Source organism: Lynx rufus, unplaced genomic scaffold (assembly GCF_022079265.1).
Source record: "Lynx rufus isolate CCGP_SWC_20201006 ecotype Redwood Valley unplaced genomic scaffold, mLynRuf1.p SCAF_15, whole genome shotgun sequence".
Taxonomy (NCBI): domain Eukaryota; kingdom Metazoa; phylum Chordata; class Mammalia; order Carnivora; family Felidae; genus Lynx; species Lynx rufus.
This window is the reverse complement of record NW_025814829.1, coordinates 34972384-35033928: the sequence shown is the minus strand read 5'-3', so window position 1 is coordinate 35033928 and position 61545 is coordinate 34972384. Positions and strand designations below refer to the sequence as shown.

Here is a 61545-nt window from a genome sequence, read left to right as displayed (position 1 = left end):
AAAGTTTTTATGGGAATGCTCTACTTTTGGATAGTGGGGGAAATCTGTGCCCAAATCTTTTCACTATGTGTATGTATACAGATCCCCATCATTTGTCAATGATACCTCAATAAAAACAATGAGAGAGACACACAGAGAGAGAATAAACCAAGAAAAGAAGAGAAAAGAAAAGAAAAGAAAAGAAAAGAAAAGAAAAGAAAAGAAAAGAAAAGAAAAGGAAAGGAAAGGAAAGCCAAGTTTCTGACCTGAGTGAAGATATCTACATGTTGGAATGGCACAGGGGGAGAGACTGGGAGTCCCACACATATCATCAGATACATCCTTCATTTTCTGCCCTCTGTCTCCTTCCACCTTTCCGCTTACCTACTAACCCAGACTGTGCAGCCTCACCAGGGTTCTGCTAGTTCAGTCTGTGAGTATTTTAAGCTGTGACTTCCAAATCAAAACCTCCTATTCATTTTCAATCTTCTAGAACTATGTTGAAATTTCACATTCATTGATGCCCTCCCCTGCTCCCTTTGCTGTCATGGAATTTTTTAAATAAGGAATTATCAAATCAAATGATAGCCAGGGCCAGGGGGAGAAAACAAGTCTGGGCAGCACTACGTCATTCATTCGAAATGGCGGCCATTATCTATCCCTCAGCCTACAGTTGACCTGTGAGAAGAAAATACAAGTGCTGTCAAATCTTTGAGTTTTCAGATTTGACAGAGACATTAACTTTTATGAGAAATAGTTTTTAAATGTCAGAAAATGATATTTTTCTAAACATTCTAGAGGCCAACCAAAATATGTCCCCTGGCAAGACCCAGCCCATGGTTTGCCAGTTTTCAATCTCTGATTTATACCTTTTTTTTGAAAAAAAAAATTACTTCTTTGCTCCCATTATAGTGAGCTCACAGAAAACAAGGAAAATAAATAAAGGTGTTCAGTCTGCCTCCACATTGGAGGAGTTAAATCCTACACTGCCTATGGAATCTTAGAACAACGTCCAGTGCAGAGGAGACAGTAAATGTTAACTCTTGTATTATCATTGTGAGCTATTTGGGACGTTAGTTATATCATCATGCTGCAAAAGGCAATAATAATAACTTATGCATTCAGAACCAAAAACAACAGGGCCAGGTGGCAGTTTTCAGAGGCCAGAGCAAGACTTTGCCAGCATGCTAAGGGATGGCAGACAATTGACTCTCACCTTGAAAGAAAGGGGGGGAAAAAAGACATAAAATACCTATTAAGTAGGAGGTTGCCAAGAATACACTTTAACAAATTCTAATTATACCCTAAATCTTGGCACTCATTTCTCCTTAAGAGAACCTAGGAAAATTCCATCTCAATTTCCATGGCTCCCAGAAATTTATGTTTCCTCAGAGACAATCTAACATGCTTACACATCATTCAAAGTTCTTTCCCTTAAACATTTGTGGGGATTGTAAAGGACACACAAACATATATTAAGCACACACGTACACACACACACACAGAGACACCCACATGCACTTGCACACACACATAAACACACACGTGCACAGGCACGTTGTCATTCTCCTGCTCCACCAAGGATTCAGCAGAATATTCTAGTTTCCTGCAGAGTCTCTTACATGAATTATCTGGATGCTTTCCTGGTAATTATGTGTCAATTATCTGTAGCATCACCCAGAGCTTCTGAGTCAAATATAGAAATAGCTGTCCAGCTTGTGGACAGCGCCTGCCTTTCCCTGATAGTCCTCAGGATCCTTTGTGCAGGCGTCGGAGATCACGAGAAGAGTCACCTTGATTTCCAGGCCATCCTGCAGCTGAGTATCACCAAAGGTGTCCCACTGCTGACAGTTCTGTGCCACTGATGGTTTGCTTTTGTCACAATGCATTTTTAAAAATCATCTTTAGCCCTAATTAGCCAGAGTGAGAATTCTGTCTTCTCTCCTCTGTAAGTTTACAGAATAGAATTGAAAGTAGGGCCCCCTGGGCTGTACGTTTTAGTTATTTATAGTGAGGCCAAGGATCCACAATCAGAAGAGGAAAGAAGCATCATTTTTTTCCCAAGCACATAGCAACAAGAGCCCTGGATGCCTGGTCCATTCCTGCTCGGTACTGAAAAGTATACTGTGGGAACAGATGGGGTTTTTCTTAGTTTTCAGTGATGGTGTCAGTTAGAGAGAACCAGGCCCATGCTATCTCTCTGAAGGACTGACCTCTTGTGCCTGATTTCCCCATCTGGGAAGTGGGAAACCAAGCTCATGGGCTTGTTTCAAAAGACCGATTAGCTAAGTATAAGTATCCCTACTCTACAGGTGAGGAAACTAATGTCTCAGGATATAAAAAGAGTTTCTACATTGAAAAGTGCTTTACAAATTTAAGTTACTAACATTACTATTAATCTAAAACCACTAAGAAGATCCCCTCCCCTCCTCCTTTCCTCTTCAACTACATAAATTTGGAACTTATAGCCTAGTGATATCACAAAAGGACACTTAACGCTGCAGTTCTAACCCTGGTCTGGGAAAAGTAACTTTCAGGGGAAGAAATATCGAGTGCTCTCATTTTAATGGAAGGATGATTAGAGGACCAAACATTGCACCATTGAACCTGTGAACTCGCTGTTGATTTCCCCATAGTAAAGCAGTTGAAGGGTGTTTTAATGAAAGGATAGTATGTCACTCTAGGGAGGGATTTGGGTACCAGAGAGTCCTTGCAGGCAGAAGTAACTGTGCCGATAACAAAAAAGAGAATTCTCAGGGAACTGAAAACACTGGCCAGAGATTCAAAGTTGAGTGAGCATCAGAACCCCTCGTGGGACTTGATAAAAACACCAATTGCTGGGTGGGCCTCACCCCTAGAGTTTCTGATTCAGCAAGTCTAGGATGGGGCCAAAAATGTGCATTTCTAACAAGTTCCCAGGAGATCCTAATGCCGCTGGTCTTTCCTCTGTACTTGTCTATGTCCTAATCCCCTCTTATAAGGACACTGGTCGTAGTGGACTAGGGCTCACTCAAATGGCCTCTTGTTAACTAAATCACCTCTTTCAATGCCCATCTCCAGATACAGTCATGTTCTGAGGTCTTAGGGCTTAGGACCTCACTGTTTGAATCTAGGGGTTGGAGAGGGACATCATTCAGAGGTGAGGAGCCTACTCTGCCAACGTAGTGACTTGGAAATCTCAGCAAGTCAGGAGCCAGAAAGCACATCCAACAAGCAGACACCTTACACGTCACTACATGGAGTGTGTCTGAGGATGAGAGGTTGCACCGGGAAATATTCTGGAAGACGTTGTGAGACTGGGGGAGGGTGGCACAGCCTTTGGACCTGAAGAATACCGTGGTTCTTCAAGTCTCTAAAATATATTTGCTGCAGAACATATTCGTTTAACCTACTTTTAACAGAATAAAGGCCAAATGCTTTTCAAATGGGAGCAAGTGTCAACTGGTGGGTTTCTGAGTGGGAGTTTGTTTAAGTAGAATGAGGCAGCGATCCTTCTAGAAATTAAACCCATAAGCTTCTGCACAGAGCTAGAGCATTCATGCCCCCCAGCAGAGTATCTTGGCCTTGGAACGGCTGATATTTTGAACCGAACAATTCCCGGTGTGGTGGGGGACTGTCCTACGCATTGTAGGATGTTGAACAGCACCCCTGGCCTTTTCCATTAGATGCCGGTAGCACCTGCCCCCAGTCGTGACAACCGAAAATGTTTCTAGACGTTGCCAAATGCCCCCGAGGTAGGGGAAGACAAAATTGTTCCAGGTAAGAACCACTACTCCACAGTTTCTTTAGAACCAGGTTCTAAATACCATAGATTGGGTGGGTTAAACAATAAACATGTATTCCTCACCATTTTAGAGACGGTGAAGTCCAAGATTAAGGCACCAATAGATTGTGTGTCTGGTGGGGGCCTCCTTCCTGGTGCACTGACTTTTTTTGCCATGTCCTTACTTGGTGGAAGGGGAAAGAGCGAGTTCCTGGGTGTCTTTTATAAGGGCACAAATCCTGCCCCTGGGACCTTCACCCTCATGACCTAATTACCTCCCAAAGCCCCCACCTCTTAATTCCGTCACCCTGGAAATTCGGTTTCAACACATGAATTTGGGGAGACACAAGCATTCAGTCTCCAGCAGGTTCCATTTCAAAAACTCCAAGCACATTCTCTGCCTCCTCACAGCAATTCTATGAAACTAGTAGACACACTTCTCATTGATCAGGAAGACAGACTCATTGATTTTTGCTGACTTTCACATACCTCGGAAGGGTCTCTGACTCTCAAGTCTGTATCTTTTACTAGGCTGTCCCCATACTCAAAGAATAAGAACAATCAAGTTCCTGTAACTAAACGCGACTCTAATTTCCAGAGTTAGGGTAATGAAAATATCTCCAGTTCCAGGACCAGGGAAGAGATCACCTAGCAGTGAAAGTGAGCCCCATTTCCACAGTCAGCCGTGCACGCAAGCAGCATCACTGGGCTTCCCTGAGGCTCGTTCTCCTCGCGCAGCCTGACAGACATCTGTCAGGTAGAAGCTTAAAACTGGCAGTGTATGAAAAACACACCCAGTCCTCTGAGATTTATCAGGCAAAGCACAGCTTGTCGGCCTGTTAGTTACTGTCACGATGGTGCCAGACTGATTTTAGTTCTTTCATCAGACACATGAAATACTTTGTGTTAGCAGGGAAACCCTTTTGGGAACAAAGACCTGTGGCTTTGTGGTTCCCCCCCCCTTTTTTTTTTAAACATTTCTTGGATGTCAGAGGTAATGCATTGCTTTAGAGGAAGTGAAGGGGTAAGCAATCCATCTAAAGAATACTCAAAACATGGGCTGAAAGCTGGCTCGGCCAAGCAAAAGGGGCACTTGTTCCTTCCTGTCACAGCATTCACGGACCACCTGATGTGTGCCCAGTCTTGGGCCTGGCACAGGAAAGCCAATGGCAGACACAACAGGCTGCATGCCCTCATGGTTCTCACTGGCATGCTCCGTTGAGATACTTAATCAGTTCATTAAAACACAAGGGTGTTCAGGTGTTCAACACCAGAAGAAAGGCCAAGAAGCTCTATTAGGAACAAAAGAGCAAGGAATACACATTTAGGGATGCCATGGTTAATTGAATCACGATAGGAGATATTCTATCTGCTGTGAATTCAAAATAAAGGAAACACAGTGGAATGGGATTTTAATCCTATTTGATTCATCTTTCTATAATCAACCCCTTGAGTTCCATTGTTTTGCTCTCATTCAATGAAGACAACTGTTTGGATCCCCACCCAATATGCACATCCCCTTCTTTCAACAATTCTTCATGGTTTGCCTCATTTGCAAACTGTTAACCTATCCTGAAAAATTATTTTTTTATATAAATATTTAATTTTTAAGTAATCTCTACATCCAACGTGGAGCTCAAATTTATAGCACTGTGATCATGAGTTGTAAGCTCTACTGACTGAGCCAGCTAGGTGCCCTTGTCCTGAATAATTCTTTTTCCTACTTGTTTTTTCTTCTTTTGTGTTATCCAAATGTTCTCAATTTCTTCCTGTTTTAGTTGTTTTTACTGCAACTTTAAAAAAAATTTTTTTAATGTTTATTCATTTTTGAGAGAGAGAGAGACAGAGCATGAGCGGGGGATGGGCAGAGAAAGAGAGAGAGAGAGAGAGGAGACACAGAATCCAAAGCAGGCTCCAGGCTCTGAGCTGTCAGCACAGAACCCAATGCGGGGCTCAAACCCACAAACCATGAGATCATGACCTGAGCGGAAGGCAGACACTGAACCAACTGAGCCACCCAGGCACCCCTGGTTGTTTTTATTGCAACTATTAAGTGTCCCACTCCCACTGGTAATTCTCTGCTTTTGTCCCAGATTTTCTAGGATGAGTTTGCATTCTTTTAGCAAAGAGACATTGAGAACCAAACAGAGCCAGACATATTATTTCTGATGCCGCTAAGTTTACCTTACTGTGGCTGCAGCAGCAACTCTGGTGATTTCAACAAGGACTTGTGTATGCAGACTCTAAATTAAAGAAGCTGATCTATTTTGTCCTTTCAGGGTAAAATGGCATCTTCACTTTGAAGCCCCTGTTTATACAGCCCTCAGTTGAATTTGAGTTTCAATTGACTGTAAAGGAGACAGATTAGAAGCCAACAGTGGGACTGAGCCAGTGGAATCAGTCAGTGAAGTATATTTTGCTACAAAGGACAAGACAAAATTGGAGCACATAAAGCTGGTGTTTTATGAGAGGAAGGAGAAACACTTGAACCCTGTTTATTAATAACTTTTTAAATTAAAATAACTCAACTTGATCTGATGACATAATAGTGATATGGTCAGGTCGTCTTGTACACAAGTCTTCCCCTGCTTTGCACAGCAAGGAAAGGAAAATGGCAGTAAAGGAATGTCCTTCCCCAGTCCCCAGTTGGTGCATGCGTGTCCTGTGCACAGACAGAATCATGCTGGGTCATTGAGATGCTCCATACATCATATAAGAGGTTGGAAGAAGTATAAGAAACCAGTCTATTTCTCCAATTTATTTTTCCATCTGATTTTTTTTCCTTCCCTTGTGGGTAACCAGGCAGAGAATGTTCCTCAGGCATTTTTCTCCTACTCAACAGCAATGGGTAAACTCTGAAGTGAAATATCAAAATGAGTACTGCCTTTACCCTACACGTATCATCTGCTCCAAGAAAACTGGCAAGACCTATAAGTTATTGAGCACACACTCTTTGCCAGACACGATTCTTAGTGCTTTATCTACATTTATATACTTTGAGCTCTTATAATCCATAGGATAACCTATGAAGTAGATCTTGATATCCTCATTTTACAGATTAGGAAACTGAGGCTCAGAGAATTTAATTAACCTAAGTTCACACACATGCATACTAAGTGATCAATCTGTGATTTGAATCAAGGTCCATATGACTCCATACTGTCCTGAGTGTTCCTCCTGGCATGCATCTGTACAAATCTGTGCTGCCTATCTCTTCTTGGACCCGCCATATGCATTCCTTATGGAATGTCATTCCTTTGCATTTCCATTCATCATGTCACTCTAATCTTTCAAGTCCCAACTAATTTCCCATTTCTTCCACAGACCTTAGTCCAGCCTTTCCAAGAATCAATCGCTCCTCTGAAATCCTATGGTGCTTCTTTCCTTGGCATTTCACAAATGCAACCTACTGTTGTTTATTGGTTGGGCAGCAAGGGTTAGAGGCCAATATAAACTGTTTTATCCACTGAATATTCAGATGGTTTGTGGCTGTAATTTTTCCTGCTAAGAAGCTCAATGACAGAAACTGGGCCTGTTTCATCACACACCATAACCCTAAGACATAGCAGAGTAACTGACACCTAGTGAGTACTCAATGTATTTTTATCAAATGAATACGTATGTAAAGGGATGTTGAGGTTGAGAAAGATAAGATCTACATGTCTAAAACCCAAAGAAGCATCTTGTGAAAGTAATTTGTTGTCAACAAAGATTAATCCCAGCCCCGTAGGTCAGGGTAGGAGAGGTGGGGTGGTTTTAAGTGCCATCTGATATATGCTGCTCCCATTGTTCCCCTGCCCATCAGTCACCATGCTACCCAATAACCCTAGCAGAATTCAGCTAAAATACTTGGGACTTAGAGTTTATAAAGTAAGTAAATAAAAATGCTACCTTATGAAGATCTCTATAAGGCCCCAAGACACACAATGTGCTGCTTCTCTTTAGCCCAGGCAATAGACCATAGCAACAAGTGGGCACAGAAAACGTTCTCCTCTCTTGAACAGGGCGGTCACCCTGGAGGCAGAGATCCACGAGATGTGAGAAGGAAGAAGACCACAGAAGCCTGGTTAGGAAGCTAAACAGACCTACACATGGAAAGTAGTTGAGAAGGCACCATTCCAAATCACTAGATTTATCCCTGAAGAGATATCCCTGAAGAGCCAAAAACAGGAGAGAGAACATGGTAGTCTCCCCAGGTGGCCAACAGAACAGCCCCAGCACTGCGTGATGAAGAACTCCCAGACTCTACCTAGATAAGGAATCTATGTTGATGAACACAAGTGAGACACTCCCTCAGAGCTTCCTGAACCAATGGAGAGAAATTCGGAATGGTAGGCCAGACTGCCTAGAAGAGGAGTCTGAGATGTATTGCTGGGTTTGGTGTTTGTTTTTCACTAATTTTTTTTCTGTGTGGCCCAGACACACTCTGGTTATACCAATGTGTGCCATGACCTCTATGCAAGATTGAAATTCTGTAGATGTCAGAAAACATATTCATTTTGGTGTCTCCAAATCTTGGCAAGAGGTTCTCCATTAGATCCTGCTAAATAAACATCTAATGCAAAGATGGTGATGGTGATATGAATCTTAAAGAGATCAGAAGACACCTCCCTTAGTTTTCTTACATGCAGTTATTATTGCTGAATTTTTTTAGCGTTTTACTTCTGCTTCAAAATGTTCTAGTAATACTGTATTCATTCTGACAAATAATTATACCTTAACCAATCAGGGACACCACCACCGCCCCCCCCCCCCCCGAAAAAAAAGCCTTTTGTATTTTTAAAAGAGCCTTTAATGCACATTCTATTGTCTCAGAGAACGACACTTTGAGGAATCCAGGGTCAAGCTAACTTGCCAAAAACCACATAAACACAGTACCCCTAGACATCACAAAACAAAGTAGAGAGCGCAACCTTTTTCAAAAGAAAACAGATAAAACATGAAAACAATCTGGCCACTGCAGGGGCCCATTTGTGTCCAGTAGAATGTCAGATGCACCTAAAGCAACAAGAGCCTATTGGACTCTGTGTTGCCAGGAAACAGATTCTTTTTTCTGTGCTCTAATGCCTTTTTACCACACTGAGAAAACTGGCATCATGATATTCAGACCCAGATGGGAGAAGATGATGCTTAATGACCCTCCTCTTCTAGAAGTTGAGATAGTGATGTTCTCATCTAGACTATCCTAAAAATAATCGGGCTTCTTTTGAATCAGAGTATTGATTATAGTAGAAAATGAAAATTGGTTTGCTCTCGAGCTTCTCCTCACAATAACATAACATTCCTTTTATGATTCTGTAGATCTTAAGTCACTAAACTCACTAGATCAGCTTTGGCTGCAAACGCTAGAAACATAACTTAAATTTGCATGACAAAAGGGGGGATTTTTTTTTTTTTTTTTTTTTTTTTTTTTTTGGCCAGGGAGTCAGCTGCAAATAGCTCCAGGCTGCAGTTGGCCTTAGAGAAAATTGGGGTGGGGCCTAGAATAACCAGGAAGTTCTCCAATCTGTCAAGTTAGTTTCTCTCTTGAGTTGCAATTTCCTTCCTTCAGACCGGCTTTAGTTAGAGAGTCAGAGAATAACCATTTACTGCTCCTCACTTCATATCTCTCAGCTTCCCTCATCACAAAAGGGAGATCCTGGAATGGACTGGCTCAGCTTGAGTCCCATGCCTACCCCCTACACCCAGCAGGTGGGTTACTCTGATGCAAAACTTCCACCAGGAAGTTTCCAAAAGGAAAGGGAATATAATTCCAGAAGTAGGGAAGGCAATTGAGTGGGTATAAACAATGGTGCTCTGGGGGCGCCTGGGTGGCTCAGTCAGTTAAATGTCCGCCTTCGGCTCAGGTTATGATCTCACAGTTTGTGAATTTGAGCCATGCATCAGGCTCTGTGCTAACAGCTTGGAGCCTGGAGCCTGCTTCAGATTCTGTGTCTCTCCCCCTCTTTCTCTGTCCCTCCCCAGCTTGCTCTCTGCCTCTCTCTCAAAAAATAAATAAAAACAAAATTTTAAAAATGAAAAAAAATAAATAATGGTGCTCTGTACCACTGTATTCTGAAACTTTAATTAAAAAAAGGAATATTATGAATTTAAAATTAATGTAATGTACTTTCTAGGAGATTTTACCTGGATTTCAATTTTCTTGCTTTTTTAAAGCCCTTTCCTATCAATGCAGGCAATCAATAAATTGCTAAGTGCCTTATAAGTACAAAATAGAATCTTTAAAAAAATAAATAGGGGCACCTGGGTGGCTCAGTCTGTTAAGCATCCGACTTCAGCTCAGGTCATGATCTTGCGGTTTGTGAGTTCAAGCCCCGTGTCGGAATCTGTGCTGACAGCTCAGAGCATGAAGCCTGCTTCAGATTCTCCATCTCTGTCTGCCCCTTCCCCCCTCGTGCTCTGTCTCACTCTCAAATATAAATAAAACATTAAAAAATTTTTTAAATAAATAAATAAACAAGCACACCACACACTTTATTGTAATGCTAAATGTTCTCCTCACTATATATAGTCCAACCAATCCGCATCTCGTGCCCTGTACACATTACTCATCTTTACATAAAGTTTGATTTCTCTGGAATGTTCTTTCTCCTTGCTGCTACCCATCGTCACCAGTCCCTTCTTTCAAAATCAAGCTAGAATTCACCTTCTCCACGAAGCTTTCTATGGTCCGTCTGACTTCTTTCTCAGCTACTCAGTACTTTTGTCACAGCGTTTCCTCTATCATCTTTAGTTTGTTCTTTTAATCAGGAAGCTTCTCCTTCTAGGAGTATCAGAAACCCGTCCCTTGAAAATGTTAAATCCAGAGTCTAGGTGTTGAAAGTGAATGAGTAAATTACACATGACTTTCACCTACAGTTCAAAAAGAAAAGCGATGCTAAGGCAAAAATCTAAGGGTGTACTAAGGAGAAATAATAAATACGCTGTTCTTCATAAATAACTGTCATTAAAATGAACATCATTCCATAGCAAATATAGTTCCAAACCTCAGCTTATTTCAGGTGAAATTCAGAACAATGTCTTAATTCAACCATGGGTTACTAGCTGCCACGGTGTGTCAAGTAACTGTGTTAGACAACTCAGGGAAGACAAAGAGAAGGAAGAATCTGCTTGCTTATCAGGAAAGTCATAATCTAGCAGAGGTGAAAGATTATGCTGCTGGAACCACTGAATTGAAGATGTGTTAGAAAAGATATGTCAGTAGAGTGGAAGATGAGAACTTCCCCAATTTTCCTGGAGGGATTTGGCCAAGAAGTAAATCTTTTGCATATTCCCATGTAAAGGGTTTCTCTCCCTATGTTTCTCCTTTCTACCTACTCCTCATTCACACTCACACTCTTACCTGGACAGAAACTATGTCCATTTATATTTTTTTCCATAAAGCATTCAATAATAATCTATTGAATGGGTGAATGAATGAATGCATGCCTGCTGACATAGGTTGGATACAGGCAGTAAAGTCCCTTATACAACTTTGCTCAGGGTTGGTATTTTATTCTATAAGCAGTAGATAGGCATCATAGTTTTCAAAGGAGAGAGTCAAGATAAGGTTTGTATTTCATAAAGAATATTTGTGTGCAAGCAGAGTATGCACTGGTTGAGGCAGGAAGAATCTAGAGGCTGTTATAATATATTTTTTTTTTGAGATAGAGAGAGCAGGGGAGGGGCAGAGAGAGAGGGAGAGAGAGGATCCCAAGCAGGGTCCATGCTGTCAGCACAGAGCCCGATGCAGGGCTTGAACGGATGAGCTGTGAGATCATGACTTGAGCCAAAATCAAAAGTCAGATGCTTAACTGACTGAGCCACCCAGGCACCCCCCCATAATATTCTGAACAAGAGGTGATAAGGGTCTGAACTGAGGCACTAATAATGGGGGTAAAGAAGCCAGGACAAATATTTGCAAGATAGAATTTGGTTTCTGCTTGGATATGGAGATGAAGGAAAAGTCCAGGATAAAACAATTTTGAGTGAATGAAAGAATTTACACCACCCCTTAAAGATGATTGTAACAGGGCTCTTTCTTGTGCACACAGGGGTGACTGATAGTGTAAGTAGCACAAGCCCACATAATCGGGCATCCCTTGTCAATGCCACCTATTTCTCACCTTTGAAACAACACTAGCACTATGATAGACTTGGTTCAGGTATTTCATGAACTGCCACAGTACTTGTTAATTTTATAACTTACATAATTTTCCCTTTTATAAGTGTCTTAAATGTCAAGGTTCTTGAAGTAACAGCAGAGCAGCAAATTAAGTAACTTGTACTGAACTTATGAAGTCCTAACTATTTGGGCAAACTTTCAACATCAGCAAATTTACAAAATAATATTATGAATCCTTGGGATCTCCCCTAAAAAAGATGCCTCTTACAAGGTATAATTATTTCATCCAAGTTAGAAAATGATACGCAAGCATGAACTGGAGTGTTGTTCTGTCTCAGTCCCCTACAGAAGTGACCCACCCTGACAGCCTGGGAGCCCAGAGGATCTTTTGTTCTAAGGAAGAATTTCAAAAGGAAAAATTGAACAGGTAAATTCAAACATTTCAGATCTATGAATTAAGACCGAAGGATTAGGAAGTAGATGTTGTCAGCCCGATTCAATTCTCACCCCCACATCAGTCTAGATAGAGAATGCTGTAGGCTGGAGAGAAAAAGATAATAGAGACAGAATAGAGACAAGCCATGGGTGTTAACCATCAATGAGAGAGGGGGGGAGACTGTATCCTAACCCCTCCTTTCTTCTAGCTCAGCCTCCATGGGGAGCCAAAAATACTTTCAGCCCTCCATTTAAGTTGTTGGATTCAAAGTTAAGAGAACCTGGGTCTCACTTTTCAAGTGAAGTCCTTGGAAAGCAGCTGACTATGCCAGTGTGGTGTGGCATCACAGACTATAAAGGGAGAGGGCTCGGGACAACCCAGGAAATTCCTTAGGCCTTGGAATCAGTGAAAGTGCATCCAAAGGCTGTTGTGGTCCCCCAGAATGGGTGCAACAGTTGGCCTAAAGACAGTGTTGATAGGTTACAGAGGAATTACAGTGGCCTGTCCAGTATGGTTCAGCTGAGAATGCTGTTAAGATGCCTTTGTGGTGGAGATAAGCCAGAGAATCAAATGAATGCACAATGGCAGGCCACCAAGACAAACCCAAGTCATGAAACAAACCTGTCTCTGCCATTTGCGTGTCCTTCAAAGCATAGCATTAGCTCCAGGAACAAGAGGGGTTTAGTTGAATAATCTCAAACCTGAAATGATAGATAGGAACTTAACATAACTGAGTTTCCCTGGTAATGCCTATATTAAAATGTTTGCATCTGAAACAGTGGAAGCTTGAGCTAGAAATTAGGTTTTTACAGGCAAGTGAAGGAATTCACACATTTGCTGACCTGAGCAAAAGTAACTATAAAATGTGTACACAAGTTTATAACATAGAGGTAAAGCACAAGAACTCTAGACCCAGATTTGAAGCCAGCTCTCCCAATTACCAGCTATGTGGCTGTGAGCATGTAACTACTGCTGATATCCTCATCTGACTCCGATTTCTGATGTTTATTCATTACCAAGTTTAATCCTTTGCACATGGATCTGAGTGGGCTCAGCAAAAAGATCCCATCTTGTGTTCCTGATCTCCTTTCCTGTTCTATATCTCTTCACCCAAGATCGTTGTTTTCCAGTTCTAGGCTCTAATTTCCAATCGTGCCTTTTCTAGGTCTTCCTAACCCAGAACCATGCCCTTCCAACGATGAACCCAGGCAAGACCGTTCAGCCACACCCTGTACCTGAAAACCCAGTCTCTGACATCATTGTTGGGGTAGCCTTCCTAGAGAAGATGGTCTTTCAATTTAGTCTATTCTGCTGATTCTGAGTATAGAATCACAAACATTTTAAGAGAAGAGGATGAAGAAATTTAAGAAGTGACTGGATTAGACGATGCTTGTAAAGCATTTGGTGTTAAAAACTTTATATGTCAAAGCTGTTAATAGAACCCTTGTATGTACAACAAGTTCCCAGAAAAATCAAATAATAAGGACAGAAAATATTCATACCAGCAAGGAACATTAGCACTGTCAGAAGGTACAAGCTGAGGCACAGAGAACCAAGTCACGAGCGACACATGCAGAAGCCAACTGTGCCATAGTGTTCTCATCACCTTTGGATTGATCTCATTCGTTTTAGTAGTCTGTCTTTATGCCAACTTTCGCAGGATCACTCAGAGTGAAAATTATTTCATCGTACGGAAGCCTGCACTCTACTTATCTTCCTGTGCCTGTTCCAAATGTTTCCAGGATAGCTACAGCCCTTTGGATTCTCTTTCCCAAGTTCCTCTTCCTTTCCCCCAGAGTGAATCAGCATCCTTAATTTGTTATTTTTCATTGACATGAATTTCTTTTATCCTTTACAACCATGAGCATGTATTCCTAAACTATATATATACAACTTGGTTTTATAAGTATCTCAACTATGTATATTTCATTTATTTATTTATAGCCTTACTTTCTACACAAAGGATTTAGGGTGGCTTATATATAATAAAACCAGGAACCACTATATCAAAGGAAAATATAAATTTGAATTTAAAAAATTAGTAACAAAGAATGCCAATAAAACTAGCAAACTAAGACTTGGGAAAAAGAAGAGAGATTAGCAAAGTGATTTTATTCATAATGAAATACAATAAAACTGAATTCCTACCAGAATATTATAATTTTGACATGTCAGACTATTCAGACTTTAGTTTAAACCATGGAGGGTTTACCAGCATATATATTGATGTGAAGTACCTCCATGCTTTCTCATGGAATGAGAACACTACCTTCTGTCTCCCAGCGCCTCCTAGAATGGCCCACCACTGGCCTTCATCTTTGGAAGGAGAGGTGTAATCACGGATGGAAGATATAATCAAGGTGGAAAGCAGGGTTAGTAACAACAAGAATAATTGGTAAGACTTACTGAACACTTACTAAGAATCGGGCACTACGATGAGCTCTATAAATATAATCTTTGACATAATTCTCACAACAACTCTTGGAACTGCCATGCTTCACAGAAGGGGAAACTGAGTAAGACGTAGAAAGGTTAGGCATCTGCTCGAGATTAAAGGTTAGTAAGTGCACTTCAAGATTTGTTGGGTTGATTGATACCCAGGTAGGTTGTTAAACAACTGCACCAGCTTTGCTGGAATCCCAGAATTCATTCCCCACCACCTCAGGTGCATTTGTAGCTTATGTCTCAGAAATCAAACCCCCATCCATTAACCATGCTAACATATTTCATTAATAAATTTTAACTCCAGGTTTATCCAATTTCTGAATGGAACCAGATGCCTCTTAAGAGGTGACAATGTGCATTCAGACCATCATGCACCAATGGGTGCCAAAGCCTTGGCAATTCTCAGACTCCTGAGAGAAATTCCCCAGAGAAAAGCTAGAATCCCTTCTGAGGCTTCAGGACCAACTACATTAGATTTATGAGATGTTATCCTGAAGATCCTGGAATCGAACCACTATGCCACTGCGAACAAAATGTATCCTTTCAAACTCTTGGGAGATTTTGCTCCTTTTGTTTAAAAAAAAAGGATGGAAAATATTAAGAACTTTTCCATTTTACTAGAAAATATTTAACATTGAGAGTACCTCAAGAGGCACGTCTGAAAAATCCAGAAATAGATGTTTTACATTTTATATTCAGCCTATTTTCCTGTAGTTAATTGATTCCATTATTCATGTTTTCCACACCCAGAAACTTACTGATTTTTTTCTTAGTGGTTATGCACTTCAAGAATGCATAGTTATTAATCAGAGGATCTCTTCTTCACTTAGCCAAGCTATCCATGTTAAATTCTTTTCATCTTCACCCATAAATCAGTTCTTCCAGCTCCTTCATTTTTATTACTCATGTCCAAGTTCTTTCCAATTTATCTGAGATGCTCAAAACTTGCCAGTGTTACATATCCCACAGAAAGGGATACTTTACTTACATAATCATGACATTATGATTATCTCATTACAGTTAAATTGACATGGACATTTTTTGCTTTCTATTGTTCAACTCAGATTTAATTTGCTACGTTTCAAAATGGAAGCTTTTCAGATTTGGCTTCTTTATTAAGAACCCGTTCTTGGTTACTCATTGCTTGCCTTAATTTGGGATGAGACTGCAACAGAAATAAGACCCTAGTTGGGTGTTTAAGAGTCAAAAGGGGCTAGAAGTCTGAAACATTTGATTGAACTAACTCACTAGAGTTTATCGCAACACCAAGAGCAGTGAGTCTAGAACTTCCAGATCCCTGCTTTTATATAAATGTATAATAAACAAGTCACAGGATTGTTTTCAGGCAGCATTAATTCAGGCATCTACATCTAGTCTCTGTCACCAATAATTTCCAAGACACCCTAGGCCCAAATGGCTTTTATAGTATTTGAGGATTAGCAGCGGAAATATCTTTCTGTGAAAGACTGATAGAATCTCCCTGGCAAGGTTTAGCGTGGGGAGCCAAACTGCATATCCTAGTTAATACTCCACCCTTTAATATTGATTGTTCAATAATCATACAGCCCTGGTCATTTCTTCTTCTTCTTCCTTGACCTGATACATAGACATTCTTATCTCTACTAAGTGATGGAGATGAGACATGAAACATAATAAAAGTACTCATCATTGATTTTCTACTATGTTTCTGAGTCCTATACCAACAGACTAGTATTCCTTATTACCAGTTCTTGTCTTCGCATATTCAAGTCTGTTTTCCCTGCACCAAGATCTAGCACCAGGTACTGTGAAAACACAAAGAAAACTCGATAAGTTTTCAGCTAACCAAAATATGGTTTGATGTCACCTGTAGATTTTATTTACTAAAGCTAGTATAGTATAGTATAGTGCTTGCCTATGGATAATCAAGAATGAGCTGTAAGTGAATCACCCTTATGAGGATAAACGTGGCAGGGTAGAGAATTAAGTATCATCTCCTAGAACCAGCCTAATAAGAGAATCACGGTGTATCAGGAATGGATGTTTTCTGCTGAGACTCCATATACCAGTCTAATTCCTCCTAAATATGCTAAATCTTGAGGCAGAGGTTTGGTTACTTATTAACGAATTTGCCAATCCATCAGAAAACACTGCAGACGCACTGCAATGAAATCCTGCTATCTAAGAAAATATAAAACTTGTGATTATATCACTAACGTGGCTCTTCTGAATCAGAAAGGAGAATGTACCCATGCATCGGTAATCGTGCAGATAATTTTGTCTCGTCATCAATTACCTTTTTCTTCCCCACATTACCATAAATTATAAGCAAATCTTTACTATTCTTATTTTAAATCACAAAGATATATCATTTGATGTACAATGACGTTAAAATTTCTAATGGGACCTTGGCTGTCATTAGGAATTATTTTTCTGGCTAGGAGCTTCTGGAAGTTTTCTATTGTAGTCTTAAACATAATTATCAGAGTCAGGATTCATCTCTGGCAACTGATCTCCATGTTCTAAATGAAGCAGTGGTTACTACTGACTGGATTTTTATTTAAGAAAACTTTGATTGATGGAACGTTCAAGAGTTGGAAATCCTTTGATCATCAGAATCTTCTAGGCCACTCAAACATGAGCGCTAATAATGAATGTGATATTTCTTTGGTAATTAAGGGTCTGGATGTGTTCAGAGTCAATATGCAAGACATTTCACTGGTGACTCCAGAACAATAATGTACATGTGCATGCTGTTAAATTCCCTTTTTATTTCAGCTGATATGACAATCATGTCCTAATTTCTGTCATTTATCTTGTCCTGCAAAAGCACAGGGTTGAAAAACCTCTAGTTAATTAACAGGTCTCATTAGCTTTTTCCTGGGCAGTACTCAGTGTCATTCTTCTATATAAAATTTAGCACCATTTTTTGTGGCATGACCCACACAGAAAGCAGATGGTGGAATTATCCCCAAGGATGACAAATTGTGGCAATCGTGATAAACATGAAGAGAAGGAAACTCCACGCCTATGACATGTCAGGTGGTTTCCAACTGTTATTTTATTAATCCTCAAAACAATCTTGGCAACAGTAAAAATATTATTCCTAGGTTTTGAGATGGGAAAACGGAGGCTTAGCAAAATTAATCAAATACAAACTGTCCAGAAAAGACAGAGAATGTGGGTTTAATGGTACAGCCATAAAAAAAGGAGCATCTTTCCTCCTTGAATGAGCTCTTCCAGTAGCTCTGTTGGCTATGACTGAACATCCGGGGAATTAGAAGTATCTGAACCAAGCCAGTAGAGGCCTGAAAACAGGAAGGTGCCTGACATTGGTGAGGGACTCCCAGAGAAGCCATCTCTGTCATAAGCAAGACACAAGTTTGCCAAGCCGGGGCATAGTAAATGGCAAACACACTTTTGTAACGTTTCCACCCAAGGTGCTAAATACATACCTGAAGGTTGGCCTCAGATTCTATGGTTCGAGACCTCCCTTGATGTTCTTTAATAACTTTTGCTTTTCAGAATTCGAATTCTAAAGGATCAGGAGATGAAGAACTTCATTCCCCAAGAGAATTTCTGACAAGAGACTGTCAGGAGAGTTGAAACAGCTTGAGCAGAAGCATGGCAGGCAAAAGGAATGACTTCAGGGTGCATAGAGGCACTGCTTTAACAAAGCTGTCTCAGAAGTCAGGAGCCGGTGCTTAACAACCCCAGCAGTGTGGCAGGAGGAGCTGGGAAGGGGCCCTTGTCAAGCAAAGGCTTCAGGCCAACACCACGAGTGATAAGCTCTACAAAGGGCTCTGGCCACACATCAAAGCACAAACAAACCCCCCTCTCCAAGGCATTCTGTGTAACACTCAGGTCTCTCAGCCCTTCAAACTCAAAGGAGGTGGGGTTTTCAAGAGGATCAGCTCTTTGATGCTTGCATTCCACTTGGAAGGTCACTCCTTCTTTACGTGTATGCAGGTTTGGATTCTCAGTAATTGCAGGCTGTAGGAAGGTAGCAAATCATTCCCGTGCATGCATGGGAGAGGAGATGGAGAAGGCGTGCAGATACACACGGCATGTGTAGGAGCAGGAAACACAGATGGAATAAAGGATTGCCCCTCTTTCCTGGCTGCCCTGGGCTGCCCCACGTTTCCCTTGCCTTGTTCTCTCTGCCCCAAAGCAACAAACTTAGGTCTCTGTAGCCCCAATTTATCATAATCTGAATTTTCACTCCCTTTATCCTCATTCCTACCATTCCTGTTAGAAAGAAAGAAAGAAAGAAAGAAAGAAAGAAAGAAAGAAAGAAAAGAAAAAAGAAAAAAAGAAAAGATTCTTCTCCATAATAAGGATTTGGAATAATCATTTTGGGCCTATTTTTTTAAGATTATGAGAAAATAATTGGTAACAAAAAAAGCAATTTCCTGAAAAATCTACATTAATCGCCATATAGAAGGGGCACCTGGGTGGCTCAGTTGGTTGAGCATGGGATTCTTGGTGTTGGCTCAGGTCATGATCTCACAGTTTGTGGGATTGAGCCCTATGTAGGCGTAGAGCCTGCTTGGGATCCTTTCTCTCCCTCTCTCTCTGCTCCTCCCCTGCTCGTGCTCTGTCTCTCTTGCTCTTAAAATAAATCAATAAACTTAAAATTTTTAAAAAATTAATTGCAATGTAGAAGAACCTAGCATTTCTCCCCTTCACCATATAAAATCATCTTCAACCATGTCAGAATAATTTCAGAATTAAAATCGATTCACCTTCTTTGAGCACCTCCTGTGTGAGTCTCCAGGAAGGGGATTCAATGTATATGATCTCAAGTATTCTGTCCTCAAAACAGCCCTGCGAAGCAGTTCTTATGACCCACTTTTACAAAGAGGGAAACTGAGGCAAGGATGGTATAAGCATCCAGCTATCCTATAGCTGGGGACTGAGCAAATTGGGGAGTAGAAATCAGACCCTCACGAATCTAAGCCCAGGGCTCATGATTATCCCTTGTTTTTCTCTAAGCCCAGGCTGTACAGGACTTTTTTCTCTATAGCTTATTCTTTATAACTTTAGGGAATTTAGAAAGCCAAATTATGAAATCATGAAAGCCAAATTAAAGCCAAATTAAAATCATGAAAGCCAAATTAAAGGCTAACTCTGCACAGAAAGTTTTAATACTTATGATCTGAGAACCTAGACACTTCCACCAAAAAAACAAATTATGATAAAATAACACCTTACTTTGGGGTCAAACTTTTGTAAATGTGAGGACTTTTGTAAATGCCATTTCTTTACTTTTTATTTATTTTTAAATTTTTTTAAAAAAATTATTTATTCTTGAGAGAGAAAGGCACGCACGTAAGTGGGAGAGGGTCAGAAAGAAAGATGGGGGTGGGGGCGGTGGAAGAAAGAGAGAATCCCAATTAGGCTCCACACTGCCAGCACAGAGCCAGATGCAGGGCTCAAACTCACAAACTGTGAGATCATGACCTGAGCCGAAATCAAGAGTCAGACACTCAACCAACTGAGCCACCCAGGCACCCCTAATGCTTTCATTTCAATTGAGTGGCTGGTGTGTCCCCCAAAATGGGGGTCCCTTGCTATTTATTTATGTATTTAATACCCCTGGCTTTTTAATTTTTTTTTAATTTTTTTCAATGTTTCTTTATCTTTGAGAAAGAGAGGGGACAGGGGAGGGAGGGGCAGAGAGTGAGGGAGGCACAGAACCCAAAATAGGCTCCAGGCTCTGAGCTCTCAGCACAGAGCCCAATGCCGGGCTCGAGCTCACTAGCTGTGAGATCATAACCTGAGCCAAAGTTGGACACTTAACCAACTGAGGCACCCAGGTGCCCCCATACCCCTTGCTTTTTCGGATGAATAGCATTTCATGCTTACTGAACACCCTTGACTGTGCTGCCTTGGCAAGTGAACGAAACAGAATTTATTCAGAGCATGAAGTCAGACCAAATGCCCGAAGAAACAAAAGTCAAAGGAAAGAACCTATGTGTTTGCTTGAATCATCAGCGATTGCCTCATTTTCACCTTTCTGAACCCAAATAATTGTGTGCAATGCTCAGAGCATCAGGCGTGTAAGGCCCTAAACTCTGGGTTTGTTGGAAGCCTCTCAACCCAGCCTTGACCTGAGCTCATTAGCTGCACTCTCACGTGCCAAACCCACTGGATCTACACGGGCTGAGGTCATCCCGTCTGCTGAGCGCCGCATCCACTTGAGGTTTTTAGATTCAAGCAACAGAAGCTGACTCTGACTGAGTAGGCAGAAAATGAGATGAGGGCTATATCAGGTAGTTTCCAGAATCCCAGAGTGCTAGGGAAGCAGACTCGAGGCTGAGCTTCCAGGAACGATGCCCAAAGCTGTGCCGCAGAACTGATGTGATGGAGAAAAGGTTACTGCCACCATCGAGCACTAGGCACTGAGTTGTCATTCCTGTGCCAAGAACTAAGCCTCACCATCATGGCTACTGCGCGTGTTGACGGAAAGCGGGACAGAGGGTGAGCGCCTCTGTTATGTCACTAGCTACAGAGTCAAACACTGGAGTGGGGAATCTGACTGGCAGGTGTCCTGCCCCGTGCCTGTGGTGAAGTACAGAGGTCATTTCCAGATTTATAAGGCCACCTGCCCAAACTCACACGGGAAAGAGTTCCCGAATGTTAAAAGGGAGGATGCAGAGACGTGAGAAAAATATAATGTCAATTTCTTGGCACAAAAAAATAACAAGTTCTATTTTTGAATTGAGAAAACAAGAGAATGATAGTAACTTCCCTAAATTCGTAATAAATAAACCAGGATTGGGTCCCTGGTGTTTGTACTCAAAAGCCCATGCACTTTCAAGTAAGCTATGCTGTCACCTTGTTTTAGTAAAATAAGAATAGTTCAAATTCAATTTTATAAGCAGCACAGTGATCATTTTTAACTAAAAGATGTCAGACATAGAAGCAAAACATCTTAAGCTGGCGATTGTGTTCAGTTGAGTTTTGAGAATCCCAAACCAAATAATTGCTACTGTTCGAAGAAGCTACCTACTTTTTTCCTCTTTGGGTAAAGTATGGATGACACGTTGAATCAAAATGGTGCCTTTTATATTTGTAACTTATGTATCCCCCCTTTTTTTTTTACAGGATATTAGGAAATGAGCAGAAAAAGCAGTTTAATGTATGTATACAACTGTGAAGGTGGGGCCTTAGATCTGTATACATAAAAGTATATATTTATTAAACTGTTACTCTATGAAGACATTGCTCTCACCACTGGGGAAGAAGCGCTGGGGAGAAGCTGAAAGTCTAGTAAATGAGTGAGAGAAATAAAAGTATCATTTCAATTATGCATGGAGTGCTATGATAGGGCCACACACAGGGTCTGACAGAGCTCACAAGACACCAAACGAATACCCGGGGAATCTGGGAAGGCTTCTTGTAAGAGGTTCTGAGCCATTAGGGAGGCCCCAACCATTTTCCTTCATCATTCTAGGCTTTGCTAAGAGTTAGGTATTTAGGATACAAAAGAAATAAAGTCTCTACCCACATGGACCTTAGAATCTAGTGAGAAAGACATAAATGAAACAAATAGTTATGCTAATACTTTATTAAATGTAATTGGAATAAGCGTTATTGAGAAGAAAACAGGGTTTTAGAAGAGTTTATAACAGGGGAAATCTAGCATAATCTAGATGAGGTAGTGAGGAGGCGTTGGGAGACCTATCTCCATGGGTCTCTCATGTTTATGTACACCTTGTCTTAGTTTTTGTTCCATATTTTCTTTTCAAGGATATTTGTATAATAAGCAGTCTCAGCAGATAAAGACGGTGCCTCCCTCTGGGGTGTAGGGAAGATTTGCTTCCTATTCCTACAAAGACATTAAAGACAATGGCTCCCTCCATAACAGAGGACAGGCAGGTTGGCTGAGTCCCCTTTAGAAGCCTGAGGCTTCTTCAGCGTCAGGTTCCTCAGCTGTGAGGCAACCCCACTGTGTGTGCAGCGTTGACTTACACTGTTCTGCACCATCCCCAGGAGACGTTAGGAACATGTATACATCTGACACCTGCTGGGCTGTGGCAATACAGACCTTTGTCTCTGATCCAGGAGTCTCGGTCTTCCGCCAGCATCTGTGTTACTGAGGCCTGATAACATGTGAACTTACATATAAGGAAGAATTCCAGACCATTCAAGGCATTGGGGGAATTGGTAGGAAGTCAGAGGTTTCCTTGAAGAAGGAAGGTTTGACCTGAAGAATAAGGAGTTGATAGTGGGGATTGGTTATTTCTGGGCAGAGGGAAGCCATGTAGCAAGACTCTGAAAGAAAGAAGCATGGCAGACTCAGGAGCTGAAAGACGTCTGGAATGTCTGGAGCATAGCAAGTGAGGTTGGAAGGATCTCTACATGACGCCGTAGAGGTAAGGAGGGGTTTGATCATATAAACATATGTGATACTGTGATTTATAATGAGAAATATTTATTTGGTCTTTGTCTTATTTCTGGCACAGAGCTCCAAAAACTCTTGGAATTTCCCAAGTGATGAGAGCAACAAAGGTGTGTTTTGTTATGTTAATGAGGTGACTTTTGGAAAGCACCTAAGGTTGGGGGCTGGTTGCCAGGAGAACCAACCCTGTGATTAGAGGGTTGGAACTTTCAGTCGGAGTCTACATCTATCCGGGGAGGGAGAAGCAACTGGAGGTTGAATCAATCACCAGTGATTGAATCAGTCGTGCCTATGTAATGAGGCCTCCACAAAAATCCCAAAGGAGGGGGTTGAGAGAGCTTCTGAGCTAGTGAACGTGTAGAGGTGCCGCGAGCAACTGGGGAGGGCAACCAACTCCGTGCCCACCGCACATACAATTGCCTTATGCGTCTCTTCCATTTGGCTGTTGATTTGTAACCTTTAATATCCTTTGTAATAAACTGGTCATTTAGTGATTAAATGGGTTTCCCGACTTCCGTGAGCCTTTCTAGCAAATTAACCCAAGAAGGCAGTTATCGGAACCCCTGATTTATAGCCAGCCAGTTAGAGGCACAGGCTATGACCCGGACTTGCGACTGGCATCTGAAGCAGGGGCAGTCTTGAGGGACTAGCGCCTTAACATGTGGAAGGCAGTCTTGAGAGACTAGCCCCTCAACATGTGAAATGTGATGCTACCTCCCCGTAGATGGTGAGAGAATTGAGTTGAAGTGGAGGACAATCAGCTGGTGTTGGAGACTTCCTTGAGGGGGGAACCGCCTCTCCCGTACATTGGAATTGAATGCAGAACCCTCATAACATACAAAGGAGGAGAAAATTCTCTCCTTGTTTACCGTCTTGCAGGCTGTTTACCTGTCCTTCACTAGGGACTACCTTTTCAAGGATATTTGAATCATGAATAGTTTGGGAAAATAGAAATAGTATCTCCCTCTGGGGATGGCAAATGGCAGGCATGCTTACCATCCACTGCAGAAGATTTGGGTTTTCTATGCTTAAGGTTCCCTCCAGCAATGTGACCCACTGCCTTCACAGGTGTTATCCAGCCTTCTTGGAATCACCCAGTAGGAATTGAGGTCTGGGGGAAATGACACGAAAAAATGCCGTTGCTCTGGCTACTGCTATTGCTTTGAGAAATCTGTGTCCTCCACCAGCCTCTATGGAACTGTGGAGGGCTAACTTCATAACTTGCAAGTAGGGTAAAAATCCAATCCTTCACTGTTGTTGAGAATACTTTATTCTACAGTCATAAAATGTTAGTCATTGGGATTTTATAGTTTCACTTTTTGGCTTTTGTCTGGTATAGTTACCTACATATCTCTGGGAAAATAGTGCCGTAAATGAAATCAAACCATCCACTCCCAGAGTGATATTTGGTAGAATGAGGAAGAAGAATGCTAAAACTAATCCTTTGTTTTCAAGGACCCTACAATATTCACCAAACAGCTGCAGAGTGGTATCATGGAAATCATGTAGATTCGGTATATTCCAATCCCAGGTCGGCCCCATGCCACCTGAGACTGGACAAGCCACCAATTTCATTTGCTCTTGAATTCATCATTCATTAAACAGAGGTAAGTTGTATACAGTCCGTACCATATAGTTCACATGAGAGTGAAATGAGATGATGGTATTTGAATAACAGTAATAAGATTTCTCTCCCAAACAACTTTTAAAATTGCCCAACAGTGTCTCTCTTTGGGCAATTTAGCTGTTGAGGAGCACTGGGAAAAATTTTCAAGATCAGTTTGTTCTTGACCTAAAACTCTTTATTGTTGGGTCACTGACAGCCATTTGTCTATTTATGGACAACCTTGGTTTTGTCTTTCTAAAAGCTTTGCCAAGCTCAGGGAAAATGCTGAGGCCACATGGAGCAGATGTTTGAAAAATATGACCTACTTTCCAGTCTCAGGATATGATGATTTTCTTTCCTATAACCAATAACATCATATATCCTGTAATATTGGTAGTCACTACCTGATTGAAAAACTATTTCAATAAAGCCACCGCGACTGTCTCATCACCAGAGGACCCTTAGAGGCACAGGGACTGAAATGCTAAAAATGAAACCCAATGTCCATTCCCCGCAAACTTCTGAATGCCAGTTTCTTAAAATGCAATTAGCACATGAGACTTTTGTTTATGCATTTAATAGCAGTGAGGCGTCCTTATTCGCAAATTGATGAAGCCTAACTACATAGCAAAACCCAGTTCTAAGCTGCCTCTTTATTGCTTTCAATCTTCCATGGATTCCGAGAAAAGAAATTTGCCTTTCCATTCTACTATGACTTTTTTCTGGCACTTGCTTGAGATTATGATAAATTGGCAAAAACCTGATTAATTAAAGCCTCAAACTGAAGATAACCAAACACTTCAGAGTGATATTTCCTTGTAGTCTGTGGACAAGAAAAATTAGCCCCAGAGGCCAAAGGAACTTTGTATGGGAAGCAAGCTTGACCTGGTCTTACCCCAGTATTAAAGCCAGGACTCAATGGACAGTGAAGTTGACTTAGGGGACTTCAAACCTCACCCAGAGGTTTAACCAAGAGGTTTAATCCTTATTCCTTTTACCTCTGTTTTATCCTATACCGACTTTTTCTCATTATGACCTCCATATCACTTTATGTCAGTTACGGGTTCATCTGTTAGTTTTCTTCTTTAAAATCAGGGAATGTACTTACTTAACTATTCAACTAATATAGCCGCTTAAAAAATATTTTTGTTTTTGAATCGAATGAATTAATGAATCAAGTATAATAACTACTCTGAGACCTTTGCGTCCAAAGTACAAGCAGGAAAATTGCCTGAAGTTCAAGGGGTGGTGTTGGGACTGGAAGCTCAAAGCTTTAAGACAGGATCACAGCAGGCAGAGTGAATTGGATTTGCATTTCAAAACTCTAATTAAAGCTCTTTTCTCTTTCTTCCAAACGGGAGAGTTTGGCCCCAAGGCTTAGAGGAGCGGAGCAGGAAAAGCTGAAGCCTCCGCCTTCTTTCTTCCACCTCTAATTAACCAGGGCACAAGATGAGGCTTGGACTTTAGGATTGTGAAAGGCTAGAGACCCCCAAGGTTGGCGGGACAGGTCCCAGCAGAGCAGAGTGTCCGGGCTCCAGCGGACAGGGAAGGGAAGGCTTGGCTCCTCACAGAATGCAGACAGGGAGCAGACCTTGCAGCTGCTCCTCCCAAAAAGATTTTCTCCAATATTTCCTCACAATATTTCCTCATTCTTCTACGACCCACCAAGTTGGTCTGTGGGTCAGGCATTCAGACCCTGTGTCCAGGGTGAGCGTCAGATGGTCTTCATCAACCCACGTGCCCACTGCACCCGGCTACCTCTTCGGTTTACCTGCCGTGATGGGTGGTTCTTCTGATGACAGACACTTTGTCGTCTCGCCATTTCTGCTTGACATCTCAGCTAGCGTTCTTGCCTCTCATGATCTTACACAGTTCTAAGAGGGAAATGGGGTGAATTTATTGCCCAGCCAATACAAATGGCGTCTAACTTCATAGTTTGCCCACACAGCCCTCGCCGATCACAGTTACCATCTCCACAATCCCGTTGAACAAGAATCCGCATGTTTACAAACTGGGTGGAAAGGGGGAGGGGCTCTGATGAGTTAAGAATTATTCTCTGAATCCTTCTTTACCAGACAAGGGCAGCAAGTGTAACATCAGTGAGACTGAGTAAGGGGTCAGGGGCTGTGCCAGCAGCCAGCAAACTGACAGCAGAGATGCAGTGGCATCAGAGGGACCTGGGGGAAGGAAACAATGGCCAGTCATGGGGACTGTGGTTCTAGGGAGGGAGGAGGAAAGAGTCCCAGGAGCAAGTGGGATCCAAGGCAGGGAGGTACTAAACAAGCGTGGGGACCAGGACCCCATCACAAGTAGGGTTTCTTCTATCCCCCCTTTGTCAGTCTTCTGTTCCTTTTTTTCAGCTTACTGGCCCGCTGGTGCATAAGAAATGCACCTCACCAAAAAGCAAGGTATTTGTCCTAACTCTGACGTTCTGTGCCCCAAAGGAGCTCTTTTTAAAGGCTTCCTGCAATTTGGGGCAGTATAAATGGGACTATTGTCCGCAGTCCTGGTGGGGTTAGAGAAAATGGTTCTCCTCTTCCACCTCAAAAATAGCAGCAAACCTCAGAGAACAGGGCAAGTTCCCCTCCTGATTTAATTCAAAAGTAAAAATTCCAGAGTAATAATCTCATTGAAGAACTCTGCCCTATTCATTAGGGCATCCAGGAAGATTACCTAGCTTCTTCTGCAAGACTCTTAGATGCAATAAGGCCAATGACTGTCTCTCCCTTATCTATTTTTTTGAAAAAATTTGTAATGGTTTTTCATTTTTGAGAGAGAGAGACAAAGCATGAGCGGGGGAGGGGCAGAGAGAGAGGAGACACAGAATCTGAAGCAGGCTCCAGGCTCTGTGCTAATTAGCACAGAGCCTGATGCGGGGTTTGAATCCACGAACCACGAGATCATGACCTGAGCTGAAGTCGGACGCTTAACTGACTGAGCCATTCAGGCAACCCTGTCTCTTATCTATTGATGCATGCATTGGGCTCATACAAAAGAGACACTCAACAAACATTGGCTGGATGAATTAATGAATTATTCCCCTGTATTAACTTTTATCTGAATTTTGCATTTAATGTTGGGAAAATTCTTTAAAACAAATTAAAACCTGCAATTTAAACCTAACTCTAATTCATCTGTGTTAGAGATGGTGAGCCTTTTTATACACCCCTTTCCTCTCCTGTTGTTATGTAAGTGAGTCCAAACTTCCATCCCCTCCTTAAAAGTCACAGAACCTCAAGCTCTTGGTTCAGAATCCCCGGACTCATTACCACATTCTCCCTCTCACCCTCATTTTACACTCTTCTCCCTGTAGCCTTTGGTCTAGCAAATAAATCATTGCATTAAAGTGTTCTTTCCAACTTCTTGGTTAAAATTTAATTATTAACAAGGTAATCATAAAGTAGCAACAGATATTTTCTTCATTGTTCTAAAAGAAAGACACAAGTTAATTTACGTGACTTGGAGTTCACATAAATAGTTCGCATAACTTGCTTTGTTATGAATAAACTTATTTATTTTGTTACCAATAAAATCTAAAAATAAAATCTGCTGGGGATAACGACAAATAGATTTAATTAATTTTGTGATTTATTCCATTTCAATGGGTCTGTCAAGATCATTTTTTTACTCACTAATAGAATTATATGCACAGCCCAAAACATAGCACATGGTAATAATTTCCACTGTTTCATTGTCATTATGATTATCATCATCAAAATTATTAGATTGGTCATTTTCCTTTCCCTTACTGCAAAGGAAAACATTCTCTGAATGTGGAAAATAATTCTACATCTATTGAAATTGTTTTCTATCCCAACAGCTTCTACACCTATCGCCTCTGTCACTTCTTGGTATTGTTTTGTAAGGAGTAGAAAAATGTGGCAAGAGATATTGGGTATAAAGTGGCTGGTAATTCTCTCCCAGGAGTGGGCTAAAGCCTAGGAATCTGAGTGGCCTGGGCTCTGCTCCAATCAGTGAAGGGGAAACACTTTCCTACCTTGTTCTGTCCTGTTCTATTGAAGGCTTTAGAACCACAGGGCAGCAACATGAGGTTCATTAATTCCTCACTGAGTACCCTATGGTTATAAGAGGACCCTACCATAGCCAGAGTAATTGTTATTATGCTAATTTTACAGAAAGCCCATCTTACTCAGTTGATATTATTCTTCCATTAACTGTAAGCAGTATGAGACTGTAATAGCATATAAATATACTGAAACATTTTGTCCAATTGAAACTGAGAACAGTCACTTCTATAATTGGAGCTTGAGTTTAGAGACAGACATTCTTCCCTTAAAATCCTGCCACGAACCTTATGCACGTGACCTGACTTAAACTCTCTGTAGGTCGGCTTCCTCTTGCACAAACTGACACCATCAGCACCTGTGTGATTGAGGTCATTAATTTTAGGAAGCAGTGAAATAGTGTCTTAAAATAGTAACCCGTATGCTTTTCTTTATGCATAATTGTATTGCTCATTTTCTCAAAGAAAATTAGAATTGTCCTACAATGAAGGCAAAGACAGAAGAAACAGCAAATGTTCTGGGTTTTTTTGCTTTTTGTTTTTACAATTCACAAATAGGCTCTTGAATCCCAGAGAAGCAAGATATAGACAGAAGTGTTATGGGCTGAGTTGTGTTGCCCGAAAATTCCTATGTTGAACTCCTAACCCCCTAATACCTCAGAATGTGACTGTACTTGGAGAAACGATCTTCAAAGAGGTAATTAAGATTAAATGATGTCATTCGGGTGGGCCTTAATCCATTATGAATGGTGTTCTTATAAGAAGATGAGTTTAGGACATGGGCAAGCACAGAGTAAAGACTACATGAAGAGACAGAAAGATAGCCACCTATAAGCCGAGGAGAGAGGCCTCAGAAGGAATCAACCCTGCTGACACCTTGACCTCAGACTGCTAGCCTCCAGATTTATGGGACAATACATTTCTATTATTTAAGCAGCCCAGTCCATAGTACTTTGTTAATAGCAGTCCCACCAAACAAATACATCAAGTTTATACCATCAAAACAGATCAGGAAGAATGGAGAAAACTCCAGATGGCTCTGGTTCCACAGAAGACTGGCCCAGGGTCATTCATTCAGGTGGGCTGGAAGAATGAAAGAATGGATTGGAGCTCTGGAGAAGGGGCCTGGAAGGAGGAGACTGACTGGATCTAGGGGAGCCGCATGGAAGGCAGTCCCTCTGCCGAGATGTTCAGCAAAGTTTCACCCTCCCCTCTCCCACCATGCCCACCATCACTTACATGCATTACAATGTCAGTCATGGAAGCCCACTGCAGGTCTGACTTAATATTTCATTTCTAGAATAAACATCAAGAAAGATTTTGAAGTAAAAGTTCCAAAGGGCTATTAGTCTCCAAGAGGAAGAAATGGGCACTGTTGGGGCAGATGAATTGTTTAATTAAGAAAGTCTTGGAAAGAAGTGGAAATTTCATTTAAAGACTGAAAAAGAATAATTCCTATAGAAAGGCAAGTTCGTTAGAGCAGATACGGCTACACAGGAATATAGAAGAAAGCTCTGGATATTAATCTGCTGTTCAAGTATGGAAGATTTAATGGACATCCTGAAGAAAATCCTGAGAGAGGGTCTATTTGAGATGTAAAATCTTCACATTTTAAGTCCACTTAATTAAAAATGTTTTTATGAAAATTGTTGAATTTTGAATGAGAATCTGCAACCTTAAATCATTTTGTTGGTTTGGAGATAGGAAAACACAATATGTACTTCTTCGCTCCTAATCAATCATGTCAAATACATGTTCATGTTTTAAAGTGCTTTTTTATGGCATTATATTTAAAACCATTCAGACTAAAGTTATTACTTTACTGACAAATTTTTTGGATGTTTCTTATACTGATCAGAACCAGTACTACAAATGTCTTTACTCCAAAGGATTTAGTTGTTCTTTGATTTTGTCATTTGATGGAAAACGGGATGGGGGGGTGGCGGGGGGGGGGGGGATGAAGAAAGAAAAAAGGAGTTAATAGCAAAAATCTCTTTCTTAATTTTTGCTTCTACCATATTCCATTCACTCACTATCACTTAAATTAGAATGTTTTTATCAATCACTTATTATGTGCTGGGCATCAGGACCATTCAAATGAGCAAGATAAGCACTTTGCCTGCTTTCATGATGTTTATAGAGGGTCCCAGGGAGGCAGGCATTAAACAAAGAATGACATGAATAATTATTTAAGAAAACTAATACTGGGTCAAGGTACAAACATAGGACTCAACTTCAGAAAAAAAATTCAGGTGAATTTTTTTCACTGAAAAAATTCAAGAAAAGAAAATCTCCAAACAAATTGAATATCGCTTTTGAAATACAAAGGCAGTTCATCTCCTTTATCAGCCCTCCTCGGCTGAAATTTCTTTTTAAACCATCTACAGGTACTTCTGAAAAGTGGTCTGCCTTACATGAAACAAGCATTCCTTGCCTCTGTTTATTTCTACCTTTGATAGATTCTGAGCATAGATCTTTCTGATCTTTCACATTTTGCTGGAAAATGGAGGAGTTAAAATCATGGCAAAGTGGAAGAATTCAGAAACCTGTTCCCATTTTGCAGGAAAGATCAAAATGACAGCGTCTTAGTTTATAATCCTTGGGGCAAGCGCCTAGGGGAGATTTTCTCTTTTGTTTTCTTCAATAACAAAGATTGCTGAAGCAGAATTGCTGAATTGTATTCCTTTCTTTCTTTCTTTCTTTCTTTCTTTCTTTCTTTCTTTCTTTCTTTCTTTAAATTTTTGGAGGAAACCCCATATTGTTTTCCACATGGTTGCACCAATTGGCATCCCCACCAACGGTGCATGAGGGTTTCCTTTTCTCAAAAACTTCCAGTTATAAAATAAGTCATGGGGGTGTAAGGCACAGCATGGAGAGTATAATCAATCCTATTGTAGTAACTTTGTATGGTGACAGATGGTAGCTACATTTACTATGGTGAGCATGTTGTAATATACATAAGTGTTGAATCACCTGAAACGAATACAATATATCTATCAGCTGTATTTCAACAAAAAGGGAGAGAGTTTTCTCTTCTTCCTTTTGGGAAAGCACCTTTGCTATGGGTCAGGATTCTTAGTTACTAGTAATAGAAGCTGACTCTGAAAAATCACGGCAGGAGGGCATTTGTTTGTTAAAGGACGTAGGGTAGCTCACAGAATTCCTAGCTTCAGGTAATGTTCCAGGAAAAACATCCAAAATCACATTGCAGAACTAGTCTGATGAAGAAATTACTGTTGCTGCAGCCAAGCAGTGAATTTGCTATTCTTGAACTTGGTGTTGCCACAACCACCTCCATCACTGGATACCATTCCTTTCTGCCTTTTTGGTCACTAGTTCCAGAGTTCTAGTCTGGCAAGAGTGCCACTGACTGGCAGAGCATGGGAGACAAGCCTATTTGACTGTCCCTACACCTTTACCAAATTGTCTTAATTACTATAACTTTCAAGTCTTAATAATTGGGTCTTTTTCTAGTCTTTCATCTTTCCTGTGACCTGAGATGATTTAGGATTATTTCTTAACAAATAGATGAATTTCTTTCTTTCTTTCCTTCTTCCTCCCTCCCTCCCTCCCTTCCTCCCTCCCTTCCTTCCTCCCTCCGTCTTCTTTCTTTCTTTCCTTTTTTCTTTTTCCTTCCTTTCTTCTTCTTTCTCTTTCTTTTCCTTCCTTCCTTCCTTCCTTCCTTCCTTCCTTCCTTCCTTCCTTCCATAAAACCTGACAATTTTTCTCTCTTAAATGGAGAGTTAGCCCATTTATATTTACTATGACTGACATATGTAGACTTGTTTCTCCAATATTATTTTGTGTTTACATGTGAACTGTTTGCTTTTGTCTCTCTCCTTTCTTGAATTCTTTTTTATTTTTAAAAATTTTTTAAATATTTATTTATTTTTGAGTGAGAGAGACAGAAAGACAGACCGTGAGTGTGGGAGGGGCAGAGGGTGGGAGACGCAGAATCTGAAGCAGGTTCCAGGCTCTGAGCTGTCAGCACAGAGCCCAACAGGGGGCTCGAACTGAGAGATCAGGACCCGAGCCAAAGTCGGATGCTTAACTGACTGAGCCACCCAGGTGCCCCTCTTGAACTCTTTTCAAGTGAATAAGATTTATATATTCTTTTTCATCCCTTTCCAGCTTGGAAGCTACGCGCTATGTTCCTATTCTTCTAGCATTCCCCCACAATTTAATATGCACACGTATTTTAACAAAATATAGGCTCTAAGCATCCTTGGATTATTTTCATAATGTTCCTAACTTCAACACTATTTTTTAATCTAAAAAATTAAACATTATTTTTGTTTTAGACTTTCAATATTCTTTTAGAGTTACCCACCAATTTCTTTGTTCTCCATTCCTTCTTACATTTTAGATCTTTAGGAACATTTTTCTTTTGCCCAAATGACCTCCTTTCGAGAGGCTCTACTAGAGGCAAATTCTGACAGTTTTTGTTTACCTAAAACTATCCTTATGTTGCTTTCATTTGTGAGAGATAGTTTCAGTGCCTTCTAATTTGAAAATTATTTAAAAAAAATTTTTTTAATGTTTATTTATTTTTGAGACAGAGAGAGACAGAGCATGAATGGGGGAGGGTCAGAGAGAGGGAGACACAGAATCTGAAACAGGCTCCAGGCTCTGAGCTGTCAGCACAGAGCCTGACGCAGGGCTCGAACTCACAGACCGCAAGATCATGACCTGAGCCGAAGTCGGCCGCTTAACCGACTGAGCCACCCAGACGCCCCTCTAATTTGACAATTATTTTGATTCTGCATATCTGGCTAGTAGAAAGTTAGATGCCAGTTGAATTACATTTTTAATTTTCTTTACTTTTTTCTGCTTTTAAAAATATCACCATCCCTACCCCTTTTCTCTCCACCCCTCCCCCAATTTACAGTTTTACGTAATGGGTCTAGTTTTGCATTTCTTTTAATTTACCATGGTTGGAGATTTAATGAGCTTCCTGAATAGAAGGATTGGTACCTCTGATCAACTCTGGAAAATTCTCAGCCATTATTTGTAATTTTCCACAACTCCCTATCATCTTTCTACTATCAATTTCTGGGCCCATAACTAGATTATATCATACTTTTTCTTTTTTAATATCCTATATGTATCTTAACCATATTTCTTTCATTTTCCTGAATCCCAGGGAGATTTTTTTTTTAATTTTTTTTTTTTTTCAACGTTTATTTATTTTTGGGACAGAGAGAGACAGAGCATGAACGGGGGAGGGGCAGAGAGAGAGGGAGACACAGAATCGGAAACAGGCTCCAGGCTCCGAGCCATCAGCCCAGAGCCCGACGCGGGGCTCGAACTCCCGGACCGAGAGATCGTGACCTGGCTGAAGTCGGACGCTCAACCGACTGCGCCACCCAGGCGCCCCAGGGAGATTTTTTCTTCATATCTGTCTTCTACTCTGCTAATTTTCTCTTAAGCTGTGTCAAATCTACTGTTGAATTCATTTATACATCTTTAAATTTTAATTATTTTGTTTTTCACTTCTTGGTGCTCTGTTTTTTTTTTTTTCTTTTTCTACCTACAAAGAACATTTTAATAGTCTCTTCTTCTCCTGTTATACTTGCAACTCCCTCTTCAACATTCTGTGTTGATATTTAAAGTCTCTTCAGGTCTGTTTGTTTTTCTACTGGTTCTAACGTATGTTACTGTATGTCCTTGTGTATTTTGTCATATTTGTATACTTGTATCACTAATCTTGACCTGTGTGAATTTCGAGGCCTAAAACAAAGATTCTCCTGAGACAGATTGTGTTTGCTTCTGCCAGGGACTCTCTGGAGGCATTACAACCCCAGGACCACTTTCACTAAAATTTCAAGTTAAGGTTTTTCATTTCTTTGTTTGCCACACAAATGGGATAAATCTAGACCATATACCTGTATGAGGGTTGGATTATAGTTACAGATTTTCAAGGGTTTGCTTTTCCCCCACTGGTTACCTGCAAGGTTAAGATAGGCAAGACGCATTACTGTTCCCTTCTGAGGAATAAATTTATTTCTAGTTTGTGCTTACACTAAGGATGTGAAACCACTTGAGGGCCTAGATGTTTAAGGGCCTACATTTATAAGATTTAAAAGCCTCACTTGGAATGGAAAATTCTCAGCAACTGTCTTTAATATTTCTCTTTCTTATTATTTCCCTGGCATCAGACTTTAGAATCTCCAGTTAGGTATAGTTTAGAACTAGGCTTTGGAGTATATTCTGCATCTTGTGTGACCATTGAATTGTCAGCACAAAGTCACCATGGTTTGTGTGTTCTCAAGAGAATAGTGGGTCAAAAGTGTGCTTACCTTACGGGTTTCGGCATTCACTGATTTTCTGGCTTCTAAGGATTTCTGACTGCCTCACCAGAGACACCTTATGACTCAGCAGTGCACGTGAAATGTTTCAACCTTCATATCTAATTGTTTTCAGTGATATGCTTATTCAGGTAATACTGCTAGAAAAAACCTTCCCCCCCCCCATTTATTCATTTTCTTTTTTTAAATTTTAATTTAAAAAATTTTTAAGTTTATTTACTTTTGAGAGAGAGAGAGAGAGAGAGAGAGAGAGCGCATGAGTGGAGGAGGGGGAGAGAGAGAGAGAGGGAGACAAGAGTCCAAAGCAGACTCCAGGCTCTTGAGCTATCAGTGCAGAGCCCGATGCGGGGCTCAAACCCACAAACTGCATGCAAGATCACGACATGAGCCAAAGTCAGACGCTTAACTGACCGAGCCACCCAGATGCCCCTCTTTTTTTTTTAATAATACAACTTAAAAATATCTTCAGCAACCTATATGCTAATTTCTATGTCTTAATATGAAACCTTGGGTAAAAGAATTGGATTTTTATCCATCTCACCCATCTTTACTCTGTTCCAGTGCTATATTGAATCAGAGAAGATGTTCTCTTTTCTTTGTTACTTAAATGTTGGGGTCCGGATAAACTATTTCCAAGGGTTTATGGATAATTAACTATGGGCCAGAGCAAACCTACATAAGAGATGTAAGTCTATACACCTGATACTAACAAATGCTAGGGTATGCTGTCCCTTCAGCTCTGGGGCCAATTGAGTTTTGCAAGGTTTTGGCTTTCAATGCCCCTTGGGTGAAGGCAAAAATGGAGAGTTAACATGATTTTAGAGCTGAAACAGATTATATATTTCAAAGGTTCAGGTTCTCTCTTTCTTTGCCCATGGCAGATCTTCCTTATCAAACTATTATGTTAATACCTGGTATGTAGAAGTAAAAAATATATGAGAAAGCATGTCTCCACTTTCCTTTTAATTTATATTCAGGTAAAAATAAAAGAAAAACTCACTGAAATGATCCATCTATCGTGAGAAATGCTGTGTATAACATGGTGCAACCAGTACAGATTCTGAGCAGGCCGCAAGGTTTTCAGAACTAGAGAGAACAACTCAGGACAGACTTCCTCCTACCTTGAGGTCTAAATTTTATGTTGAAAAACATGAGATATTTAACCAAAATGATGGGGGAAGAGAATCACATTCCAAGAAGGTAAACGGGAATAGAGGGAGAACTGGCTAGGGTAGCCGTTGGACAATCACAGCCGGATGATCAATACTTGAGACCGGAACCAGAATCCGCGCGGAAAGGAAGCGGAAGGAGAGTGCTGTTCGTGGTCGCAGGGACATTGGGTCAAAGGTCAGCTCTCTCAGGGAAAAGCGGGAGAGGGCAAAGCGGGAGAGGTCACTCCCAGGGCAAAGCAGGAGAGGAGGAATGGGGGGAGGGCTGTACTCTCACTTGTTGCTGGGAATACCCATAGAATCAAACAGAAGATGAAGGCAGTGAGGAAAGCCGTGAGCCCTGTCACCAGCTCTGCCAGCCACTGTGAATGGCCGGTCCCTCCATCTCTCCGAGGTTCGGCTCACTTACTTTGCCCAAGTCCTTCTGGTTGGTTCTGTGATTCTATCGTGGGGATTCTTAACCAGGGCTGCTCATCAGAATGATTCGGGCAGCTTCTGAAGCATACCTATGCCTGGAACCACCTCTGGAAATTCTAATGAAATAGTTCTGGAAAGCAGCCTGGACAGAACTGGATGAAGCAACAAGCCTGCAGGACAGTGGCCGTGGGCGGGTGCCAGTCAGCACGGGGTCCTGAGACTCCCCTGCATGTGCAACAACAACAACAACAACAACAAAAAGGAAATTGCACACATTAGAACTTCCCTCGGTGACGATATTCTTTATGATTGAAAGGACAAATGTTGATAAATTGCTTGAATGACAACAAATGTTCACTATAAAAATTTTTTTCTTAATGTTCTTATTTATTTTTGAGAGAGAAAGAGGGAGACACAGAAGCCCAGGCAGGCTCCAGGCTCTGACCTGTCAGCACAGAGCCCTATCTGGGGCTCAAACTCAGGAACAGCGAGATCATGACCTGAGCCGCATCGGTCGCTTAACCAACTGAGCCACCCAGGCACCCCGACAACTGTTCCCTTAAAAAGGGCATGTTTACCCAACAACTTCCTTTTGCTGAGAGCACGGTCTGCCAGTTCCAAGACAAACTGATGCCCCTGTCTCTGATCTTCTTCCACAGGGTGTTCAGTGTCTCCTCCAAATAGTGACCCCTGTTAGGCAGTTGGTCTCAAGTCTACACGTGTTTTTTGATTCTGACGCCCACTATGCCAACCCCCAACTGTATCCATACTGCAGGTGACAGACACTGCTGTAGAAATAAGGCATACAAAAATGATCTTGTAGGGGCGCCTGGGTGGCTCAGTTGGTTGAGCGGCCGACTTTGGCTCAGGTCACGATCTCACTGTCCGTGAGTTCGAGCCCCGCGTCGGGCTCTGTGCTGACAGCTCGGAGCCTGGAGCCTGTTTCAGATTCTGTGTCTCCCTCTCTCTGACCCTCCCCTGTTCATGCTCTGTCTCTCTCTGTCTCAAAAATAAATAAACGTTAAAAAAAATTTTTAAAAAATTAAAAAAAAAAAGATCTTGTAAACTAGATAGTTCTATATATCGTTTCTTATCATCACCATCATCATCATTATGGAAAGGCACTATGACACATAATAAATGATTAGCATTATTGCCATTAATATTAAAATACCATATAGCATATTTTTCTCCTTGATATTAGGAAGCTCTATAACCAAACCACTTGCTTCAAATTCTGGCTCTACTACTTTCTACCACTGTGAACTTGGACAAATCAATTCATTTCTTTGTGCCTTGATTTCCCCATCTGTAAATGAAAAGAATACTATTGCATATTTAAGGTTATTAAGAAAATTAACTCTGTTAATATATTTAAATAAAAGTTTTATCATTTTCATCAGTATCATTATTAATATTAATATTTATTAACATAATATTAATTATTATGAATCATGGATATGTTGGATCTGGAATCAAAACCAGTGCAACCAGCATCAGGACTAACAGATTTTTTTTTTAAATTTAGAAATGAACCGGAAGAAGCAACCGAGACAAAGCTGATTCAAGTAATTATTCTCCAGATACCATCAGATCCAGACTCAGAAGATGGAAACTTCATCACATAAAACCAATAGCACAGGACACAGGCCTAGATTTATGGCCAGTGTCAGAACCAAAATATCTGATCTCTGAAATCCAAAGCCAGTAAAAAAAAAAGGTCAAAAAATGGAGACAGGCCAGACACAGGGAATCAAAATGAAAGCCATTTTAACAACCAAGTATTAAACCAGCGGAAGCTCCGAGCTTCTCTCATTAGACAGGAGTAAGTTAGGGACCTGACTTGCCATATTACTGGTCCTCAGAGCAAGGCTGTTGCTCAGAGTAAGGGGACTCATATGCATTTGATAGTACAGAATTACAAACAAGTGTCTGGTCAGAATTGTTATGAAAATATAATGGGAGTGTGTGTAATCTCATAATGTAAATTATAGTTATCATTTGGATAAAACTAAATAATGAAACTGAGATGCCCAGTTTTCCTCTTGTCTGATCCCAAAGAGAAAAGAAAATCATTGCTGTTTACACAAGACTTCAATTTATTACTCAGGTATCTCAATTATTTAATTTTTATAAATCTTTTTCTCTTTTTAAGTGACAGCCTCGTTCAGTTTCTTAATTTCTATTTATTCCATTAATTATTATTCATCTCCTTCCTTAGTATCAATCATGTTTTATTAATTCCTAGCCTTGGGAATTAAGTTATCCATATAACAGATATAAAAGTAAGCTTAATTAGAGCCTGCATTTTAACAAGTTCATCAAGTGATGTGTATATATGTTAAAGCTTGAGAAGATTTTTACCATAGGTGAGAGGAACTTTGAGGTAAGCAAGCCTTCAGGGTCTTCTCTCTGAATTGACATATGTATTTTAGAGAAAGGGGCTTCCTTTTCCTTTTAGATCTCAGGCCATAAGGATTTAAGTTGGAGGTTGTGAGGGCTGTCTTCCCCGCCACAGAAAGAAAACCAGCCAGAAAGTGTACCCGGGCCAGATAACAAAGGAGGGTTATGAGATATAGCAAGATAGAACCCATACTACATGACCTGAGTTCCTGCCATGCCGGAAATCAGAGCAACCCTTGAAATTCCCAGTTAAATGAGACAATAAATTCCCTTCTTTGTTTAAACTATTTTGAGTTGCATGTCTTTTGAAACAAAGTGACCTGAAATGCATAGTATAGCAGCATCAACCATCAAATATCAAATACCAAAAAGTGCATACATTTATCATTCTGGAGCATCATGCAAGAGACCAATTTAATTTAATTTCCGGTCTATTTCTGAGCCAGAAGCTTTGCAGAGGAAGTAGTCAATGGACAAATGGATAAATACTAGATCTCATTGTTAGGAAGAACACTTGTCTCCCTTCATACCATGCTAGTTTCCCCCTCTGTTCTTTTCCAAGTATCTCGCCAGCTCAAGATTTTCAATTAGTTAATAAAGTGTCTCCAGCTGTTTCTCTTGTTGTGCAAATTTCAGGAGAAAAATTAATTAGCATGCACCTGAATGTATTTAGACAAGATTTTCAAGTGGCTTTTTACTATAAAAATCTGAGCAGTCTTATAAAAATAAATCAACACGCTTTGAGAATACAAGATTGGAAACAGACTTTCACTTTCCCCTAGGTTGACAGTATTAAATGCACGAAGTGATCAGAGTGATGGATACTTGCTAAAGAGGAAAAATTTCTGTTAGGAATCAGACATACAGTTCTATAGCATTGAAGAACAGTTTTTATTCTCTGGAAAGAACAAGGATAAGAATGCCTTTTTGTTACATAAACATGTGGAACAGTAGAAATAATTGTTTTCAATCCTCTTAAAGGAACAATTAATTTTCAGTGGGTTCGACCCTGTTTTATCTCTAGTTCTTTATCCACTTCATGTAGGCAATAGTGGGAACTCTGTTTGCTCTTACTGTCTCATCAAAAATGTAAGACTTCTTTTTTATTTTTATTATTTTTACTTTTTTTATTTATTTAAAAAATTGTTTAATGTTTATTTATTTTTGAGAGAGAGACACACAGAGCACAAGCAGGGGAGGGGCAGAGAGAGAAAGACAGAGAGACAGAGAGACACAGAATCTGAAACAGTCTCCGGGCTCTCAGCTATAAGCACAGAGCCCAATGAGGGGCTCGAACCCATGAACCATGGGATTGTGACCTGAGTCAAAGTCAGACTCTTAACTGACTGAGCCACCCAGGCACCCCTTATTATTATTATTTTTTTAATTTAAATTTAAATTCAAGTTAGTTAACATACAGTGTTGTCTTGGCTTCAGGAGTAGAACCCAGTGATTCATCTCTTACATATGACACGCAGTACTCATCCCAACAAGTGCCCCCTCTCAATGCCCATCACCCATTTAACCCATCCCCTCACCCACCTCCCCTCCAGCAACCCTCAGTTTGTTCTCTGTATTTAAGAGTCTCTTATGGGAGTGCCTGGGTGGCTCAGTCGGTTAAGCATCCGACTTCAGCTCAGGTCATGATCTCACAGTTTGTGAGTTCGAGCCCCACATTGGGCTCTGGGCTGTCAGCTCAGAGCCTGGATCCTGCTTTGAATTCTGTGTCTCCCTCTCTCTCTGCCCCTCCCCCACTCAAGCTCTGTCTCTTTCTCTCAAAAATGAATAAGCATTAAAAAAAAAGAGTCTCTTATGGCCTCCCTCTCTTCTTTTATCTTATTTTTCCTTCCTTTTACCTCTGTTCATCTGTTGTATTTCTCAAGTTCCACATATGAATGAAATCATATGATGTCTATATTTCTCTGACTTATTTCTCTTAGCAAAATACCATCTAGTTCCATCCATGTTGTTGCAAATGGCAATATTTCATTCTTTTTCATCACCAAATAGTATTCCATTGTATATATATACCACATCTTCTTTATCCATTCATCAGTTGATGGACATTTGGGCTCTTTCCATAATTTGGCTATTGTTGATAGCACTGCTATAAACATTGGGGTACATGCACCCCTTCTAGTCAGCATTTTTGTATCCTTTGGATCCATACCTAGTAGTACAATTACTGGGGTCATAGGGTAGTTCTATTTTAAATGTTTTAGGAAACTCCATAATGTATTCTGGAGTGGTTGCACCAGTTTTCATTCTCACCAGCAATGCAAAAGGGTTCCCCTTTCTTCACATCCTCACCAACATCTGTTGTTTCCGGAGTTGTTAATTTTAGCCATTCTGACAGGTGTGAGGTGGTATCTCATTGTGGTTTTGATTTGTATTTCCCTGATGATGAAGTGATGTTGAGCATCTTTTCATGAATCTTTTAGCCATCTGGATGTCTTCTTTGGAAAGTGTCTGTTCATGTCTTCCCATTTCTTCACTGCAGTATTTGTTTTCTGGGTGTTGAGTTTGATAAGTTCCTTATAGATTTTGGATACTAACCCTTTATTTGATATGTCATTTGCAAATATCTTCTCCCATTCCATCGGTTGCCTTTTAGTTTTGTTGATGGTAAGACTTTCTAAGGCAAAAAGTAGGACTCAACATTTAATGTTTATGAGTCCTCAAAAACTTTATCTTTGTTTGACCTATAAATATATCTCATGATAAATAGGATATAACATGATTTAAAGTCCAAAGTAAACACACACTTTCCTCCAGACAAAACAAAATGGAAATGTTGCATTAAATGAGCCCAATTTCTCCATATCTGTGCTTTTGCCATTTCTTAAGTTCACAGTGCCCTCCTTCCTATTGCTAAAACATACAAAACAATTCTTGCCTTATACCTATACATCTTAAATGCCTACCACTGATTAGAATTTGCCACCCCTACTTAAATAATAATTCTAGTAGTTAACTTTTACATAGTGCCAAGCATTGTGACTGTTGCTTTACTCACATTAATTCATTTAATTATCAGAAGAACCCTATGAGATATAGATATTACCATCATCTTCATTTTACAGATGAGGAAACAGAACATAATAATTTGCCTGAGATCACACAGTGACTAAGCAACAGAGCTATGGTTTAAGCTGTGCTAGACTGGCTGCCTGGCACAGTATTTTTTTTTTTTTTTTATAAAAGACTCTTCCAACTTTAAGGGAAAAATTAGCAAAGCTATTACATAAAAAACAGATTTACATAAACACACACACACACACACACACACAACTTACTCTTCTCACAATTCAATTCAAATTCAACTCAATTTAAAAGCCCCCTTCTCAACGACTACTCTCAAGTTTCCCTCCTAGCTATCCCTAATTCCTGCTTGGAAATAACCTATGAACTCCTATATAATTCTGTAACTTTTAGAAGTACTCATCTGAAAAATCCTTGTATTATAATGGTGGATATGATTTGTTGACCCAATGAAATTGCAGCCTCGAAAGAGAATTTTAAAATTATTCTTACAAAGCATCTAATGTATTTTGCATGGGATACATGCTTAACGGTTGCTTGTTAATTGAATTAATTAATACTTTATGCCAAAATTGTCTGTGCCTGAAGGATAGAGTCCAAGCAGTTGTCTCAGATTTTGGGGGAAAAGACGAAAATGATGATGATGATGATGATGATGATGACAGTAATGTTAATGATAAGGAAATCATGGTAGGTATACAAAAAACAAAGAAAGAGAATCTAGTGCTGGGTAGTTCTGTGGAAAGTAACTATTTTCCAGAGTAATGTTGATAATTAATGGAATTCTTTTGCAAATATCAGCTACCGATATCTCCATAGACAACTCGATATTTTTTATTCACACTCTGAGGAAGAATGTGGCTTCTTTCAATCTCTTACTGAGAAAATGTAAGGTAAGATCATGAGATGATGATATTTCAAACTCCTTGAGCTCAGTGGGAAAGAAAGCTCTTGTGTATTCATCCTTATGGCGTATTTCTTATTGCATATTTAGAATAATAATGGCAAGAAGTAACCATGATGGCAATGATCTAAACAGCAATATTCATCTTTCCAGGCTTCTAACAGCTTACTGCTTAATCTCAGAAGAAAATGCCTGTGATATTTTCCGGCACCTTTCTTAGAAGTAACACAGTCGTGAGAAACGTGGTCTCCGGTGTTCAGTCTTTGGGCTCAGATCTTGACTCTGCTACCTGGGCGGCCCCAGGTCCATCACTTTGCCAAGAATGACAATTCCTATTTCACACAGCTGCTGTGAGGTGGTGATGACAGGCCAATCACTGAGCAGTAAATTGTATATAGAAAGCACACAGTGAGTATTGGATACCATTTTGAAAGTGTTTTGTTGATAATATTAGTATCTCCCTCACATTATCTGGTTGTCAGGAAAAAAAAAAGCCACAAACATTTAAAAACTGATTGTACCACAGAATTTGCACGCACGAGTAAAGATGTTGCTTGGTTGGTGATGTTCTCAAAATGACCTCGGTCCTTTATCTCTCTGTAAGCACTTCTGAGAAGGAAATGGCAATGATAATTATTTACTTTTTGATGTAATTACTCTGTTATGAATTCATATTTATTTATGTATATTGTTATTTGCTTCATCAGGTCTTTCGTCAATATGACTATCATGTTTAATATCCTTCTATTAGTCTCCTGATGTAATGCATTTAAGACAGGCATGGTCATTTGTTTTGGTATTTCTAGGCAAGGAGGTAATAAAATGAACCATAGGAAAAAAAATCACAAGGATTTTGAAAAGCTGTGACAGTAAAACCATGTCTTTTTTAATTTCTGAAGGGCTGTATATTTTCAGTTTAATCCATTCCTCCTGAGACTCTTAATGTGGTGCAATTTGCATATTAATTGTTGCTTCTCAAAGGATTAATTGGTTACTTCAAATAAATTTGGTGGATTTTCTAATGAATTGTCCTGAGTGATGGAAAAAAAAAAACAACCCTGGAATGAAAATGAGCTACAGCCCACACAAAAAGTTTCTAAAAGAACTCTCACATGCTTAATGGAAATTATTCCTTGGTTTTAAAAGAAATGAGCTTGATTTGGGAGCAGACTTGCCCATGCAGTCACAGGATATTCAGTGCTTCTCTGTGTGTCAACTCAGAGGCTTAGGGAAGTCCCAAGGCTAACAGGGCCTCATCAAAGGTCTAGATCAATCTGTTTGGACAATTCAGATCATGACCTTAGTTGTCATCTGGTTAAACACAGATCTGTAATTTGGATTATAGTTAACATACAAAGCTATGTTCCAAGACTATGTTAAAGATTTCTAACGAGGGTCCTTTCTCCTCTATAATTCCATTTGTCCTGGTAGATTAATGTTTTCCTTCTTGAAACCTCTAATTTTTTTTTCTATGCATTTCACTGAATGAGTCACTAATAAACTTTAAATTTATTTTCCCTTGACATTGAGAAAGTCTGGACTTCTCTACCCAGATTGCCACGGGATTTTACAAATGTCAAATCACCTTGTATTTACCAAGAAAATAAATGTGTATTTGAATCGAGACTCTTTGTAGTTTTATTAATTAATGGGTAATACTCATTTTCTTTCTTCTCAATCAAGAAAGCAAATGTAATTGCTTTTGCTACAATTAGCAATGTGCCATATTTCCAAGCTTTTTGACAAATGATTCTCTATGGTACAAACTGATTTTGCCATCATAATGAGTAACATAAAAGCTTGATCAAAATAATTACCTCTATATTTCTGGCATTTTCATGATGCTTCCTTGGAAAAAAAAAAAAAACTAAACTTTTTCCTAGTTATGTCCTTCCCAAAAATGTGGAATTACTGAGTGAACAGATTTTTGCTCTAAAACACCTGCAAAAATAGTTATACCCGTGGTCTTCTTCCAAAGAATTTTCATCCTGTGCAGCACTATTTAGCATTTAACACATCAAAGTCATGTCAAATTTTCCAATCTTCTAATCTTCCTTTTACCAGAGGTAGGTGGAATCTTGAGTGGCAAGATTACAATTCTTTCCTAAACCAGAGATACTAAGATCTGCAAATGCCATACATGTGTAATAACTCTTCTTCACCCTTGTCTTTAATAAAAAGCTAAAATTGCATCTTCACAGGCAAAGCTAAGTCTCAAAAAAAAAAAAAAAAGAAAAGAAAAAAAATTCTTTTAAAGGCTGCATATGGGATTCAAACAGCATGGTCTTTAGAACCAGATAAACCAGAGTCCCTTGTCAGAAGTCACAATTTAACTTTTTGAGCCTCTGATTCTTTACTTATGAAATATGCAATAATAATATAACATCTAGCTTTCAGAACTATTGTGAGGGTTAATTGAGATAATCCACAGGAAAAGATGGGTACCTAATAGACCTTCAGTAAATGGCAGCTCTTTTTATTAAATTGTTTCATGGACAGAATTCACCATTTAATTTGACTTGTGTAGACAAAAAACAGGAGCCCACGTGATAAAATATAAAATATAAAATAAAATAAAATAAAATAAAATAAAATAAAATAATAAAATAAGTTAGAATTACCTTAGTCTCAACTGAACCAGATCGTGCACAAAACAGGAAAAACTATTCAGAGGAAGGAAATACAATTGAGCTGATTACTCTCTGAATTGAATCCTACAAAGAGTCATTTGGATAATTATTTGTTTCATTCATACATCACAGAATCAGCAATTCACCCATTCCACTTAGCCACTTTCTTTTCTTCCATTCCTTCCTATATTTTCCAACTTCATAGGTATGTTTTCATCAGAGCCAATCAACATCGTAAGAAACATTTTCTGATGCTATGTAAGTGATTTTGAGTTAGGATAGTTTGAAATAAGGACTGAATTTTGAATTATCCAGATTGCCAGCTTACAGTGCCTACCTAAGCCAATGCCAAAATACTTGCTCAAATGCTTAATTAGGAAATAGCTATTTCCTGATTGATCACAAAACTCTTAGGATGGAGAAAACAGATGCTTATTTCAAATCCACGTGCGTTAGTTATTTAGAAGACAATTTATATGATATTATGCATGTCAACCTTGGGACCTCAGGGTTATTAATTATTAGATTTCCTGAAGTGTATGAGTGGCAAGGGCATAACTGGGCTAGAGGCAATGGGGAAAGATCTCCAGCAAGCTGAACACCATTGGAATATTGGACAGAGGAAGGAATCATCAACACGATTCCAGTTCTTTGTGATAAACTGAGAGAGTGTTGCCCACCACTACTGACCCAACCCTGCCTAGCTCCATGTTTCACTGCTTGTAAGGCTACTGTTAAGATATTGAGCACACTTTAGGTCTTCTCACATTTTAAGTTACTTCTTAACTGTGGTGCTCTGGTTGCAATATAATCAAATCCCCCATATTCTATGACTTACTGGACAATTCTTAAAACCTTTGACTGCTTAAATGATGGCACCACCTATGGTACCCATAAAGAAGGCTTTACCATTTCTGTCATATATGCTGAAAATATTCTCCCCTAAGGTGTGCTTTGGCTTTTTTTTTTTTGTAGTTGTTTTTATGTTTCAAATTGTAGACTTAAATTAACAAATATTTTTTTAACTTAAAAATTTTTTTAATGTTTTTTTTTCTTTTTTTTTGAGAGAGAGAGAGAGAGAGAGACAGAGAGACAGAGAGACAGAGAACAAGGGGGGTGGGGAGCAGAGAGAGACAGAGACACAAAATCGGAAACAGATTCCAGCTCTGAGCTGTCAACACAGAGCCCCACGCAGTGTTCAAACCCACAAACTGTGAGATCATGACCTGAACCAAAGTCAGACTCTTACCCGACTGAGCCACCCAGGCACCCAGATTAACAAATATTAATTAAGAGCTTACTGTACATCAGGCATTTGCCAGCATGCTGGGGCTACAAGATGTTACGGTTGCTGTTCTTGTACAGTTGCATTCGAGAAAGAAATACAGCTGTTAAGAATGCATAGATGGTCAAATAACAAAAAAACTAGAAATCAATGCTGTAAGCGCTTGGGGTATAAGTTTAACAAAAGATTCAAAGTAAGTTGGTCCAGGCCTAGTATAACTGAGCTTTTGTTGTCAAAGACCCAGACTCTTCTCTTTCTGTTCCATCAAGTTTAGTTCATGACTTTCATACTCATGATTGCACAATTGCTATTGAATATCCAGACATCAAGTCTATACTTCATGTAGGAATGAGAAAAGAGTTCTAGAAGGAGGAGGATATTTGTAAGCAAGAACTCCCCAGAAGTACAGGTAAGCAAGACCTTCCTCTGAAGTCATCAGCTGATGACTCAGTGACCAGACCTGTATCACATTGCCACCCCTCACAGCAAGAGAGCTTAGGAGAGTGGGTAATTTTGTTTATCTGGGTGCAGTGGTCACCCAAAGACTATCAAGTGTTTCTTAATAAGAAGTATGGCTGAATATTGGGTAGTTATCTAATAGTGGCAGCCTCAGGAGGACTATCTACAAAAATAAATAAACAAACAAACAAATAAATAAATAAAAGTTGTAATGAGTGCAGTAGAAAAGGGTAGCAAATGTTGTTAAGACTAATAGGGAATGGAACCATATTAGACAGGAGGCCCCAGAAAACCTCTTAAAGAGGTGACAAAGTTGATGGAAAGATGAGAAAGAGTCAGTCTTGCATATGATAGAAGGAAAAGTAATCCAGGCAGAAGGAAGAAAAAAAAATGAAAAGGCTTTGAGGCAGAAAAGAACCTGGGTTGTTCACAGAACGAAGAAAAGCTAGTAGAGCTTGAGTGTGAGGAAAGAGCCCTGGGAAGGAGCTGCAACATGAAACCATAGAGCTGGTCCAAGACTTCATTATTCAAGGCTTTACTGGCCATGGCAAAATGCTTAATTTTCAAGAGTGATGTGCAGACTGTGCTGTGATGTTTGATATAATCTGATTTCTGTATTAAGAAGATTACTCCAACTGCTGTTTTGGAAAAAACGGTAAATGACAAGAGTGGATGTGAAATGTCAATTAGTGTTCTGTGATGGTCCAAATGAGAAAGAGTAATTGTCTGGACCAAGATGGCAGGGTGGTGATGAAGAGAAGTGAATAGGGGCACAATAAACCTCAGAGGAAGAAACAGGATATACTGATAGCTTGGCCATGAAAGGAAGAAAGGAAGAAATCAAGAATGGGTCTAAGATTTCTGGCTTGAACAACAATGGTAAGATGGATGGACTTGATATTTACTAAGAGGACTGAGAGAGGAGAGAAAGCAAGAATTCGGTATAAGATGTGTTAAAATCAAAGCTTCTATAAACCAACCACATGAAGAGATCAAGTAGGTAGTTTAAAACATGAGCCAGAAGCTCAAAGGAAAAATCTAGGCTAAACATAGATGTGAGAATCAGCGGAATATAGATAGCATTTAAAGGCAAGAGTATCAATAAGATCATATATGGAGAAAGTATGCAAAGATGGAAGAGGTCTCACACAAGGAACAGAAATACTTAGTGAGGAAAAAAGGTGTCAGCAAAGTGAATGAGAGGGAGCAGTTGGTGAAGTAGGAGGAAAACCGGGAGAGTGGGGTATCTTGGAATGAGGGGTGTTTCAGAAAAGAGAGAGCTCTTTACAAAGCTCTTAGGAGACAAAGCATACAGCTGTATCTATTAGATTTGTATTTTTTCCCAGCAACTTGTCATATTAGTCTTATTGTTCAATCATGATTAGATTGCAAAGGCCTTGAGGGCAGAGATAATATCTAATACTATTTCTGTATTGTCCACAATGCTTACAGAGGGCTAACTCAGTAAATTCTTAGAGTCAGAGAATCACAGCAGTGACAGAAGTCTTAGAAGTTTCTCCATCCAATCTCTTCAACAAATAGGGAAACCCAGACGAAGAGTGGTGAAATAACTTGCTCATAGTCACCCTGCTAATTATTGGCTACTTATAAGTAGACCTGAAATTAAATCCATACTCAATCGATTCCCAGTCTAATTTATTTTTTACTATGTTATACAATAGATTTATTATTTTCAAACATAGACATGGAAAGAAGAGGAAATTTTTTTTCTTTCTTATAGGCAACCTCAGCATCCTATGCTAAGCCAGTTTTAGGTCTAAATTAGAAAGAATGTAGAGAGAAATGAAATGTTGACAGTGAACATGTCTGTATTGAATCCACACAGATATGGCCACACATCTTTCCATATTACAAAATATGCATTACTCAATAACAATGATTGGGAGAAAAATAAAAGGGAGAGAGAAAGAGAGAGAGAGAAGTAGTCTTTGTTTCAGAATATCTAGTAAATTAAACTACTTCCTTACCTATTTTATCACTTCCCACTCAACCTAACCCAGTTCAAGAAACTTCTAAAGCTAAGACTTTAAGGAGAGAACTTATTACCTTACCTGTATGTGGTTTCACACCTCCCTGCTACCAGTTGTTAAAGATACTGAAGATTAGATTCTTTTTTTTTTTTTTAAATGTGTATTTATTTTTGAGACAGAGAGAGACAGAGCATGAACGGGGGAGGGTCAGAGAGAGAGGGAGACACAGGATGGGAAACAGGCTCCAGGCTCTGAGCTGTCAGCACAGAGCCCGACGCGGGGCTCGAACTCACGGACCGTGAGATCATGACCTGAGCCGAAGTCGGATGCTTAACCGACTGAGCCACCCAGGCGCCCCAACTGAAGATTAGATTCTTGACAAAGTAAATCAAGACCACTGTGCAACGCATGCCACACTAATAGTTTATGATATCAGCTCTTTATATATAACAGCATATTGTGTTTCACTGAGATTTTAATTCACTGATCTAAAATGATAAGCTATTTGAAAGCAAATACAGTATTTCTTGAAATCTTAATTTTTATGGGCCCCTAAACTTCCATCATGTAATCCAGTGCCATTTTCCCTCTACATAGTAAATCAAACAGACAATTCATTGTAAATATTGAATAAATCCTTAATGAGTCACACAATAAATTCTTAGATGGTTTCCTAGCGAAATCTCTTCACAAAAATTTAATGCCTTTATCTGATTGTCTTTTACTCAGAGTGTTCATATTCAGAAGAAATTATTGAAAAAAATGTGTTCCATGATTAAATATAGTGTTATTTGGACTATAAAATAGACTATAAAATCTATATTAGTTTTAAAATATTTTGTTAGTTAGAAATTAAATAACTTAAAATACTAAAGCATACCATTCTTTGCTGCTGGAGACACAAAGGGGCTGATGGTTCTGGAGTAATTATTATGATCCCTTTAGTTAGACACATTTTAAAATTATGTAAACAGAACCAAGTAGAGAAATTAATCAAAGTGGATATTAACAATACATAAATGCAGAACATCATGAAGATATTTTTAAGAAATCTGTATTTTAATTTCTAGCTAAATTTATTCTACTTCTATCTGTAAATACATCTTAAAAAAGCTTTCACTTAGTTATTTCTTGAATGACTTCTAGCTAACTCATAATTTTGATAGCTTTTCTAGTTGATTTTTTTTTTTTTTTGTCATCCTCAGAGAGTTCAAGAGCCTTCACAGAACTGTATTGGCACCTGTCTTTTAGCCACCAAAGACAAACTTTCCAGACAAAGACAAACTTTGCCAATTCTAGTCCTTAGTTAAAAAGAAGTGTATTCATGGATAGTAAACTCTTTTGTAAAATGCCTCTCCATAGGAATAGTTATTAACATACTCCAGGATTCTAAGTAGTTACAGATGAATTGTTGCTTTTCTTCTTCACTGACTCCCTAAGAGGCTGAGCTGAAAATATTTCTTTAAATTGCTCTAGACTCTAGAGTAGCTATGTATGATGATTTGACTACTATCCACTCACTCTGGGAAGAATGGTGACCTTCCTTGACCTTCCGGACTCCTAGTATTAGACATGTCATGTAACACAGGCTCTGGGACCTTCACTATATTGAGCTAGCTGCATCATTTATAACAAAGGCTAAACATGCAGCTATAATACTGGGCAGTGACATGAAAAGAGTAGCATTGGGGTGCCTGGGTGGCTCAGTCGGTTAAGCGTCCGACTTCGGCTCAGGTCATGATCTCGCCGTCTGTGAGTTCGAGCCCCGCGTCGGGCTCTGTGCTGACAGTTCAGAGCCTGGAGCCTGTTTCAGATTCTGTGTCTCCCTCTCTCTCTGAACCTCCCCCATTCATGCTCTGTCTCTCTCTGTCTCAAAAATAAATAAACATTAAAAAAAATTAAAAAAAAAAGAAAAGAGTAGCATCAATGTTATCTTCTCTTTCATCTCATAAAGCTCTAGATCACCTACACAGAGAAAAGTGAGCCATATTTGAATCTATTTTCTCCCAAATACATACAGAACTCTCCAAGAACACAGAAACACAATAGCAAACAGCATAGATAATAATAGGAGACATTTAAATATGCCTTATGGTATATACAGATTCCTCACAAAAGCATGGTTTGTAAATAAATCTACTTAAAATGTTGTAAGCAGGTAGAGAATTAGAAGAAAGGTCAGAAAAAATTAAAATAGCTTGATTTGTTGAAAAGAGAATATTTCAGGTAAAATGATTTAAAATAGTTTTCACTGTTGTAATATTGCTTAAATGGCATTTTAAACTGTAAACATGATCATAACTACTAAAATACTTTTCAAAAACTAGCTATTTGACTGTGGAAAGTTGCTAATTGTTTTTTGTCATATAAGCAAAAACTAGGTAACTAATACCATTCTCCAAAGGATTACTCTGTAATAGTTTACAAAATCTCATTTGTAACATATTCTCAAATAGTTGAAAATGCTTATTACTAGGAATCCTTAATGGTAGAAAAATGATTGCTTATTAAGTGTTGTAAAGATTTAGTATAAAAGTAATCATAAAAATAATATAAAACTAAGCCAATAAGAATGCTTATTTTTTCTAAAGTTGGGTTTACCATCACACACACACACACATTTAAGATGATCAGTTTTCAGTAATATTAAGTTATACAAGCCTTTGATCTAGAAAATTATATCTACCTACCAGATAGATCTCTAATCTCAACACTGAAAATGGTAGTCTTATTGAGAAGTTATTTTTTTAATGCAATCTTTTTAGTGAGAAAACTTTTTGAACAGGGGTTAGGTTTTCATAAATGCCAATAAAATGTGTTTGAAAAATTATTTACCTATTACAATTTACTGAACTTTTTGTATGTGTTTATACTTATTTATGAGAATAAAATAAAAGCATCGCTGGCATTAACAATTACCATTACATACAACCTTTAGCCCTAAACAAGACATGTATAAAACGACATTCAAATACAGATTCAAATTAACATGGGCCACTCAATAATCTAAATGCATTAGCCTCATTGTCAATAATGCTATTTTAGGAACATACACAGTTTTGCTTTTATGTCAGAAAGTTGCTCCCCATTTTAACCCTGCAATGAATGTGTTTGCATGTAAGCAAAATTATCTCAAGAAGAAAAGTATGGAAACGATTGGCCGCAGAGGAACTGAGCCAGTGACCCTGTCTTCTGCTTGGCAAGATGAGAGTTGCTGAACATTGTCTAATGGGTGCCTGGAGTCTGGGTGTGTGGTTCTCAGAACAGCTACATTTGCACAGATTTTTGGCTACACTAAGCAGACAGTGAAGAAAATTACAGTGATAAACCAAGAAACAAAAATTATTCCTTGCCCATTACCTGATTATTTTAGATGAAAATGTTTCAAACCTAGATTACTCAGAATATTTTAAGTCTCTGCTTTACGTTGTATATTTAGTTGCTGTAAGATCTCAAGCTGAGACTCTTTATCATGTCTTTCTATAAAAAAAGTACTTCTCAGTAAGGAACTCTGAATATTGGTATGTAAGCTACTCTCTGAGTCAGGTATACACTTAGTACCTACTTTCTTCCAATAAGGGGTGCAGCATATTTTCTGGGTCAACCAGAAGTTGAATAGGCAATATTTCAAAGGCAAAGTAATTAGGACATTACAGTATTTTGATGTTTGACTATTTCACATACATGATGACCCAAAATGAACAATAGCTAAGAGAAAGTCTCTAAATAGCTGAAAATTCTTATCAAGGGCAACACGAAACTGTGCTTTGCTTGTTGTTCTTGTTGAAAGCATTCCTTAATGTTGATCTGTTTATTCTTTTAGAATGTTGTGGGGTGGGGGGAGAAACTCAAGCTGATTAATGTTTTTCTTTGAATTTGTTTTTTTGAGTCCCACAGTTCAGTATTTACTTACATGGGTGCCCTGCTGCTGTGAAATCGCTCATCTATGTTTGTCTAGAAACTGTTTGCAATAAAGCTAAACCCATATGTTTTGCAAGGCTTTTACTCCCTCTTGAAAAGAAACCTGAATTTCTCCTTTTCACTAGCATGGATGAGTATTCTAGAACTGTCTTCTAGAAAGTCTCCACGTGAAGGAGGATTAGAAAATGCATAATAACAACTAATCTAACATGCCTTTACAGTTTGTTTATGATCAGGTTCTAACTTTTCTGTGAGAAAAACACCTCAGTAACTTGGCTGCAGTAAAAAAAAATACATAGAGTTTAGACCATAAAACTGCAACTAGTCTCTTTTTTTCCCCCAGGGGAGGTTTAAATTTTATTTTTCCTAGTTTGGGTAAATATGAGGCAGGCACTTCTAATTTATTATTTATTTTTTTATCACCTTTCTTTTCTTTTTAAATTTTTATTGAAATTCTAGCTAGTTAACATACAGTGCAATATTGGTTTCAGGAGTAGATTCAACGATTCATCACTTACACACAACACCCAGTGCTTGTCATCCTTAATGCCCATCACCCGTCTAGCCCATTCCCCACTCACCTCCTTCCATCAACCCTCAGTTTGCTGTCTCTTGTTTAGAGTCTCTTATGGTTTGTTTCCCTCTCTCTTTTTTCCCCTCTTCCCATATGTTCACCTATTTTGTTTCTTAAATTCCACATATGAGTGAAATCATGGGATTTGTCTTTCTCTGACTTATTTCGCTTAGCATAATACACTCTAGCTCCATCCACGTTGTTGCAAATGGCAAGATTTCATTCTTTTTGATGGCTGGGTAATATTCCATTGTATGTGTGTGTGTGTGTGTGTGTGTGTGTGTGTGTGTGTGTGTATCTATCCATTCATCACTCAATGGACATTTGGGCTTTCTCCATAGAGCCAGGCACTTAAAAAAAAGTTCTTTTAAAAGCCATGATCATAAGTTTGTGAAGTTGAGCCCAAACTACTGAATTTATTTGTGAAAAAGTCACAGTATATGGTCTTTTTAATCTTGCCAAAAGAAAGGAAAAACTACTGACTTACGAAAGTATAGTACATTTTAGGGACTTTTTTAGGACATAATCGCCCAAATGTAATCCTAAGGGAGTTAGCCTTCTAATAATAAGAAAGAAGTTTAGGGGGGCACCTGGGTGGCTCAGTTGGTTAAGTGTCCGACTTTAGCTTAGGTCATGATCCCACGGTTCATGGGTTCGAGCTCTGTGCTGACAGCTCAGAGCCTGGAGCCTTCTTCAGATTCTGTGTCTCCCTCTCTCTCTGCCCCTCCCCTGCTTGTGCTCTGTCTCTTTCTCTCTGTCTCAAAAATAAATAAACATAAAACAAAAAAACTTTAAAAAAAAGAAAGAAGTTTAGGTTTTGCCAGTTGGAAATATTTGGAGATCAAATACTGATATACTTTCTAGACCCTTATAACTAATATTAGCTGTGGGTGGGAGGCACAAAGGCTAATGGCTTTAAGACTTTAGTTCTCTTTTCTACCTTCTCAACTCATTAAAATATCTGATTTAAACACAAGCTCTACTATAACTGGAAGCTTTTATCTCTTTCTCCCTCTCACCCATTTTGCCCATCTTCCCCCCTCCCTTCCCCTCTGACAACCATCAGTTTGTCATCTACATATGAGATAGACGGTGGCCACACTTGAGAGCATAGCATAATGCATAGACTTGTGGAATCACAGGTGTAGATTTACCTGAAACTAATGTAACACTGTGTGTCTACTATCGTCGAATTAACAAATTAAAATAAGCTGTGTTTTTACTCATCATTTCCCACTCCAAGTTTGGATGATGGAAAGAGATCTCTTATTTTGTCCCAGTGTACTCCCTGCCTTTTCACTACTTTTCTTTTCAAAAGAGATAAACATGTTCTTGTCATCCACAGCTGTTCCTCCAGATGTTCCTGAATCAGGACCAAAATCAGCTCATCTGTGCTTTAAATGTGGTCTTCTTGGGAAATCTCTATCTTCTCTAGGTGAGATGTCTCATAATTCCAGGGCACAGCAGGACGGAGACCTTTTCTTCTAAGAACATCTGCCTGCCAAGAGCAGTATGAAGCATCCTGACCAACTTGGCCATGGAAAAGGCAGGCCCAACATCTAGTGGCCCATCCACGGGAGGCGAGAACGTCTATCAGCTGGGAAGTGAGCAGAATGAAATCACAGTGAAAGTTCCTGTTGTAGAGAAAATGCACTTCATTGTTGAATTCAGAGTTCATTTATTGAGGATGCAATGTGTGCTCTGTCATTGGCATTCACCATTTTATTTAAATCTTACTCGATGACATAGTGAATTTCATCACCATTTTATAAATTAGAAAATGACACTTAGGGAATATATGAATAAGGATTCTTTAGATGACATTGCCAGAAATCCAATGCCAGCTATTTTAAGTAAAAGAGAATTTAGTTGGCTCAAATAACTGGAAAACCTATGATGTTGCCTTCAGGCCTGGCTGAGTCCACAGGGTCGAAGGTTATCATCATTTTTCTGGCACTTCATCTTTGTGTCTCAGCTCTGTTTCCCTCTGAGTTGGCTTTATTTTCAGATAGGCTCTTCCCAGTGTATCAAAGATGAACACTGAAGTTCCAGGCTGATATTACCCCCATAGCTAGTAATTCCAACAGGGAGAAAGAGTGCCTTTTTTTCTGAAAACTCTAGAAAAAAAAGCCCTGAAGAAGATTAATTGTTTTGGCTTGGATCACATCCTCGTATCTGAACCAATCACTTGAACAATGTGCTCTGCCCAGGCCTGGGTCATGTCGTCCATTTCTGTGGTGAGAGGATGTGGTCTGATCATATGAAGAAGGTCCCCACAGAAGAGTTCAGTGACTATAACAAGTGGAAAAGGAAATCATTTCGCCATTGTTTGGCGACAAACAAACGAACAAACAAACTCTGTAGTTACCACATTCTTGTAAAGGGAAGTGAAAATCTTGCCCAAGACTACATTGCTGGGATTCATTGTCACCTGAACTGACTCCAAATCCCATTCTCTCCTACCCTAAAGAAGAAAGGGAGGAACAGACAGTCAAACTACCTAAGGAGAGAAGACTGAAGTTAGGTCCACCAAATGTCTCCAAAATACTTTGGGAGTAAATTAAATGGTAGCCTCAGTTCTTTATGGGGTTTGGTACACTCTACTACAGAAGTAGAGATCCCTAGAAAATTTGTGTCTCTGAATCATGGATTTCTAATTTAGGGTTTGCCCTCATAATTATAAAAATGTTTACTATTCAATTTAACCTGTAATTAAAATTTTCTAAAGTATATTTAAAGTGTTCTTACCATTTTTAAGAGAGCATGTATATAGAATGTAATGGCTCCAAGTCATCAACATAAACATTAGCTATTATGATGTACAACAATATAATTTACAACAATAGTGTCTCTGGAGGGTAGTAGAAGTATTTACCCGTATCTCAAATTTAAGTTTTCCTATCAGCTCTTGTTATTTTTCTGTCACTTCCCTCATCTGTCAAGACAACCTAAAAAACAAAATAAAATGATAGTTTTACTAGGATAAAAGAGTGGTCATCTACCACCACTAGCCTCCATCAATGAGCTCTGCTATTATGCTGTTTGATGCTTCAAAAGTATAGTGAACTTAGAAATCAGATAACTGGTCATACTCGAGAGGTGTAGATATGTTCAATCAATGCTTCTGAGACTGGTCTTTTTGTAAATGAACTTCAAATACATTTATTACTGAAAATGATTTTTTTGTATGGCTGAAGTATTAAGAAATAATATTTCTATAAAAAATTTGGCCAGTAACTACATAGGCAATGCCTCAAATATTTAAAGAAAAATAAAGCATAAGCTTCTTAATATAAAGTAGGTTTCACAACATATTGAGGACATAAATAGAGACTGGGGTAACATGGCAGATCCGGATATCCCTCTCACCTCCAGAGTGTAAAGGTGGTAGAAAATCTTTTTTTAATGCTTGGAATCTGAGGTTAGATTTGGGTTTGATTTAGAGATTGATCATCTTTTTGTTATGTATGCACAGACAAGTTCCTTATCCTCTCTGAGCTTCAATTCACTCACTTGTAAAACACAAATATAATAGCTTCTTTGGAGGGTACTCATGAAAATTAAATAAGATAATATTTTGAAGCTCTTGTCAAAAGCACTTTTGAAAATGATGTCTACATTATTGTTGTTATTGTTGTTGTTACTGCTGCTCTGATCCAATAGAATCTAATCACGTGCCAGAGCTGGATTTCAGTAGCATAGCAATATAGGCAGAAGAGTACTGGAGGCTGAAAAACTGAGGTTTAGGGTTTTAGTCTCAAATATTCCTTAACTACTTTCTAACTCTGTTGGAAAAGAGATAAAGAATTGGAGAAATTTTTGTCTCCAAGATTTAAAAAGTAAAGTTTGTAAATGCTTACAATTTGTTTATACTTACTGTTCCATCTATTATTTTAGTGGGAAGGGGGTGAACAGGTGGTAAGAAGTTAGTACAGTAGAGTAGTATCTTATAAAGGAAGAAGGAGACCCTAAGTCAATGGGTGTCATGGAAATCAATGCAAATAGCCTATCATTCCATATACCAGACCTGCTAGGGCTGTGCATAGAAGTCTAGCAGGCCTGGATTGCAGATTCTAAGAAAGAAACTCCAACCCTTGGGCTCGATGGCTTTATATTGCATGATTAGGGAAGCATGGCTCCTCCCCTCGTTGTTCAAGGGCCAAGATACAATAACAATATTAGTTGACAGAACCTTGGCTCCCACCCTATCTTGCCATCTTAAGCATTCACTGTTGAGGGTAACTCCAGTCTCTCCTGGCCATGATGGTCTGGGAAGAGAAAGCTGGTGTCCAAACTTGCAGTTGACTAGGACTGATTATCTTAAGCACTGATACAAAGCTAGTTTGAAGGGAGCTTCAAGGAAAATCTTTTTTTTTTTTTTACTGTGAAACCAGCCTGTAAAGGATCAGTGTTGGGCAAGTTAATTCTTGCCTCTCAGCAGGTAAAGTCATAATTGTATATAATTAAAACTACCTTTGAAAAATCCCTTAAATTTACCCAAAGCACAGTATACATGGTTTATATATAGAATTCTGCACAGTAATTTTATGCACATTAAAAGAGAGAATCACTGGGGCCCCTGGGTGGCCTAGATAGTTAAGTGCTTGACCCTTGATTTTGGCTCAGGTCATGATCTCATGGTCGGTGGGATCGAGTCCCCCATGGGCTCATGTGTGCATGCTCTTCCTCTATTTCTCTCTCAAAATAAATAAACATTTAAAAATAAAAAAGAGAGAGAGAGAGAAAGAGAGAGAGAATCACTGAGGTAGGCTGAAGGGTGGAAAAAGTTTAAGTCTATAGAGAAATACCCAGCATTCAAAGCATTTGGTTTTTAAAACAACACTGAAGGGTGCCAGGGTGGCTCAGTCAGTTAAGCATCTGACTTTGAGACTTTGGCTCAGGTCACAATCTCATGGTTCATGGGTTTGAGCCCCACATTGGGCTCTGTGCTGCTTCAGATTCTGTGTCTCCCTCTCTCTCTGCCCCTCCTCAGATCACGCTCTGTCTCTCTCTCTCAAAAATAAACATTAAACAAATTTTAAAAAACACACTGAAATCACTGCATGAATGAGAGCCTGAGAGCTTACTCTATTCTCTTTTACTAGAAAATCTCTATAGCACTAATATTTATTAATAGGTTTGTTGTTGGAAGAATTCTATCAGTTCTTAAGTTAAATGAACTTTGTTCAGTTTTCACAGGTAACAATTGTTGGTGTAATAAAAACTACTGAATTATTTTTGTTTTCATATGACATTTGAGCTTTGCTTTGCTTTTGGTTTCTTGGCCAAGGGCTATTTTGTAGTCAAATAGAAAATGACATGTGAAATATTACAATGAAAGAAGAAAAATTATTAATAAGAAATGTATATTAAAGAGTCAAATACATCATTTTTCCTTTATCACCTCATTAGAAGAAAACTACTATGGACCAAGAAAATTCCTATCCATTGTCTGATTTAATTCTTATAATAATTTTATGATATTCATCCTAGATGAGAAAACTCGGACTTTAAGAGATGAAGTCATTTACCTTGGTCCGTGCATCTTGGGAAAAACGATACCAGAAATAAATCACTGCTCTTTTGAATCTAAGGCTCTATGTCCTTCTCTTGCCTCTGTATATCTTAAAAAACTGAGAGGCGCCTGGGTGGCTCAGTCGGTTGAATGCCCGACTTTGGCTCAAGTCATGATCTCACAGCTCATGAGTTCAAGCCCCGCATCAGGCTCTGCGCTTACAGCTCAAAGCCTGGAGCCTGCTTAGGATTCTGTGTCTCCTTCTTTCTCTGTCCCTCCCCCACTAACACTCTGCCTCTCTGTCTCTCTCTCTCTCCAAATAAATAAATATTAAAAAAATTTTTTTAATCTGACATTTAGTCATCAAGTTAAACCTTAAGTACAATATAAAAGTTTACTTGCTTCTTCATATACACTTGCTAAAAATAGGCATGAAATCAGCCTCTCAAACATTTACCTAATGGTTCTATTTATGCATGCCCATATATCAGCATTACCTGGTTCCAGATGTTATTAGAAATATTGTGGCATTACATTGTTCTGGATATTGTTGTAAATATCAGTTTGCAATTCATCTGACTAGATTTACTCATATGCTTCGGGAATGACAATTATTTCAGTCTAACTTGGTTTACCGGGATTCGGAATGATCTCACATATTGTCACCAACTACTCAGGTAAGAAAGAGCCCTTTGGCTATATAGGAATAGTTTAAGCAATAATATCTATTGGCTTCTTAGGTTTCATTGTATGAGCTCACCACACGTTCACTGTAGGAATGGACGTTGACAGATGAGCATACTTCACATCAGCCACTATAATTATTGCTATTCCTACTGGAGTAAAAAGTATTCAGCTGACTCGCTACCCTTCACAGAGGAAATATTAAATGGTCTCCTGCTATCTTATGAGCCCTGGGCTTTATTTTCCTATTTGCTGTAGGGGGTCTAACGGGCATTGTACTAGCAAACTCCTCATTAGATATTGTTCTTCACGATACATATTATGCAGTAGCCCACTTCCACTATGTATTGTCAATAGGAGCAGTATTCACTATTATAGGAGGTGTTGTTCACTGATTCCCCCTGTTTTCAGGGTATACCCTCGGCAACACCTGGGCAAAAATCCACCTCACGATTTTGTTCGTAGGTGTCAACATAACATTTTTCCCTCAACATTTCCTAGGATTGTCTGGAATACCTCGACATTATTCCGATTACCCAGATGCATACACAACTTGAAATGCAATGTCCTCAATAGGTTCTTTTTCAGCTCATTAACAGCAGTAATGTTAATAATCTTCATAGTCTGAGAAGCCTTCGCATCTAAACAAGAAGTAGCAATAGTAGAATTAACTACAACTAATCTCGAATGATTGCATGGATGTCCTCCTCCATATCACACATTTGAGGAGCCAACCTTATGTGCCCTTAAAATAAGAAAGGAAGGAATCGAACCCTTTTAAGCTGGTTCCAGGCCAATACCATAACCACTATGTCTTTCTCAATAAAGAGGTATTAGTAAAAAAATTACATAACTTGGTCAAAGTTAAATTATAGGTTTAAATCCTTTGTATCTCTATGGCATATCAACTAGGTTTTCAAGATGCTACATCCCCTATTATAGAAGAACTTCCTCACTTTCATGACCATACATTAATAACTGCATTCCTAATCAGCTCCTTAGTTCTCTATTTCACTAATACTGACAACTAGGCTTACACATACAAGCACAATAGATGCTCAAGAAGTAGAAACTATCTGAACTATTCTGCCAGCCATCATTTTAATTCTTATTGCCCTACCTTGTCTACAAATCCTATATATGATAGATGAGATGAACAACCCTTCCCTAACTGTGAAAACTATAGGACATCAGTGATACTGAAACTATTAATATACTGATTATGAAGACTTAAACTTTGACTCCTTACATAATTCCCATTCAAGAATTAAAACCCGGAGAACTCCGACTACTAGAAGTCGATAATTGAGTAGCACCGCCAGTAGAAATGACTGTCTGCATACTAATCTCATCGGAAGATGTCCAGAATTCATGGGCTGTTCCATCCCTAGGCCTAAAAACTGATGCCATCCCAGGCAGACTAAACCAAACAACCCTAGTGGGCACACGGCCTGGGTTATATTATGGCCAATGCTCAGAAATCTGCGGCTCAAACCACAG

The 61545-nt window shown here is 39.3% G+C and overlaps 1 pseudogene; it reads left to right on the top strand.

Annotated features, from left to right (window-relative positions):
• Nucleotides 1-36532: 36532 nt before the first annotated feature.
• On the top strand, nucleotides 36533-60826 carry LOC124509851 (cytochrome c oxidase subunit 1-like; annotated as a pseudogene).
• Nucleotides 60827-61545: the final 719 nt, after the last annotated feature.